The sequence below is a fragment of the Pseudonaja textilis genome, chromosome 7 (assembly GCF_049901715.1).
Source record: "Pseudonaja textilis isolate UNSWEBS1 chromosome 7, rPseTex1.2, whole genome shotgun sequence".
Lineage (NCBI taxonomy): Eukaryota > Metazoa > Chordata > Lepidosauria > Squamata > Elapidae > Pseudonaja > Pseudonaja textilis.
Window position 1 is genome coordinate 32,073,704 of NC_141996.1, and position 72,089 is coordinate 32,145,792.

General features: G+C 34.8%; 1 protein-coding gene across 1 annotated transcript; it reads left to right on the top strand.

The window, feature by feature from the left end:
- Positions 1–35,970: 35,970 nt before the first annotated feature.
- Positions 35,971–36,756, top strand: LOC148125295 (protein FAM200C-like). Its single transcript, XM_087937884.1, has one exon. It carries the CDS (start codon positions 35,971–35,973, stop codon positions 36,754–36,756), a length of 786 nt encoding a protein of 261 aa, XP_087794010.1.
- The last annotated feature ends 35,333 nt before the right edge of the window (positions 36,757–72,089 follow it).

Here is a 72,089-nt window from a genome sequence, read left to right on the forward strand (position 1 = left end):
AGGGTGGGTTTCCAAATGGCTGGTAGGCGGGAGGTGTCATCTCGTTAATTCATGCTGTGTGGGCATTTTTCTATCTCTATGGCTTCTCTGATTATTCTGTTGTTGAAGTGTTTGGTTTTGGCGATAGTTCTGGTATTTTTAAAGTCAATCTCATGTCCTGTGACCAGGGAAGAGGTCGGTTCTTCTTTTTTGATTGAGTTCTTGTGTTCTTCAATGCGTGCACTTATTCTTCTGTTAGTTTGTCCGATGTATGTGGTGGGTACTTACATGTATGGTATTCAGCTTTGTTCGGGTATTTTCCCACGTCATTATAGTTGTACTTTTAAAGTTGTAGGAACGTTTCGGCAGAATCTCATCTGCCATCATCAGGCTTCTGTATTGTGTTCATCTGTGAGTCAGACTTTTACAGTTGTTTCAGTTTTAAATTTGGGGCTAGCCTACTGCTGTGCCAGAATGGTTTTTTCTTCATCCTGATTGGTTGGGAGTCTTGCTCTGTGTTTATTGGTCTTGGAGTTTGCTGTGTTCTGCTTGATTGGTGTTTCTAATATCTTCTGTCTGTTTTGTGGCTTTTTTTGTCTTGGTTGGCTGGCAACATTGTGTTTCCTGTATTGGAGGCTTTTAGTGCAGCTTGGCTCTGAGTAAATGGACGGCTATCATTTGTTAGGAAGCTAGGTTTCATCTGGGTGCCTGGTTAGGGTGTGTTTGAGCTGGAGGTATCAGGGGGGATCTGTTTGTGCCCAGGTGTTTGCCTGGCTTGTGGTGTGGAGATTTTTTTGTTTGTGAGTGCAGGCTTCCAAATAATTGACATTCTGGTGGAATCATCTCTTCTATTCATGCTTAAGAAAACACACACACACATACACACACACATACACACACATACACACACACACACACACACACACACACACACACACACATATATATATATATATATATATATATATACACACACACACACACACACACACACACACACACACAAGTTGGCCACTCTGTCTTAGTCCAAGGCATCTGTGAACCATTGGATCCGGTCTCTTGTGCAAAAAGATATAGACATCTTTTCCAAAAAAAAAGGGGGGGGGGCTTTTCCTTTCAGAAAGACCAATTTCCTATCCCTATAATTTAGAAAACAAATGGAAGTGAGTGAGGGGGATAACAAACAAGGACTTTACATAAATTGAAAGAAGTTACCCAATCTACTATAAACTTAAAGGGTTTGTGGTAATTAGAGCAGGTATCCAAGTAGAGTAATGCCAATAAAAGTAGCACTTGCTTGCTCCCTACAGATCTCTAGGCACTATATGTTATCTGTTTACTGCCCATTTTCATTTATATCTCACAGGCTTGTGTAAATAAATTTCTGGCTAATGTAAGCTTCACTCCTTTTTATAAATTAGATTAAACTAAAAGCTTTAGGCAATGCTTAAAGGACAAATTATTCCTATTCCTTTGAACCTGTAGTTATTTTGTGGGAAAATGATAACAGAAAAATCACCCAAGAGTTTGCAAATTCCCAAAGAAACTAGAAATTTGTACAAAAGACAGAGCTCCATGGCATGGGAGCGGCATATGTCAGCAAATTGCTACCAATTGAATAAGGTTAAGTGAAAGTAGCAGCAAATGGAACATATGAGTTGTTTTATTTTATTTTTCAGTCGTTGCTGAGCTATTTAACAGAATAATTTAGGGAAAAAATAGCAGTGCTTTGTGTTAAAATGTGGACCAGAACACCTTCCACATTTCCATAATGTCTAGTCTCTTTCAATCACAGCAGGACTTACATAATGTTGCTTCTTCCTTGGGGTAAGTGATGAAAGCTCCTTTTGAAAATGCCTGCTGTACTACCATCTCATTACTTTGATTTTTGCAGTACTAATGAACTAGTCCAGATTAGAGATCAATTACAACCAAGTAACTCCCAAGTTAAATATTGATGATAGTCAGGAAAAAAGATCCCTTAACAATATCTCCTTCTTAGAAGTGAGCTTTGTTGTTTTTGACAGAAAGGGGTGGTGGGGGAAGCTTCCCAAACTCAATTTGGGAAAAGAAGCAGCAGAATGGAAGATAAAACAAAGTGTGTGAAAGTGATTCTCACTATATGAATGCATGAAAATTAAGAATTATTAGTCATTTATTCACAACAAATTATATAGTAACATTTAAGTATTGTAATATACCAAAGGGTTTGCTAAAATCCAATTGTTCATGTTGTATGAAAAATATCCTTATATATAGTTCCAATAGATAGCAGGCATAAGGAGAAAGGGATGGCAGAGGCTGAGATGATTAGATGGTGTATAAACTGATGCAAGGAACATGAATTTAGACAAACTGTCATGCCACAGCCCATGGGGTTGCAAAGAATCAGACATAGTCTGAAACTATGTTTTCTATATATTTTTGATAAATTTCTGCTTTCTGTTCTAATATTAGTTCTAATTTTTAATGCTTTATTGTTCACAATATCTTTATGTGAAAAAGTAAGGTAGTCAGTAGGGTTGTGACTATTTTGAAAATGATTTGGATGGAGTGCTTTAGAACTTTGAATGAATGCAGAACCTGTCTTCGGTTTATTCAAGCAGATTTTAGGGTGGGGGGAAGCCTTATGGCACTTAGTTTTTTATCCCCTTTTACTACTTTCCCACCCATTCTGGAAGGCAATCTGAGAGGCTCAACCAAACAGCACCCCAATTATAAGAAATAAGAACTTTAACATCCATCTGTAGACTTGTATGTTGAAAAGATATATGAAATCTATGAGGAGCCAGAGTAGAGAAAGTTGGCTATATGAAGATAATGTTGAAGGAATGCAAGAGCTATTAAAGGGTGGGGGGAACCCTTAGTCCTGGAAAAGGGGCTGCCATAAGAAAGAAATTCAATATAACTCTACCTTGAATGCGTTTTATATAGCTTGGGACAGAGAGAAATCCGGGAAGTTTCTATTCTGTTTATTATACCTTTTAAAATGCAATAACTTTCCTGTAATCCTTGCAGTATCTGTTTTATTAACTGGCCTACTTTGACAGGCTGAAGGTGAGAGAGGAGGAAATGCATAGGGCATTGATTGACTATAAAAGTGGGGTCAGGATTCAGATACATAAGCAGCTGAAAGCTAAGTCGAACAGTGAAGCTTAGCATGCCATGCCAACCATCCTGCAGAAATTCAGACAATCAATAGTCAGCTGCAGCTGATGACAAACCTTTTCCTTTCTAGTTAAAGGACTGTGAGATATTAAGATTTCAACAGGTATTACCTAAAAATACTAAAATGTCAGTCACAAAGAAAGTCAGACAAATTGAAGGAAGCCAAAGAATGGCTAGAGAAAGCTGTAAATTCAGCCAAGGAGCTATCCCCACAATCCGCATCTAAGAAACCAGGATAGGATTAACTAAACCTGATGCCTGCCTGTAAAGGAGAGAAGACCTGATCAAAGTTCATACTAACTGCACATAAGCATCCTTAGAGGAGACATACTGTAGCAACAGACACAAAGGTAAATAAGGATATGGTGGTAAGAGTTAGAAACATATCATAAATGTTGCTTAAATAAGATTTAGAATTTTAGTATAATAAAATCTCTAAGAAAAAAATGCTGGGAACGACTGAAGGCAAAAGAAGAATGGGACTGCAGAGAATGAGGTGGCTGGACGGAGTCACTGAAGCAGTTGGCATGATCTTAAATGGACTTCGGGGGATGGTAGAGGACAGGAAGGCCTTGAGGAACGTTGTCCATGGGGTCACGATGGGTCGGATATGATTTTGCAACTATCAACAACAAAGAAAAAAAATCTGTAGTTTCTGAATTTTTCTCAAAAAACCATTATATTCATACAAAAAAAATTTCAGGTTTCTACACTAGTTGTTAAAGAATATGCTAAGTATATGAATTGTGTCATAACTATTTGGTTCCACAAGATACTGTGCCTTGTATCCTGGATATTAATGGATACTAAGGCAACATACAGCATCTGCTGTGTTGTTGCATTATGTTTGGTAACTTCAATAACCTGCTTTAGAATTTAACCTATTTATATTTCTCAAGTAATTTTTAGTTTATTTATTAAAGCCAAATAAATACCAATTAGAAAGAGATGAGGGGATTAGAGCCTAACTCTATGAAGGTAGTCTAAATCAACGTAAAATGTTTGGTCTTGGGAATAGACGATTTACAGTGCAATCTTTAATACTCTTCAGGTACTTGAAATGATGTCACATAGAAGAAAATCAAGACATGGTCTCTGTCATCTTGAAGGACATGATATAGATTTAGTTATAGAAAGCAGATTACAGGTGAATAATAGGAAAAATTTCCTAATAGTAAGCTTTGCTGTGGAGCACTCCCACAGAAAAGTAATAAACTGATTTCTAGGGGGCAATGGCAGATTGAAGATCCAAGACCTCAGGAAAGTGGCAAATAGATTGGCAATTCAGAATTCCTCCTCAGAGCAAGAATTCAGAATTCCTCTTCAGAGCCCATAAACACCCCAGATAGTGGCCCCCAGACGAACATTTTAAGATTATGATCTCTGGTGGGTTTTAGAGCTCTGGGAACTAAGGGAAAGGCATCTCTGCCCAAGCCATAGTTCTTTTTTTCTAATAGCTTTTATTTTGTGTTTTCTCACTTTCTCCTCCTTCTGAGTTTAGTTTGTATTTTATTTTACTATTGTTGTTAAAACTTGAATAAAATATTTTTAATAAGGAAGAAGATGTTTCTTAAAGTTCAGAAAACTGTAGAGGCCAAATATAAATACAGATTGTGCTTAGTCTTACAATTGAAGTTTTGATTTAAAAAAAAAAAACCAGGAAAACTTCCAACTGTATGAAATAGTGGTTGAGATGTTAATCACTCAAAGCAATAACTAGGCATCAATTTTCAAGTTAAGCATTCCCTAAGTTCCTTTAAGAAAGCCTTCAGATCTTCAGAAAGGAAAAGAAAATGCAATATTTCCTGCTGAATGTAGGCTGCAGGGCTATTTAATAAATCATGTTGCCCCAAAGACCTGAAAAACAAAAGTCAAGATTAAAAAAGATATTAAAGTAAAACATACAGAGATCAAAATAACTTTGCCTGCAAGAATGCTTTAAAGTTCATAACTGGTCACATTCAATATGAAGAATAAAAACCAATGGATGGCACCAATAACAACATCAATATGTTGGGATTAACCTGGCTTCTCTGTAGCAGGGAACATCAGCTTTCAAAGATGCTTTAATGTGACATCAGTTCACAGTTGGTCAGTATTAGAGACAATGCTTCTATTCTTTTGATTTCATACTGGATAGTTACTACAAAATTTAAGAGACTATAAAAATGCAATAAACTTTCTCAGCTGAGGAGTGGGAACAAGTGCTGAAATTCAGTTTTTCAGGTCTTGACTTTAAAATATTTGGTCAGTAGGAGCAATAGATGTAAAGAGGGACACTAAATTTCTATCAGCAGTCCTTATCTAATATATTCACTCAGCCTGTTTTTAAGTAACATTTCTTCTATTCATCAAAACAATATTTTAATGGTTCTCATAACTTCCTTCCCCTTTCAGTTGAGTTTTCTTTTCCTTCTGTACTTGGTCTGTGCATTTCAAGAACTCTACTAACTTGTTCTCTCCGCATAATAGAGAACAGCTTACAGACTATTGTAGATAGGGTTTATTTTTTATTTACTTCTATCCCACCTTTATTATTTTTATAAATAACTCTAGGCACCAAAGATATCAGACACACTTTTTTCTCCTGTTTTCCCCATAACAACAATCCTGTGGAGAGAGTTGAGCTGAGAAAGAATGACTGGTCCAAGATCACACAACTGGCTTTCATGTTTAAGGTAAGACTAGAACTCACAGTCTCCTGCTTTCCAGCCTATTGCTCTAATCACTAGGCCAAACTGGCTCTCAAGGTCAAGTAAGTTAAACTTTTCCTTAGATTACCTTTATTTTGTTTACATGCACACATCAGCCTCAATAAATATTTTCATACAAAAGGTATTCTTTGATATTCAGAATTTCTCTCTTCTTGCATTCTTTTTATTCAGTAAAAACATCTACTATTTAACAGGTACAGGAGAAGGCCAAGCAAAAATAAATATTATCATAGGCTTGGAAGCTTAGAAACTGAGATGATCCCACTGGAATCTAGGGTTCACATATATTTGTTTTATTTCTGGCACAAAGATCACATTTCTAGAATTTCCTGCCTACTATGATCCTTATAGGTAACTGTTTATTCTGGAAAACTAGAATTCACAGCAATCTATGCCAGTGCAACCTCAGATATATTATGCTTATGTGCAAGAGACACATTTCAGCAACAGGCATTTGACAGAGTACTCTAGATAAAATAGGGCAATCAGTATTGGCAGGATATAAATAGGGTACCTGTGGTCCCAGCAAATTACCTGTTCAATATCGCCTGTTTGATATACTGTAGTGCTCTTTCCATAGTTCACTTTAATGTCTTCCTTTCCACAAAACAAGTAAGCGTAACAATACCCTTCTATGGAGTGAACCTAAAATTCTAGCACATGTATTCCTTCAATGTCCTTTCTACAACACTCTCCTTCATAAATCCGGTTGCTAACAGAAATTATACCTGTGCCGAAGAAGAGTTAATTCATTTTTTTCTCTTAGACTCAAATCTTAACATCTACAGGAGAAAAGGAATATTTCTTTTCATACCAATATTTTAGGCAGGAAATCTCTCTTTTTCTCTCTCTCTCTCTTTCTCTCTCCCTCTCTCCCTCCCCCCCCTCTCTCCATCTACATGAGTGTTTTATCCAAAAGGAGTTTTATAATTTAGTCTATTTGTTTTAAATATTCAGATTATTTAGTAGTCTAATACTTGTATTTATACTGTCTTACAATTTTATTGTCTTACCATTTTATTTCCTTGGCTTAGAAAATATCTATGTATCTAAATCTGAGTCCTATTCCTTTTACAAAACTGGTATAAAAGACTGGTCAGTGATTATTACAGAGGTGCTACTATTACCCCTGTCCTTCTTTAGTATTCTCTGAATACATAATTTAAACCAGATGCTTTATATTAACATATGACTCACTGCTAGCAAAATTCAAGTTAAAAAAAAAACCCTTTTTCATTACTTGCAAGTAAAACCAAAATCGTTTGTTTTTAACACGCACATAAATTAGGCAAAGTATTAAATTATAGGATATTGAAACCAATTGATAATAATTATAGCAATCTAACCTTTGTTCATTCTGATTGGTTTACCATATATTTGTCACAAACAAATTAGAAAGCATTGTACCATATCCTCTAATAATCACCTTGATAATATGATTCTGCCATCTTTTCTGAATAAGGACGTGTTTCCTGCCCTCTTAGCAATATATATGGTAGTTCTATTGCCATGATTTCATTCTTATTTCACCAATCTAAAAGACTTGCTCATTTTGTTAAAAAGCAATATTTTACATGGACATGTAAACATGTGTACATGTTTGCTCAGATTGAAATTGAATGTAGTCCTTAAAACAGACACAAAAACTTGGGAACATTTGAAAAATAAACAGTTTAGCTAAGTTTTTATTGCCAATCAGATAAAAATCATGTTAATCAAAGAATACTTATTGTACAATATGGGCTCTTAATCAAAGAGTAACCAATATGATTTGTACTAGGAAGGATTTCTTTCAAAATAATCAAGGTAATCTCTTGCTATTCAGATCTGATCTCTGTTGTTAGGTAGATTGATGTACGAAATCATACAATGGCCCTACCATAAAATGATCTTAGAAAATGTGTAAAGAAAGGAATAAGGCTTATGGCCAAATAAATTCCAATTCCAATCCTAAAAAAAATTCTACTAGGATTTAAAGGGCTTGTCAGCCCCAGAGCCATCTTTAAAGGGAGTCTTCAAGGCTGCCACAGTGATGACTGGACAGGCTGTGGGAATGGGAAAATAGAGATAGTGTGGGGTGTGTAATCATAACAACATTCAAAATTTACTTTCTTCACTTTGAAGAAGATGCCTGCCTCAGAGTGTTGATTTTCATTGGGGGTGTTACTTGGAACTCTGACAGGGCTAGACTATAACTAAAATTATTATGTAGTTTGAATTTTCCTCTTCTCATTTTTCTTCCATTCCAGTAGAGTTTTTTTTCTCAAGTGTATTGCTCAGGTAGAAATTTTGCACTAACTTCTTTTCTGTTTCTGATCTATATTCTATGACTTCTAAATGCCAACTTTGAACTCTTATTTTTATGCTTAAGCATTATAACCTGAACTTTTAAGAAATGCTTTTGTTATTCAGCAGCAATCCTGCCTGAGTATATAAGTTTGAAAAACAGAAAAAAAAATAATGCAAGGGAAATTGCAAAACTCCAATACCCTACATACTCTCCCCAGGAGGTAAAACCTCCAGGGGCAGTTTAAGTTGAGCATTAAGAACCATTGCATTGTTTCAGTAGCACAGAATTAGTAGCACTACTACAGCAAGATCTGCTTTTGAGAAAAGTAAAAGAACACTTATGAATAAATGAACATACAACAACAAATATCTAAGGTAAGAATTTGTTTTGTGGCAAAAAATGTGTCTAAATTCCCTTTGGATCACTAACATACTGACAGAGTGATGTTTTCAGGAAAGTACTTGTGTGAAATGATTCAAAATTCATAGTCAAGCCAATATAATACTTCCCCGTTGACACTAAAAGGAAGTGCATATAGAGAGAATATAATATGGGTTCTTGATTTCTAGTTTGAAATCAAGGAAATAAGGATGATTATTGACTGAGAAGAAGGCTCATTCCAAAGTAACCTTTCAAAATCTGGTTCGGCAACTGTATCAGAATATCGAATAAGAGACTCACACTTGCTTGAACAGGAGGTTGGACTACAAGACCTTCAAGGTGCCTTCCAGCTCTATTATTCTGCCATTCTGTTGCTCGTTATTTGTTAATAACCAAATTTGTTATAACTAGATAATATTTGAAAAATATAGTTCCATGAGGTCAACAGTGCATTGCCTCTATATTTAACAAGTTCAGTATATATATTTAAATATATTTAGTTTTTTTGAATACCTGTTTGAACAGAACGTGAGGATATAAATCAAATAATTGATGATGATGAATCATCAAGTTGTCACTGACTCTTAGTAAATGCACAAATTGAACCAATATATTTGGTGTCCTATATAATTGATCATAAAGTCTAACACTTTAAGTAAGCATTGAAATATTTCTTAAAAGGAAACGATTCCAAGAATAATCGAAAGGGAAATTGTGAGAAACAAAATGCTTTCCATAACAAACTGTTTTTATTGTTCTGCTAACCATTGCTCTGCTTAGAAAAACATTTTGATTTTTTCCCCAAAAATCAGATGGCTGTCATATTTTCCTTTGTAGGAAGTTGACTTTTTGAGGACACCTGAATTGCCACAGGGCAACATTTGTAGTAGGCATTTCAAATCTATGTATCCCTTTAGGCAACTAAACAAAATATTGTATAAGTAACTTCATGAGTAAGTGAACGATAACTCAACATCAACATAGACCAGAAGTAATAACAGCAGGAGAAATAACAAACATACTTTCATTTCTTAATCTAGAGTTTTTCTATGACATTACAACAAGCTTTTTATACAAATTTTCCTGGAATTTCACTACTCTATACTAACTGGTTATGGAGGAATTGGGAATTGTTTTACCTAGAAATTTTAGGATTGGTATGCTTGGAATTCATTATATTTAATTAGCATGATTATTCTCTTTTTTTTAAAAGTCAAAATATATTTCACTCAAGGAAACCTTCCTATCTCCCTTCATAGATAATAAGAAAGCATAATTTTTATGGTTAGTATTAATTGGACAGTCCACACATAATATGAAACACTAAGCTATGATTTATAAATCATGGTGATTGAAGACCATACATTGCACTAAAGCCAACACCAAACAAACTACTTTATGGATCCAAGGAAATATCTGAAACATATATCTGCATAGATGTAAGACATTTTTTGTTCTGGTTTCGATTGTTATTAATGTGGAGATACTACATTCTATATATTTATTTAAATCATTTAGCTAAAACTCTTAAACATGCATAAAATCCTTATTTTGCAAATATTACTATGTACAAGAAAAAGTTGTTCATACAGCATATTCCATGTATTCCTTTTGTAAAGTAATGGAAATTGATTTTCACCTATCAAACCTGAACAATTTTGACTCACTTGTTTCCACATTCTAAATTTATGAATTTTTATGTTATGAGAAAACTAGAAATGATGTAAATGGAATTTTGGCTCACAACATGCATAAGAGATAAGGAAACGATGCTTATAGTCCCATCAGCTAACAGCTGTGCATTTTTTTTAAATGAGAAGACAATAAAGGTCTTTTTCTTGACTTCCATTGAATGTTTCATTTCTTCACAGCCTATATTGTTCTCCCTTCCTTTAACCTCTTCTTATTTTGCACTATAAAGGTATATATGCTTTCCAGTTTATTGTCATCTCAAAGCTATGAATATCTGGAGAAAAAAAATTCTTCCATTCAATCATATCTGATTCTTCAAGATTGATTTTTCAGAAGTATTTTTTACTGCCTCCGACCTAGGGCTGAGAAACTGTGATTGCCTAAAGTCACTTCATGTCTTATCAGAACTAGAACTCATGGTCTCCCAGTTTCTAGCCTGATGCCTTAACCACTACAGCAAACTGGCTGTCAGATAGATTATATGCTTATAAAAACTTCAAACTTCAGTACAATAGATCTTTGTTTATTGCCTTTTCAATAAACAAAAATAATCTGTCAAAAGCTTCTGTGGTTTTTACTCCGTGGTTGTATTAAAATAGAAAGGTGAAAGAACAATCTATTTCAATATAATTTATTGTGGTTTATTTCCACCTTGCTCTTCTGTGGCTTTGTGATCAACTCTCAATAAACAAAGTTAATATTTGAAGTCCTGACATTTTGAGTGATTGCAGTTAGAATAAATTAAGCATATTTAGTAAAGTACAAGCAAACCTTGCAGTCTTCAATCGTCTTTAACAATATCTATACATTAAATTTATTGAAGTATCTAAATCACCAACCAAAATTTTGAGGAACATTTATTTTGGGGATTAAATAAATAAGACTGAACCAGTGGTGGGATTCAGATTTTTTTACTACTGGTTCTGTGGGCGTAGCTTGGTGGCCGTGGCAGGGGAAGGATACTGTAAAATCTCCAGTAAGAAGTAGTATTTGCCAGTTCTCCAAACTACTCAAAATTTCCGTTACCGGTTCTCCAGAACTGGTCAGAACCTGCTGAATACCACCACTGGACTGAACTATGCAAATCTCCAAATATACAAGCAGATGAGCCTTAAGACAGATCTATCTTTTCCCACAGGACCACCCCGAATGGGAAAATTCACTTGTCTTTAGATCAAATTGAGAAGTGCACACAAAAAAGAAACAATTTCTCTGGCTCTTTGGTCAGAACAACTTATTTTTATGCAGCTCAGTGCAAAAACTCTTTAAAATGCATTAGAGATCAAGAATACAGGAAAATATTTATTCTTCACCTGTTAAACTTAATAGGATGCTACTACTTTAGAATGAACCAACAAATTGATACAATGGCTTTATTGCTTTTGCTTCCCCTAGAACATTTTATCTTTTCTCATAGCATAACTGAAGTAGTTGGGCATTCAGGAAGGGGAGAAAATAGACAAGGCATCATTTTGAAAATAAGTGTTACAATATCCAGGGTACAGTAATTGGAAACAGATTCTTATACAAAAGAAATATTTATTCCCTAAAAAACTGCTACAAGATTCACTAAGGTTTACATCTACTTTGTCACATGTTCTGTGGCCTGAAATGTTTCCAAATTTAAAGCTAATAAGTGGGTATGAGAAGCTGACAACTTTGATTCCTCACTTGTAAACACTGAAGAAACCACTATGTAGTAATCCTAACTCTTACCCTTCTAAATCTTCAGTCAGATCAAGCAACACTATTATACAGTGAGTAAAATGTAGGGCAAGAGAGAAATCCTTCAGTATATTGATTGACAGTTGGTAACCCATTTTTACCTATTAAATCCTACCTTTCTTTCTAGTGATCTTTGTGAGATTTATGCAAACATTTTAGAATTCCTTACTAGCCAGAAGCAGTCACTAACAAAGCTGAACAATAAGGGAGAAATAATTAAATTGGCCTTGAATCCTACAGTTGATCATTAATAGTGTTGAGGTAATTCCCCGTTAGGAGAATGAGTGCATACAGGGAGACATATTTGAGAGTACCCTGTTTCTCCAACAATACGGCCTCCCCCAATAGGAAATCCCAGCATGTTTTATAGGCATGAAATGAAATTAAGCCGCTCCCCCCAAATTAAGGCCTATATTAAAACATGCAAAATGGGGGGGAATGGTGGGGGGGCTTGCCGTTAGGAAGTACTTTTGTTGCACACCCGGATATGGTGCTGCCTACATTGACCCCGATATGAAGTGCCCCACCAACACCAAGGTCAACATCCAAACCATCGCTGCCTGCCCACCCAAAGATGCAAGGGGGGGGGGGAAATTAAGTCACCCCTGAAAAGATGCCCTCGCCATTTTTTCGGGGCTCAAAAAATAAAACCTGGCCTTATTATATGAGAAACATGGTTTTTGAATAATACACACGCAGCACACAGATACACTGTACAGTAAATGTACGTTTTTTACTTTCAATAAAGGTTTAAGCAAAGTTCAAAATAAGCAGTCCAAAGTCATTCACAGGTAAGATCAGTCAGTTTTCAGTCCAAGGATAATCCAATAACAAAGTCCAGTATCATAAACAGTTCAGTAACAGACTTACATCAAATCCAAAAATAACAGTCAATTAGAAGGAAATGCAAAACTCTCCAACAGAAACAGAGACTCACTGAGACTTCTTCTGAGACTAACACTAAACAACCCACATTTCTGGCGCCATCTTATGGCCGTTTGAGAAACCACACCCAATTACAGTTTTGCATTTCTTATAGATACAGTTTTAAAATATTTATCCTGGTTTATATATTTTCAACCCAAATAGCTGTTAGGTGACTTACATTCCTAACATTCTCCCCTTTTGGGTATGATAATATATACAACCTTACATTCTAAGCCCATAATCCTCACAGCAAGCCTTATGCTTTATAGAGCCTTGGGCCTTTGTAAAATGATCTGCTATATTGTTTTCTGACATACAGTATTCTAGCTTAATCATTTTACTTTGCACACATTGTCTCACATTTAAATATCTTAAATCTGTGTGTTTCGTTCTTCTCTTAACAGCAATATTTGAAGCCATCTGTATTGCTGATTGGTTGTCTTCATAAATAACAATAGAATGTGTTACATCAATTCCCATATCAATCAATAATTGTTAATATAAAACTAAATCTGTACGTAATAAAGATAAACATGAGAATTCAGCCTCCATTATTGACAAACTTAGATGTTTCTGTCTAATAGACCTCCATCCAATCAATGCCTTTCCCAATAATACTACAGTACCCGATGTAGATTTTCGTGTATTTATGTCTGTAGCAAAACTTGCATCAGCATATGCAGTCAAATTCAGTTCATCTTTTGGCTCCAAATATAATGCATAATGCATTGTTTGTTTCAGATATCTTAACAGATGTTTAGCAGCTTGCCAGTGCCTTTCAGTTGGCTCAGTGTTAAATCTAGCTAATTGATTAACACTGTATGCAATATCTGGGCTTGATCAATTACTGAGATTAGATAAACTACCAATCAAAGACTGATAAATGTTCTTATCAAAAATAGGATTTTGAACATCACTCATGGCTCATTGGTGTTTTAGCTGGCTTACAAAGATCCATTTAAAAAAAATTTAGTAATTGGTTAATTTTATCCGCCTGTGAGATTTTGTATCCTCCCCTAGTTTTATCTATCTTTAAACCAAGATATTGTTTGATTTCTCCTAATTGTTTTATTTTAAATTTCTTCTCTAACAGTGAGATTATTTTAGTAGCTTCTTGTTCAGTTTTGGTGATTAATGCTATGTCATCAGTAAATAATAGCAACAATGAAATTACACCATTACTTTGTTTTTTAAACAAACGTGCATCAAAACCTATCTTAGTTAATTCTTTAACTATACCTTGGTTCCAGTCATATCCTGATTGCTTTAAGCCATAAAAACTCTTTTTCAATCTCCAGCAATCAGTTGTATTAATACCTAAAGGTTTTTAATACCTAAAGGTTTCTTTAAATATATACTGTGTTGCAATGGTGCATGCAGATATGCCATCTCTATATCCAAATGATTTATAATGTATTTCTCCTTAGCTGCCCACACTTATGCTGCCCTTAATGTAGTAGCCTTCAGACTAGGTGCAAACACCTCATCATAGTCATTTGCTGTCTGATTAAACCCTTGTGCTACTAACCTGGCTTTATGGGTAACAGTCCCATCCACACCTGTCTTAAGCTTATAAATCTGTTTACATCCTATGGCATGTTTACCTGGTGGTAACTTAACATTTTCGTATACCTCCAGTCTTTTTAAAGATTCCAGTTCCTTATCCATTGCTTTCTGCCAAGCAGCCTCATCCTTAGCAGGATACAGTTTCAGTTCACTATAATTACTTGGAACTGTATTCACTTGTCATACAACACTAGCCTGATATCTATCAGGTGGTCGTGTTACAAGAGTTGAACATCTTGGTAATACAGGGCTTACTGGTGGACTTTCCTGTGCAACATGCTCCTGTTCTTCTACCTCCTCCTGTTCTTCTACTTCCTCCTGTTCTTCCTCTTTAATGGCTATTTGTGGTTTACTTATTTTATCTTTAGGGACTATTTGGGTGTCCATAATAACATCATTGTTGGATTTTTGTTCCAGTCTATACCACCCAACATGCTCGAGAAATTTTGCATTAGCACTTCAATAAACATGAGCTGTGCCTTGATCCCAGAATCTAAATGATCTATGGTTGGCCTCATAACCCACAAAAAATAACTTCTTAGCTCTATGTTGCCCTTTCAGTCTTACTTGTGAGGGAATATGCACCCATGCTGGAGCTCCAAATGTGTGTTAGGTAACTTAAATTTGGTTTTCTGCCATGCCAGCGAGTGAATGGCAATTCTCCAGTTGTTGTATTAACTACATTGTTTAAAACATGGTTGCTACACATTATGGCTTCACCCCACAGTGTTTCAGGCAAACCTGAGTCAGATAACATAGTACGAGCCATGGCTTGTAATGTTTGCCCTCTTCGTTCTACAAACAAGTTATGTTGTAGTCTGTAAGGTGCAGAACGTTTATGCTCAACACCAGCCAATTTCAACATAGTTTGGAATCTTTTGTTAACAAACTCAGCCCCATTATCAGTAACTAAAGTAATTACTTTCCTTTTCATTTTTCTCTCAGCAAACCTTAGCCAGTTAAAGAAATGTTGGAATGTTTCTGTTTTGTTTTTCATAAGATAGCAGAAACCATATCATGAGTAATAGTCCATAATACTCAAAATATAGCAGGCACCTCCTAAACTTGGTTTCTTAGTACCAATTATGTCAGCAAAAACAACCTCTAAAGGTTCTTTGGTCTTAAACCCATTTAGTCTGTTTGCAGGAGTAACCTTACTTTTTTCTTGGCTACAAGCATTACAGTTTAAATACTTGCTACAGGGTTTCAATTTTACTCCCTCTGACAATTCATCAGTTTGTTTGAGCATTTTGAAATTAATGTGCCCCAGACATCTATGCAGTAAATGTATACATTCATCATGTGACTTAACATTGTTATAAACTGAGTTAGCCATCTTCAACTGGTCATCATGTATCACATATAAATCGTTCTCTACAGTAGCAGTAACACTTTTACCCTCTTTCTCTATTATACAGTTATCTTCCCTATAGGTTACTACATAACCAAGATTAACTAAAGCCGTTACTAATAATAAATTAAATTTTAGTTTAGGTACATATAACATAGTTAAATGTTTGCTTATACAGGAACAATATGCAGTACCTTCACCTGATGCTTTAATCTTCCATCCATTTGCCAATGATACATGTTGCTTACTTGTGGACATCTTTACAAACCTTTTTCTATCTTTAGTAATGCATTGCAATGCTCCACTATCAACAACCCACAAATCATGGTTCACAGTTGAATTGCTATACATAACTAAACTAACATTCTTCTTGACCTTCTGGTATTCTGTCTTTTTCCCTTACAGAATCTAGCTATATGTCCTCTAGCCCCACAAGAAAAACATTTCCTAACAGTATAGGCAGTTGAAGACAAATCCTCTTCTTTTGGTTGTTCCTTCCTCAGTTGGTCCCTATCCAGCCATTTTCTTGCTTCTTCTAACAACCTTCCGGTTATGTCAGTCAATGTCAGTTTATCTTTGGGCAGGACTTCCAGTGCAGATACATAGTCATCATAATTTTCATCCAATGAGGAAAGAATGATGTAAACTTGATGCAGCTCTGAAAATATCAGTTCTTTTTCATGCAGCTCTTGAAAAGTTCTTTCCATGAAGTTCAAAAGAGCTAACATATTTCCACCTTTCAGAAGACGTGCTCTAAACAGTTTACGTGTAAGATGTATGTGTGCACCTACACTGTCATGAACATAAATCCTCTTCAAATTCTCCCAACACCTAGCAGCAGACTCTTCTCCACGAATATGGACTAGCTGCTGGTCACTCAGTGTTAGTCCAATTATACAAAGAGCTTGTTCATTGTTCAATTTAAAGTCAGCAAGCTTCTTGGCATTGTCCTGATTTTCTGGATCCCAAGCATTTACATCCAGTGGATTTTGAACAACAGTCCCTAACCCTTCTCTATGCAGAAGTAGACTGCACTTCATAGACCAGGAAACATAGTTCGTTCCATCCAACCAGGTTATCAGTGATAGACTTGTTGAGGTGTCTTGTGCCATCTTTACCATGATAGTAACCCACAATTAAACAGTAAACAGCTGTCTGTATACAGTACTGTGCATTCACACCAACTCTCAGTTATCTGAGCCTGGTATGGCCTGGGCCATAACCAGTGTTGAGATAATTCCCCATTAGGAGAATGAGTGCATACAGGGAGATGTATTTGAGAGTAGTGTTTGAATAATACACACACAGCACACAGATACACTGTACAGTAAATGTAGGTTTTTTACTTTCAATAAAGGTTTAAGCAAAGTTCAAAATAAGCAGTCCAAAGTCATTCGCAGGTAAGATCAGTCAGTTTTCAGTCCAGGGATAATCCAATAACAAAGTCCAGTATCATAAACAGTTCAGTAACAGACTTACATCAAATCCAAAAATAACAGTCAATTAGAAGGAAATGCAAAACTCTCCAACAGAAACAGAGACTCACTGAGACTTCTTCTGAGACTAAGAGTAAACAACCCAAGTTTCTGGCTCCATCTGATGGCCGTTTAAGAAACCACATCCAATTACAGTTTTGCATTTTCTTAAAGATACAGTTTTAAAATGTTTATCCTGGTTTATATATTTTCAACCCAAATAGCTGTTAGGTGACTTACATTACTAACAAATATTTCAATTGGTCAGGTATTTAAATTAATAGGGAAAAGCCATGGATTGTTCCCAGGAAATTCTAGTTCCTTTTTTGCTGAAATAAATTAATAAGAACACTATAGAAATTGTAGTCCAAACAACAACATACTTGAGACAAATCTGCACAGCTACAGGTTTTTACACATACAACTGGTCACTTCAGCCAAGCTGATAATTATGTATCCACTGAAGAGAAAAAAACCTGTACTGAATGGAAGTAAAAAGTTAAACAAAACATGTGAGATGATTAGCATAAAAGCAAAAATTAGAGCTGATTGAAGATGGTGTAGTGACAGATGGCTGTCATGTTATCTGTAGCTTCACATTTATTTTTACCCACACACAGTTCATATGTACATATGCCTATCAATCTATCTATATCCACATTCCCCCTTCCCATTTTTCATCCATTTAAATTTGGTTTTTCCTAACTATTCATGCATAGCTCTAGGAAGTAATAATCCCGAATAGAAGAAATGAAGATAGTAAAGTGTGGAACAAAAATTAAATATACTTCTAGTAGTATACTTAGGGATGTAACAAAGCAAGAGAACACTTGCTCATTCATACTTATACATTTATCTCAAGTAAAATATGGAGTTTGAATTTTAAATACAAATTGTCTCTATTTTAAATGTATACCACAGCATAAAACATGTTCAGTCCTAATAACCTTGGATCTGGACCCATATCTTCCCTTCCCCTTTAATTCCTCTTTGCTTCCAAATTTATGTAGAAGGACAGTGATTGTAGAAGCAATAGAAGCAATAATTTTCTGCCTTTTTCCCCTGGAAGCTACCTTTTTTTCCATTCCTTCTATCCAATCAATCCATTGCCTCAGTAAAAAGCCAAGTCTTAACAGCTTTCCAAAAGGCTTTCATAGAACAGGCACACATCCAATGTTCCACTAGATGGCAAAAATTGAGGGAGATGGACCTGAAGCATACTTACCTTATCTGAATTAGTGAGAAGGGCAGATACTTTTAGGAATAGGCAGCCTCACAAATAACCCAGTCCTATGGCATATAGAGCTTTAAAAGTGATGATCAATAAACTAAAGGTGATCCACCCAGAAGAAAACTGGAAGCCAGTGCAGCGCATGCAACAAAGATGTAACAAGGCATCCTCCTATGTACAAAGTGCTGCATTCTAGACCAGTTGTAACTTCTAAGTGGTTTTCAAGTCAGCCCCAGATAAACTTCATTCTAATAATCCATAACTAAGCTGTGAGTGACAATGAGAAAGGCTTCCTGGTCTAGGAAAGGCATGATTGATGCACAAGACAATTTCTGCAAAGACCTCCCTAACCATGGCAATCACCTGTTCATGAAGCAGGAGACATGAGTCCAGGAGGATTCCAAAATTGCATACTTCTGTTCAGGAAAGTGCAATCCTATCCAGAGTCATGAAACCCTGGAGGTTAAAAGCCCAAAGACATTCTGTCTTGCCAGAGTTGACCCATATTCATGATGCTGTACCCCATGTTGTCAGATGACCTCACCCAGTGGTTTCATGGTACATGTTTAAAAGGAGAGGTGAAATGCTTAAGCCATAAGGTACAGCAAATTTTAGGAACCTAGGGCTTGATCTCTCTTCTCTCAGCAATACCAACTACTTTAGAATCTCTCTGTGTGTGATTCAAACCAATCATAGAAAAAAGATGAGAACAACCACAAAACAGTACCTTCCATCCCAACTCATGGAGCGAGTCCAGAAGGCTATCATAATTGATAGCATTAAAAGCTGCTGAGAAATCCACTAGAAGCAACACAGTTCCACTGCCCTCATCTTGAATCCTCCAAAGATTCTCAGCAAGCATCACATGTCTCAATGCTATATCTCAGTCTGAATCCATACTGGAAAATGTACATATAATCCACTCCATCGAGAAACCACTGAAGCTGCAATGTCATGTCCTTCTCAACAACCTTCCTACAAAAGGGAAGTTTGAAGACTGGTTGTGAACAAATGGCTGTGAACAAGGATGGTTCTTAGAAGAGGGCATACCAATGCTTCCTTCAAGGCAAGAGATACTACCACCTGCTGCAAAGAACCATTAGCCACATGCCATCTTCCAGGAGGTCTTAATCAATCAGGAATGGCATGCGTATAAAACTCAGGTGACTGAACCCAGAGTCATGAAGATCTGCCTAATCAAATTCCAACTCCAAGCAAAATGTAATGACTTTACTTGTGAAATGCCAATTCCGCACAGCAAATACAGTGTTTGAGTCAGGCCAGGAATAAGTTGAATTATGTACATCGCTGACATGGTGAGCATCTGTGTTACATCAAATCCTGGTCTCAAAGATAGCAGGTTGAAATCTTCCAGAATCAAACCAGCCACTTTCCAGGAAAAAAAGTATTTTCCAATTACCAGCCTAATGTACTTTTTCAAAATAAAACAATAAGTCAATGACCATCGTGAATTAGCATACTGTATGTATATAGAGTGGAGGGAGGGACGGAGAGAGAGAGAAAGAGAGAGAGAGAGAGAGAGAGAGAGAGAGAATGAGTGTGTGTATCATTTTTTTCATAATTGAAAACTTTTTTTATTACAGACAAAATTACCATTTTCCCCATAACTGATTTTATATTTTATGCTAAGTTGAATAGACTATTTTTTAATAAAATTTTTATTTTTTACAACAAACATACAAACAAAATATAGAAACATAAAACCATCTTTCAATTATATACATACAGCGTGTCAGTTATTCACGATCTTTGTGCCATCCTTTTTTTAACCATTACTCACAAGTTGTATAAATTCTCACCTTATCAATCTTACATGTGCTTATATAATATCAATCATTAATCATTCATTTGACTAAACTATTTTTCCTTCATTCTATACGAGATATTCTAAATTTCATTATAATTTAATCTTATACATTCATCCAATGGTTATATAATTTATATTGTATTATATCAATCTATTAACTTTTTATTGTAAAGTTTCTAATCTATTTCTTTATCATGTCTTTTTATCTAACCATTGATAAAATAAATCCCATATCATATAAAAATGTTTATCTTCTTGTTCTTTGATTTCAAATGTCAATTTACTCATTTCAGCACAGTCCATGATTTTCTTAATAATTTTCTCCTGCATAGGTATTTTTTCATTTTTCCAATTCTTAACAAATACAATTCTAGCTGCTGTTAAAACATTTACAGTCAAATATTTCAGTTTTTTACTGTATATTTCCGATATAAGAATATCTCATTTCCAACATCCCTGAATAGACTATTTTTAAGAGTATAGCATTGTAGCATTGCTAGGAAACTGAAGAGCACCATACCATGCAATCTGGCATAAAATTGCAACATCCCAAATGTTGTATGACTATATTTAGATTAACAAAATCAGAATGCACTAATTATTAATGTTAATAATTAGAGAACTAGAATATTTTAATTGTTTTCTCAATAGTTTTTTTTAATCTGATATCATTTCATATATAGACAAATTTCATTGTTGATTTTCTCTCTTCTTCTGAATAAATTAACTTCCATAAACAGGATCGTGACACTCCATAGCACAATTTGAAGACTGAATCCAAACAGCTACATAGTCTTAAGGAAAAGGCTATGTGTCTTTTGCTAAACAATTAATCTCACTAATGTGCCAAAAAACATCTGGAACAGATATTGTATAATCTTGGGAAAAGTTGTGTGTACTTTAAGATATGGAGACAGGAACTATATTTTCATTATTTTATACTTCAAAGATATTTTTGGAATTTAAATCCTAAAGGCTGCACAGTCTTACTTTTCACTAGTAACCTCCCAATTTTGTAAAATGTTTTCTCAAGTGAGGCACTTACTGCCTTTTCAACAACATGCAAGAACATTTTTTTATTCCTTCAAACCTTTAATCAAGTTATATCAAAAAAAGGACATTTAACCGAGTGTGCAAACTATTGTACAATATCCTAATTTCACATGGTAGGAAAATATTTCCTAGGATCAGTTTAGAACCCTACATGCAAAAAGAATGTGAAATGTTCAAGCTAGCTTTAGAAAAGGCTAAGGAACCCAAAATATTATTGCTGATGCACGCTGGATAATTGTGAAATCCAAAGAATACCAAAAGGTAATCAGTACATGCTTTATTGATTATAGAAAAGCATTTGATTGCATTGATCATGTGAAACTGGGGAAAGTGCTCAGAAAAATGGGAATTCAGAACATCTCATTGTCTTCATGAGAAACATATATACAGATCAAAAAAAGCACAGTATGAATAGAACTTGATGAAAATGGACTACTTCAGACAAGCAAGGGAGATCCATAAGACTGCAATTTCACTCCTTATTTATTCAATTTATATGCCAAAATAAATATATTAAGTTTCTACTGTTTGTCAGGAAAATGTCTGAGGACAAAGTATGTCTTCAGGTACCAACTGCAAAACTATGAACTACAACAGTGGTAACCAGTTGTGGGATTCAACTGGTTCACATTAGTTTGGGTGAACCAGTTGTTAAATTAATCCTCCCATGATGGCATACCTGACATGGGTGAACTGGTTGTTAAATTACACCCTCCCCCCACTATCAAAGTGGATCCTGGATGCTGTGCTACAGTGGAGAAATGGGCACTGGAGCAGCTGGCATGAGGGAAGGAGAAGGCCACTTTCCCTCTTTCTTCTCCCTGCTCCTCCTCCTTCCCTCATGCTGGCTGTTCTGTTTCCCATTTCTCCATTACAGTGCAGCACCCAGGATCCACTCTGATAGCAGAGGGTGTAATTTAACAACTGGTTCACCCAGGTCAGGTTGGCCATCACGGGAGGCTCAGCCTGCATGTGCGGCAGAGCTGGAGGATTGAGATGGGCCACACCTTCCACAACAGCCAACCTGACCCTGGGTGAACTAGTTGTTAAATTATTTGAATCCCACTGCTGGTGGTAACTTTTTAAAAACTGTAGGGACAGATCCCTAGCTCAAAGTAGGTCAAACTAAAAAATACAAGTAAAACGCTAATGAGTTCAGGCTATTAAAACAACTACAGAATGTTATAAGCATTCCAAAATCAGGTTTATGGTAATATTAATATTAGAAAACATTATATACAGCCAATTTAATCACAGACTGATCTGTAAATAGCAGCAAATGAAGAAAATAGCATTCTAAGACTGAATATAGTTATATTTTGCATGTTTTGCTGCTTGGAATATTTTGTTGAATTATTCTAGTATATTTTACCTGCATTAGTCTGACATTCAATCAAAAAGAAAAAGAAGGGGAAAATTATACACCAGATTAATTTTACTCTTAGAATTCTTCATCATATATATGACCAGGGGGAAAAAACAAACAACAAACTAATGTAGGAAGGAATGCCTTATTTTTTTAACTGTCAGGTTGTTCTCCTTCTGCCCCCTACTTGCCATATCCATCCATCAAGGAAAGCTGTTTTGATTTCATGTTTTTTTCCTTACCTACAAAAGCAAAAATGGGCTTCAGCTAAACAATTTTAATTAGTTTCTGTGCCCATTTTTAAAGAGAAAGAAAATATGTTGCAAAAGCAAGGTAGTTTATCCTGAATATATGCCACCTAGCCACATATATGCACTGAATAATATTAACCATCAGAGATGAGAATGTTAAAGAATACAATGGTAGTTGTACTCCAAATCATTTGAATTAACCTTGCAAATTCTGAGTTGACTTTCTTTTTTGTTTTCCACTTGTGTTCATCTCCTGTGCAAAATATTTTTGCTCACCTTGGATATGTAATTGTCAGGAACACATACATTTCCAGAGGTAATTGTGAACAATTGGTCAATGCATCCAATTCATCTGGCAAATAAAAAAGCCAAACTAAACAAATGTAACTGATTTGTATACAAATCTCATGTGTGAAAAAAGAAAAAGAGCCTCTGAGATATTAAAATGAATTTGTCTATTATCAGCAATAGCACTTAGACTTATGCACTGCCTCATACTGCTTTATAGCCTTCTCTAAACAGTTTACAGAATCAATATATTGCCACCACTAGTAGTAAAATAGTCATTTTTATTATTTAGAGATTTAGGATTGTAAAAAATAAATTCTTATATTCAAGTTCCCCATTTGAAACTTGTCAGTCTAAGACAGTTTACAATGCTATATAACAAATTTTCAAATTACAATAAAGATCATAGGACAATTTCAGGTAAAGGATATTTAGTGGGACAATAACAACCAAGATGAGTCCTTTCCAAAAGGACTCTAAACATAGATAGGTATGCATAGGCATATGTAAAGCATAAAGGTATCTAAACAACTTGGTCATATTAGGGCTGCTTGTGAAAACCTTGAAAAAAAGGAAAAAGGAACCTGAATCTATTATCCATTAGCTTAATTTCAGTTAAAGCATAAACAGATAAAAATTCATTTCTAATTATCTGAATGCCTGGAGGTTATCTATACAGGTAGTCCTCAACCCATGACCACAACTGAGCCCAAAATTTATGCTGCTAAGTAAGAAATTTGTTAAGTGAGTTTTGTCCATTTTATGACTTTTCTTGCCAAGTGAATTATTGTATTTGTTAAATTAGTAACATGGTTGTTAAGTGAATCTGGTATCCCCATTGACTTTGTTTGTCAGAAAGTCACAAAAGGTGATAACATGACCACGGGATACAGCAACCATCATAAATGTGAGTCAGTTGTCAAGCATCTGAATATAAATCATGTGACCATAGGGATGCTGCAACTGTCATAAGTGTGAAAAATGGTCATAAGTTACTTTTTTCAGTGCCATTGTAAAATTGAATAGTCACTAAGTGAACTGTTGTAAGTTGAGAACTAGCTATACTTTTCTGTCTTCTCCCCTGGCATTAGTTCTGTTTCATTACAAACTCCAGAATATATGTGAAACATTCTTATAAAGAAAGACAAGTATATCCACGAAATGTTAAAAGAGAACAGCCATGTTATGGTGTGAAAATTGTTGGCAAAAAAGCCATGAATGTTGGCACATATCAGGGATCTGCTGCATCTTTTCTCAATAACAAATTTTATTAAAAGGCATCCACTTTCATGACTATAGATCTGATCAATGAGCTGCAGCTCACAAAACTTTTGTCTTCTGATAAAATGTTAGTCATAAAATGCTAACCCAGATTTTGTGGCTGGATACTTGGGTGAATGGAAAGCTTCCACTAAGGCAGATAACAAACCATATAACACAATGTGGATAACAAATGTAAATAAATGTAAAATGTCAATCTAGACTGAAGCATTGATTCAGTATAGTGAGTCAAGTTAAATTGACTAAATTCATGTTGTCAATTCAATAAAAGTATGTTTGCAAAAGTCCAATGAGATCACCTGATTCCACTACATTAATACATTTAGTAATTCATTTAAATCAAGAAAAATGAAAGGGATAATCAATCAAATTACTCTCAAGATGTTTCTTTGAATAAAATATTTATCTCTATTAGAAACTACAGCCTGATTCTTTACTGATATGCTATACTGCATTTAATTAAAACCTTTTTTGTGTGTGATATTTATAATGTTTCAGAGATTTACAGTTCACATGCAAAAGATTTGACTAAGGTGTAAAGTGCTGAAACCATGAATTGATCTTTGGACAAACTATTTAAGGCTATTTCCTTCCTCTATAATTGCAAAATATTCTGCACTCCTGTTGTGTAAAAAGAAGAAGAAAAAACCGCTACTGAGAGTAAAATGTTTCTCTAAAGATAATTTTTTCTTCATAGAAATGTTTTTACAGAATTTGTATAAAAATAATTTACTTGGCTAGCAATTTTCTAAGCTTCTCATGCTATTATTGGAATGACACTAGTTGGAAGTAAGTATTTCTCCCAAAACATATGCTTTAGATAATTCTTGAAAAGATGCTATGTTGCTTTCTATGTGTATTGTTTGCATAGATTTTAATGGTGAAAAGCGATACTATAAATGCAACGAATCTTCCTAAAATATATAGGTTTTAAAATTAATTGTGAAATCAGGTATCATCCAAAACAGTTTTGTCAAAGAAGGGACAACAAATTATGGTGGCAAAAGTTGATTTTCTACTGTTTAGGTACTTGTTCAAGATATCATTGTGAGTAGATTTATAATAGTTTGTTATAAATAAATAAAACAGGTATATTAGGCCTTTGATAAAAAGTGTTCAGCCTCATTTATTAAAATCATCAGTATATAGTTAGCTTTCAGCTCTGATAGACCACAATAGCTTGAAAAATAACATGGTTTCAGAGTGGGAAAAATGTTATCTGTTCCTGCTTTATTTCAATATGCGAATTCTAACAATGTCTAGGAGCCAAGAAGCTATTTTAGAAAACTGCAAAGAATTGTAATGAATAAGACATTTGATTTCATTAAAGCAAGCTTCTGTATCATATGAAAAACTGTTTACAATTACATTCAGTTTCATTTTGGTGGTATTTGCTGCCATCGTCATGCAATATATGACCATTCCTGTAATAGATGTAAGACAAGTACAGATAGTTTTATTCCATTGGATTGTTTGCACAGTAATTTGGACAATGGTTTATACATTTAAAGTAGTTATTCCATTCAGTCTATTATATTTTAAAAGCTGTACAATTAGGAAGGTACTAATCAGCTAGAAAGACCTGTTTCCTAATTCTAATCATATGTCATGTATTTAGCATACTTATTCATGAAACAAGAATTATCATGATAAGCTTCTCCTACTGTATGTCTCTGGATAGTACAAATAGAGCTTTAACACCCAATTTAGAGACAGTATTACAACATATTGCACTGACATTTGTGCAATTTGGCTATCATCAATAACTTTGTTTGCTGCTTTTTAACAGAGGCCCATTTTTGCAATCTAGATACTAATACTTTTTCAGATGCAAGCTAAATATACTAAAACTTGTTCTATTCTCAGCCCTATTATCAAATCAAGAATGACACAAATGATTATCTTTTTTTATGGAACTAGTGTAGCAGGCACCTGACAATCGCAATGTCCCAATCACAACCATTTTTCCTTTTTTTAGATATATGAATTTTAATGTATATTTTCATCTAAGAACAAATTTGTAGGTAGTTGTGACCACATACATGTATATGTTGTGATCTAAAGTGTTTTTTAAAATTTAATCTTCAAAACCACCAGACCTAACTATGACTAGGTTGGAAGACCAGCAGAAGATCCCAGAGCTTTTTACTATACCAGGAAGTCAACTTTTTTGGGTGGGGGGGTGGGGGGTGGAAACAAGTCCTTTCATTATGTGTGCCAATGAAGGTGTGCGGATTTTTTTCTGAAATAATTAGGAATTGAGCTGAGACTTGTATTTTGCATATTCAGGAATCATTAATTGTGTATATTCATATTAAAATTCAAATTACGTTTGTCTCCATCTCTAAAGAGAACTGGAGAATTTGAGGGTTTTTTCCAGATAGAAATATATAAGGTGGAAGATAGATGATAGATAATAGATAGATGATAGAGAGATAGAATATAAATAGACAGATATAGACATATGTATATCCTGTATACTTATTTATTTTCATTTCTGATATTTATTTGCCAGCTATTTTGCCATGGGATTGCTCTAGGCAATTTACAATGTAAAGGAAGAAATGAAAGGAGAGTAAACATAATGGAAGTAAAGTAATTGAACAATAAAACAAACAATGAAAAAGAACACGACACTACATCAATGTCTATACTCCAAAGCAATATTTTGGTTTGAAAAACTTACCCATTGGTTTGCAAAACTTACCCATTAATATACTGCTTTTTAAATTCAATATTGAATGAAAGATCTTTTTTTAATTCAATTTTCAAATGGTAATGTAAAAATAGCAATGGATACTTGAAATACCCAGACATGAGATGGTTATCTGTTCAAACAGGCCATGCCATTCAAATTAATGAAAAAGCTTTGAAGATGTAAAGTTCTAATGCAGATGAAAAGTTTTTTTCAAGAGCAGCAAGCTAAAAACAACCATACCATCAACAAAAAGATTTCAGGAAAAATGATTAGACTATCAGATATACATTCAAAATTGGGAGTGTCCTATCAAATTCTGTACCTGTCAATAGTGGTGTCCCCCACTAGGACCAACTCTCTTCATACTCTACATAAATGACCTCTGTGATCATATTAAGAGCAACTGTGTTCTCTTCCCTGATGATGTAAAGCTATTCAACACCACAGACAATACTGCTACCCTTCAAAAAGATCTTGACTATGTATCAGAATGGTCAAACAAATGGCAACTTCAAATCTCAACAAATAAATGCTCAAAAAAATGGCAAAAAAATCAGAAAATAAAATACAAGCTGAATAGTCAAGACCTTGTTGATGATCCAAGCTCTGTAAAGGACCTTGGAATATTCATCGCTAATGATAACTGTAACTGTAACAAAATAGCCAAAAAGGCGTTAACAGTTGTTAACCTAATCCTACATAGCTTTTTCTCTGGTAATATCACACTACTAACTAGAGCACGCAAAACATTTGCTAGACCAATACTCGAATACAACTCATCAATCTGGAACCCACATTACGTATCTGATATTAACACAGTTGAGAAAGTCCACAAATATTTCACAAGAAGAGTTCTGCACTCCTCTACTCGTTGTAGAATACCTTATGCCACCAGACTTGAAATTCTAGACCTAGAAAACCTTGAATTATGCCATCTTCGGTCTGATCTAAGTATGGTATATAAAATCATACATTGCAATGTCCTACCTGTCAATGAATACTTCAGCTTCAACCATAACAACACAAGAGCACACAATAGATACAAACTCAAGGTTAACCGCATCAAACTTGATTGCAGGAAATATGACTTCAGCAACAGAGTGGTCAATACCTGGAATACTCTACCTGACTCTGTGGTTTCTTCCCCAAACCCCCAAAACTTTAACCTTAGATTGTCTACTATTGACCTCACCCCTTTCCTAAGATGTCTGTAGGGGTCGTGCATAAGCACACCAATGTGTCTACCATCCCTGTCCTATTGTTTCTTTTATTTTCCTTATATGTACCCATTTCATGTATTCATAACTATGTATATACTTATACCTATTATCTTGTAAGCGATTGACAAATCAAAAATAAATAAAATAAAATAAAAATAAAAATTATATTTTTGCTGCTCATATATTAATGTGTTTGTGTTATAAATCTGTCCAGATAGTGTAGTGGTTAGAGCAATGCCCTTTGACATGGGAGACCAGGATTCAAATCCCAACTGTTGCCTTACGAGTAGGATTCCTTAGCAAAGAATCCCAATATCTCCACCTGCCTACCTCAAATATAACAGTAATGCAAAGAGAGTTATGCCAGCTGAGAAGACACCTAGATTAACAACATTTGTGCCAGATGTTGGGAAATACAACAATCTGATTATAAATTAGCTACTGCAACAAACCACACATGGACAAGACAAGAGAAACTGGAATTAATGGAATATTATTATAAAAATAGCAGGATATGTATGAGGTATGAGGAAGGTATGAGGAAACTATGGTGGACCAAAGTCCTACATCCATATTAATCAGTGATGGAATTCAAATATTTTTATTACTGGTACTGTGGGCGTGGCTTGGTGGGTACTGCTTGGTTTAGTGAGTGTGGTTTGGTGGGTATGGTAGGGGACAAATACTGTAAAATCTCCATTCCCACCCCACTCCAGGGGAAGGATACTGTAAAATCCCCATTCTCTCCCACCCCACTAACCTGCTTTCCAGCTCCATTCTCCTGTGCAGGGCAACAAAAGAAGACCCATTCAATCAACTGGTACTCGGGAGGCAGAGAATAGATGGGGGCAGGACCAGTCAGAGGTGATATTCCAAACTACTCAAAATTTTCACTACCAGTTCTCCAAACTACCCCAAATGTCTGCTACCAATTCTCCAGAACTGGTCAGAACCTTCTGAATACCACCTTTGATATTAACTGAGAAAGAACTATTTACACAATATTTCAACATAATGAAGAATAAACTGCTCTCACTATTTAAGATAATCCAGCTACATATTACATCCCAGACTCAAAAAGTCCCATAAGAAAAACTGGATGTGCTGCCAATACGTGAACCTAGAAAGTCACTGCCAGTCCAAGTTTCATAAATAGGAAGATGTTTTAGGAAGTTCAAGACATAGTTTTAAAAAATGTGTGAGAATAGTTTGATCAAAACTGGATTTTTTTTATCTATGTTATTGTTACTAGAGTTGCTGGAAGCAATGGCATAACATTTTTTACAATATTTAGTTCAAAGCTTTGATTAAATAAGAATCAATTTGATCCAGACATTTGTATCAAAACTGAGAATCTAATTTTAATCTAATTTTAACTGCTCTTTGGAAACTGACTTTCACGCTGCTTCAGAAATTCTAACAAACTTGCAATGTTGTAATTTTAATTGCATGTATACCGATAAAAAATGTTGGCAGGATGTGAGATGGGCCTGTGAAACAGGTTTGCTTTTCTGTCTCTGCTACGTTGTTTTGACTCATTCCACTTACTAGGGATTGTTTGCAATAGCAGCTCATTCTGTTTGAAGAGAGAAAGAGAGGGAGAAAAAAGAGAAAGACTTCTAATTTGTTGCTTTTGTGCTGTTGTCTGTTTTTGTGTATACTCCTACCTTTTCCCAATTTCAATCAATCTAGCCATCTATTAATCTATCCGATCCATCTGTCTACCGAATTAAAATCCCAATTGTCTGTTTGTCCTGAATGAATTTCTTCCAGTTCTGGTTCTTTCATTCTCTTTCCTTATTATTCTCTTACCTCTCCCCACTCATCTCCACTATTATTTTATCCACTGCTCTAAAAAGATAGCCAAAAGAAAACAAAAACAGAACTTTCCTCTGTTGTTTGTTTGTTACTTATCTGTCCTCCGCTTGAGTGCATAGATCTGAGATTATGCATTTATTAGTATGTATATTGTACTTGGATTACAGATTAATTTCTTTAGTAGGAGTCTGTTCTCTACAGTTAATAATAGAATACATAATTTTAGTTTTCATTGGTTTTAATTAATACACATTGTTATAAAATATGGCAATGGTTCAAACAGGAAGAAGAACACCGAAGAAAGCTTCATACACCACAGTTCTTTGTGCACTCGCTCTTTGTTCATTCCTTACTTGGCAAGTGTCAGTTTGGATACATTTTGTGCACACCTGCATAAGAGAAGAGACCAGCAGGGCAGTAGTGCCAATAGATATTACTAAATCTCTGACACAAAGAGCCAATGGAGCATTTTCTATTGGGAAGAATATTGGCCAAATGGAAAAAGAGCTTCCTGCAGAAAACTGGGTTAGGGACTGGGGAAATCATCATCTAGCAGTGTACAAAATGTTCCCTGCATTGATTTTGAGTGATAAATGCCCAACAGAAAACACAAGATTTGTATGATTTCATTGGATATGAACTGAAATGTGTCCTTCATGAATTGTATATGAAGAATTACTTGAAGGAGTTTTATTCCCACCTGGGCATAAACATGTATTTATTGTAAGATGAAACAGAAGTGAAGACCATTCGTATTTTTCCTTCACAGGGCTTTGGGACATAGAAGACAGGCATTTGTAAGCACTTCTGTATGTGGAAATGATGAATAGGTCCCCTACCATGTGTTAGCTGAGGCTTCCCATGAAAACAAGATGGAAAAGCAGCTTGAAGGGCAGGATAAGCTGATCCACAGTTTTGTGACTGACAGTGATGTCAGCATAATCAGGGCAGTGCACAATACATATTTTGTAGATGTATGCTGCCTTGCTTACATGCTCCATACAATGGTCTTGTGTGCCTTGGGGTGGAAGAAGGATACCAGAGAAACCAGAGCTGGCACATTGTAAACCACTTCATAAGATCATGGCACAGAATTGCAGGTTTCTTCCACTACATTGTGAAAAGGCAAAAGGCTGTTGCAAGAGAAGCAGCTTGACACTCTGCTTGCCCTATGAAACTTGCTGTCTGACAGGCTGTTTCATTTTGGCACATTATTTTAATTTGAGAGCTGCCAGCCTGTTACAACATTTAACACTTATCTGGATTTCTGCTATACTGTTACCAGGGGGGTTGGTCCTCTCAGATGGACAAGACTTAAAATCACCAGTCTAAATTACTGCCAGCAAACTACAATTTTAGAGTTTACATTGCTGTGAGACAAGCAATTGGGCATTGTTTGGGATCTTTTCATAATCAAAGCTTCCATTGCTTAAAGAAGGTATAATTGGCAGCCCAGAAGGAGGTAAATTGTAGAGGTTATAATTTCCAGAATTTCCAAAATGAAGTGTTTAATAATACAAAATAGAAGCACATCTATTTTTATTTTGTTAAACCCTGGAAATTTGATCTGTTCAGGAAGCAATTAAAACTTCCTGCCTGTCTAGAAAGATGTCAGGATTTATTGCAGTGGATAGATTTAACTTTCAAGTCAGTATCAACTGTAGAAGGCGGCACAGAAGCCTTACAAAAAGGTTTTTTTCCCCTAATGTTCATAGTTGGTAGGTGTGTTAAGTAGATGGATTGTTAGTCCAAATAAAGAGATTTATTTGTATTGCTTGCTTTCAACTTTTAAATGGTAAAGTCTTTGTTGTCTGTCCAAATGTGCACTATTTCTAAGTCAATGTTGCTTTATCACATATTTTATCTCCTTTATCAGGGCATTTACCACAACTCTGCTCTCACTTGTGTTAATAGAATGCTATTTGTTCTATGTAACGTAATCAGCCTATTTCTGAATTATATGGCCTGCAAGAATACAATAAATCCTGACAGGGTGGAGGGGGATCTTTGCAGGAGAAACCAACCTTGCTAATCATGCCGGTCCTCCAAAATTGGTTATAGCCATGTACATGTCTATCATATCCCAGAAAAGCAAATGACAAAATAAGACATTGTTTTTTAAAAAAACAAATAAATGCTTTGGCCCTACTCTTATAAATGTGCTCTATATTTTTTTCAATTGTAGAGCAAGCATATTTACAATACAATGGGAAGTAATTACAGTCTGAAGGTTTTAGAATGTAACTAAGTTCTATCCCTGGGGATGACTCTCCATAATTAGGTATAGCATAAATAATCATGATTAATTATGTTTCTGGATAGTCATCTGTCTCTACTGAATTTTTGTTTCAAATAATACTGAAGAAAATCAATTGTGGCTAAACTGGATGATTTCTCAGAGCAAATACACACAGAAAAACCATGTACATGATATTATGGAATGTCACAACCACACAAATAAAAAATAGCTTCTAGAAGTTCTAAGGGAAGAAGGGACAGGTGATTATGGTGGAAAGAAGAGCAGGCAAGTGGACTGATTTTTTTTGCAATTTCTCTCTGGACAAGAGAGCACTTGAGAACACCCACAAGTGCCCTAGACAGTTGCTCCTCATGAAGAAACCAGAAGGCAGCTGTCTCCAATGAGTTTAGAGCTCTGGGATATGAGGGAATAACTATCTTACTCATTACAGTCAGCACTTTCAAAAGGCAGTTGGGGTTGCATAGTTTCTTTTCTAATCACTTTCAGAAATTGTTTGTTAATTGCTTTCAGCTATTGGGAAGCTTCAGATCAACAAGTCTGAAAACACTTGGTGAGTTTCTTCCAATCCTTAGAGAAACAAGTTTTAAATATAAGTTCAAGGGAGTAATATTTCTTGTTTTCCCCCTTCCTTCCTTCCTTTATTTTCATGAAGTGTAGTGTCTTGTCTGAGATCTTTACTCAGGTTACAGTTCTGTCCTAGACTTTGATTCCTTTTATGTAACCAATGTCCTGTTGGCAATTCTTCCTCTTGTCTTTCAAGGCCACTTCCTTGCCCCACTAAAATTTGTTGCTACTGATACCACTAGATCTAACAGAAGCAGCATTCTCTAGGGCTTTTCTGTTATAGCACTTGCCATCCATGTCTCCCATGATTACATTGGCCCCAACCCTTTGCAAAATGCTGAAGAAGTTGAGTGCTCCAGCATATAGAAGTCAGGATGTTGGTTGAGGTTTTATTGGGTTTGTTCTCAGTGTGTATAATAGTTTTCTGTGTTATTATTAGGGGGAAGGGTGTTGTATTGTTTTAATATGTTTTTCTAGCAATTATTTGTGAAATTTTGTGAGATGGGAGGAATAAATAAATAAATCTTGAATCATGACTTGCCAACTTAAGCTTTCTGATTGAATACAGTTTTGTAAATTCAAGCTACTCATCCCCATTCAAATTGTTATTCCTTTTCTACGACTTATTTTACAGAAGTTGATTCCTTATCTTTATTTCTCTCAGCAATGTCTTTGTTAGAAGTAAGATATTGGTCCACATAGTAAACTATCATCTAAAATCTATTTTTTTCTGTTCTGAAACATATATATATATATATATATATATATATATATATATATATATATATATATATATATATATATATATATATATATATGGTTAAATAAAGACTTACACTTTACACACTTGCCTTTGATTATATTTCCAGATTTCAATAAGTTATTATATTGAAGTCTAGAGCATAAGTGTATTGTGTACTGACAATATTTTGGATCATATATTTGATTCAGTCAATTGTCATAAGATATTTATATTTAAGCTTGTATATATATATTTATGAATCTAAGAGAACATTTCATAGGTTTAGATGAAAATTTGAGAATTCTTGAAGGAGTAAGGATCCCTGATGATTTTATAATGAATATTTATTCCATGTGTTTCATACAGTAAAATAGTCACAATGCCACTTAATACATTCTTTATTATTTCTGCATTTTAGAGCAGCAATTTAGTAACAAAATCTCAGGGGTAGTTGTCAAATTATTTAGAACCTTAATTTAATATCCATATTTGTTTTTGACATATAAATATTGCTTCTGTACACCTTCAGTAGATACAGTTCAATCATCAAATCCCATAAGCTAGGTAGCAGCTGAACCATATCCTTGCATTCTTTCCTTGACAGAGGACACTCCATTTTTAATAGGACTTCAAAAATTGAAATGACAGATGTGAATGAGTCATATTAAATTGCCTGGCAAGTGCAACTATATCTATAAAAACAAGCTGCTCCAGGTGCTTCACTACTAACTTTCCAACTCTAAAGTGGTCTTTGACCCAGAAATATGAACATTTAGTGAAAGGGGAACATCTTGCATCTTTTAAACTCTTTTAAAACTATTCTTAGAGTGTGTCTTGGGACTGATACTTCATGGAGTGATTCCCAAAGGATATTTAATTAAGCCAAAATCTTAATGCAGGGCCTCTTGTCTGCTCCAAGACACATCTTATCTTCTGCCACCTTCTTTTTTCCTTCAAATTCCATCTCACAGCTTTTTCTGAATAATACACCATTAAACTGTCATACTTTATATCCTATTTGTGATCATTTTTCCTGGTCACATGTCTCTGACTATAAATTTAATAGGAGTTGCTTCCAAATATGTGTAGAACACTTGACCTTCACCTACTGCAGTATACAGAGTATACAATATACATATTAACAGAGTTGGAAGGGACATTGTAGGTCATCTAGTCCAGTGGTTCTTAACCTGGGTGATATCACCCCAGGGGGCGATTTTATTTTTCAGGGGGGCAATGGAACAAAAAGGGGCGATGCAGGGGCAAAGGAACGGAAGAGGGCGATATAGGGGCGATGGAGCAAAAAGTTTGGGGGACACTTTTGAGACTTTTTTCGTACAGTGAACCGCTGTATATCTGTCATACAAAAACATCAGATCGTTCACTATTAGTGGATTGAACTGTGTTTTAAAATGTTCCTCTAGCTAGTTTCAGTACAGAATGCCGTACATATGTGAATATGCATTGCTCATCTTCATGCACGTTGCGCAGTAGCCTCTATCACTCTACCCATACAGTGGCATGCCATTGGCCAGAATGGGCAGTGATGGAGAGGTGAGCGCTTCTTTCGAAACATAGCATGCTGAGTGGCTGTCCCCTGTAATGTCAACATAACTGTTGAAACTAGGTTTATCGACATCCATGTGTGTTTTATAGTGTTCCAGTGCCATCGAAAATTTAATTTGCAGTTAGTGCCTTTCATTTCAAAGACCTCTCAACATGGCTGAGAAGAGGAAGTGTCACCAATATTTGATGGAATATCTAAAATTGGGGTTCATTCCATCTCCTTCCAACGTACAGCTTCCATTTTGTCTTGTGAGAAAACATTTTTGAATGAAGCAATGAAACCTTCCCGACTGAAAGACCATTTGGTAAGAATTCATTCGGATAATGCTGACAAACCGGTATCATTTTTCCAATCCTTAAAGGCCAAGTTTGAGGATTGCAGCACTGTTGAGAAGTTATTTAGAAAATTATCACTCAACACTAACGAGGGGCTCATTTGTTCCTATGAATTATTTTTGTTGATAGCAAAATGTGGCAAACCTCACACTATCAGAGAAACGCTGATTTTACCAGCAGGGTAACAGATTGTTGCCACCATGTTGGGGCCAAGTGCAAGCACTGTCACACAATTGATTCCTTTGAGCAATGACACTGGATCAAAAAGAATTGATGAAATAGCTGCTGGTGTGGAAGAAAGGCTTATTGACACCTTGAAAAGTACAGAATTCGTGATGCAGATTGATGAGTCAACTATTCATGAAAATGAAGCCTTGTTATTGGCTTATGACCATTTCATTAACGGAAATGAAGAGATCAGGGAAGAACTGTTATTTGCTCGAAATTTAGCCACTGACACAAAAGGTTCTTCGATATTTAAAAAGGTTGAAGAGTTTTTTAATGAGAAAAACATCCCTTTGACAAACATCATGGCATGTGCAACCGACGGAGCTGCATTCATGGTTGGACGATATCACAGATTTCAAGGTCATCTAAAATCAGCTGTACCTGGAGTTATGACTGTCCATTGCATCGTTCATAGACAGCACCTTGTCTCAAAAAATTTGAGTGGCCATTTGCACGAGTCTATACATTACGTCATTAACACTGTGAATAAAATTAAGTTGAATGCCTTGAACAACCGACTTTTTCACAAGCTTTATGAAGAAAATGACGAGGAGTTTCAATGTCTCCTTTTGCACACGGAAGTAAGGTGGCTTTCAAAAGGAAAGTGTTTGAGGCGATTCCATGAACTTTTTGACATAGTTGTCAAATTTCTTGAATCCATTGATCCAAGTCTAAGCAGTTCTCTTAAACTTCGACGTCTGAATGTAGCTTATCTTGCTAATGTTTATGTTCCGATAAATCTGGAAGTGCCCGCTTAGGTGCTAAATCCTTTCATAGAAGACTTTGCACAACCTCATCCCAAACTGCAAGAGCCACTGACAGATCTGAATCATGACTGTGAAGCCCAATCACATTTTCAGAGTTATGGCTATGAAGCTTTTTGGGTGAAAATGAGGAACACTTACCCAATATTGTGGGAGGAAGTTAAGTTGCTTCTTCCACTTACTTAGTGGGGAGGGACTTCAGCGCCGTCCAATAGATCCTTTCTAAGTCAAGGAACATGTTAAAGATCACTCAGCGCGGCAATTTAAGAGATTAACAAAAATGGTTCCAGACATCAAGAAATTGGCATCAGCTCACCAAGCACAAGGTAGCTAATGATGTTCTTTTTTTGCTTTTTGTGCACATACATTTTCTTCATTAATAATTTTCTCAGCTCTTATTGTTTTATTTGCTTGCATTGGATTTCACGTTCCAGTTTGAACTTTTGGCTTCATTTTGGAATTCTTGTTGTGCTCTGTGAAACATTTTGTGTGATTCTTTGTATTGTACTTTTTTAGCATGCACTCCAGTTCGATATTATATTTTGGTTTCTTGGTTTTATGGTTTCAATTTTTTTTGTGCTCTTCGTGTAAACTTTTTGTGTAGATATATATTTTTTTCTTCAGTTTAGGCATTAAATTTGTCACTCTGATTTTTGTTGCTTTCCTTCTGTAAAAATTTTCTTTGTGTCTTTTTAACCCTTTTTACAGTGTGCATGAATATATATTTTCCTCGAATCTTAATTTAGTTTCAGAGTTTTCATCTTGAAATTCTTAGTTCCTGCATTGCGGTTTGTTCTTATGCCCTTTTTATATTTCTTTTTGTGTCTTAAAATTCACTTGTAATTAAATCATTAAAAGTTACTGGTTTTTTTCGGGCATTTCATTTTCTTGCAATTGAATTTTGTTTTCAGTGGTCATTGCATTTAAGTGTCTTGAATAAATAAAATAATAATGAAATACATGTATCACGAAGTTTGGGAGTAAGGTGATGGGTGGCATCAGAATTTTTTACACAGTTGAGATATGAGAAAAAGACTTGAAATAAATTATTTGCATTGAAAAAATGTGTTTGCATAAATTAAAGAATTATTTCCCTATGTTGTGATTGAGAGGTTATGTTGGGGGACGGGGGTGATGATAACTTCCTCAATGGCTCAAAGGGGCGATGCTTTCAAAAAGGTTAAGAACCACTGATCTAGTGCAACCTGAATGTCTGAAATATCAAAACGTTCTCAGTTTTTGTTCACTGCTTCCACAATTTTTCCATTACTCTGAGTTTTATGTGAAGCAAAGGCAAAAAATATCAATGTTAGGTCAACAAGTAGTTCATGTGCCATATTTTTCTGTCCTGGAGCCAAATTTGAAGTGGCCATTTCTTTTTAATGTAATGCAACTATCTTGCATGGCTATCCTACTTACAAATCTAACAACAGTATCTGGTACATTCCAAGCAGCAAAGCCATTGCTTTTAGGTCTCCAGAGTTATTCCAGTTGTACTTCAGCAACAGTTCCGTGCTTCTTTCACATGTCCAGCATAGCCAAATAATCACTGAATGATGTACATTGACAAAATAGAAGATTTCTATAAAATGGTATGTGACCAGTTAAACTACAGATTATTTATATGATTAATAGCCCAAAACCTTTAAGATATACCCAAGAATATTCAGTGAGCAAACTCCTTGTTCTCCAGTGTCTTTATTTTCAGATACCTGTTTAAACAATATAATTAATCCATCCTTTTATTATAAATAAAATTCTAGATGATTGTGTAAGGAAATGTAAAGTATAATTATTGCATTAAAAATTGATTCAGAATAAAACAAGAGGGCATCTATTTCATAGCTTGCCAGAAGGAATACTTCAGTGTCAAATATACTGCAGAATGCCAAGAATTTTCCATCTTTATTGACTGTATTGTATGTCCTCATTAAATTAAACAAAGAGAAGAATGCTACATTTTCAAACATCTTGTATTCATGAAAGCCATCAATTAGAATGCTGCATTAATATTCAGTTTAGCGATGGTTGCCAAAATGAATGTATTAATTCTTGAACCTTGAGGTCAAAAGGACTCTTCAAAAATACTTGCAAGCACTCTCCCCATGAAGTCAGGCTATTCAAAATATATCTTGAAAGTACATATTTTAAAATGGATAAATTGCAATATAAATGCTGTTGGATGATCTGTCAACCTCTGCTGATTAGGACAATTATTCTTTGCACAGACAATTAAAGTAATTTGCAACAAGGGGAAAAGAATATCAAATTCATCTCCTTTACGTGGTAAGGACTTCTTAATTACAAACACACATTGGAAAGAAATTCTGAATATGGGAGGAAGTGCTATCAAGGCTGAATTTTCAATGCAACTATTATATGTACTTTTGTTGTTCTTTTTGAATAAAGTTAAACTGAACACTTAATGAAGACATTTGGTCAAACACATTAACATTTATAGCATTCTTTTAAATTATTCTTAGAAGAAAACAATGCATTTTTAAAAACAAGAATTATTTACCATAATGAGCAGAGACCCAACTGATATCTCATTCCATGTATGCAACAAGGCACATGGTGGATGGTATTTTGTTCAGCTGAAATCAATATTTTGAAAATGGGGGTGTTTGTTATGGGCTGGTCCTTCTTGGATCAGTTTTAGATTGGTGGCTGCTATAAATCTCTAGAAGGCATGTCAGACAAGTTAAAATAATGTGGCCAAGGCCCATTATAGATTTTCCCACTTTATCTATCTGTCATACTGTCCATCCAATGGAATACCAAAATGAATCAAGTTTTGAGAAAATGCATGGGATATTTTAACAGTATTTTTTCAATACATATGACCCAATTGCTGCAGGTCCTTGCATCTTCTTTGTAGCTTTTTAAAAGGTTAGCATTGTCAAGCGGTCTTGAGAACATAATAAACGTATCTGCAAAGAAACTGCTATAGGTGTAAAGGTATTAAGATTAGTAAAACTAATTTAAACAGAATTTTTAGCCATGACTTCCTTAAACCACTATACATAACTGCAACTTTAATCCATTCATTCTCTCCACCACCACCCGCCCCACGCACACACAAATACACACAGGAAAGACAGATACTCCTGGACTTTACTATTGGTAACATTTTCTTACCAGTAGTAAACTGAAACAAATCCCAAACATACTCCTAGAAGAATTCATGGAGATACAAAAGATTCTGGGAGATTTCCCCTTCTCTTACTTTGTTTTTTTTTTTTTTTTTTATGGAATAACAGAGCAAGTCAGTGATATTTTATATAGAATATAGCAAATCATATTCCTTTTTCTCCTCATAGAGACAGATCATCTATTATTTTTCTGATAACATATATTTCCAAAATACAAGTCAAAGAAGAAGGAAACTGATCATATAGATCAGGGGTGTCAAACTCGCATCGTCATGGCAGCATCACACAACTTTTCCCCCTTCACTAAACTGGGTGTGGGCGTGGCCAGTGTGTGATGCATTCATCCCGTGGGCTGCAGGTTTGACAGCCCTGATATAGATTATTACAATTTCTTTAATTAAGAGGCAGTCTGTTCATGAATTTCCCTAATTTATATGCAAGGAGGAAGTGGATACTACACCACTGAAACAATATATTCATTCATAATCCTCATATGTGTTGTTGAAACCAGAATCCCAAATTTTTCCATTAGCCTGCAAATTCAGAGTGATGTCAGATTAATAATACGATCCAATATACATATATTCCAAATTAAATTTAATAATGTTCAGTAGGCCTTTTTGCCTACTGTTTGGCACTGCAACTTTAAAGCATACGCTCCTAAAAGGATTTACTGTGATAATGTGATGGGCGATTGCTGCATAATGAGAAAATTAGGCAGCTGTTGTGTAAAACTCAGATTAAAAAAACATGTAAAAGAGCAATACAAATTCACTCACCTGAATGAACCGAATAACATATGTAACAATTTCTTGATTTTAACTTTCCATAGGTACACTGATGAGTGGAAAATAATAGGCACTGTGAATTATAATAATGTAAAAGGGATTTACAGAACATTATTATTTCCTTCTGTGTGTACATTATTCCATCTTATTTTTGTATGTATATTTAAAGTAGCTGATTTCTCAGAATACTATACCTCAAATAATATTCAGTTGAGATATTAAAAGCAGCAGAAAGCAAATAAATATATCCTATCTAATACATAACACTCTAGGAGAAAATACAAAAACTTTGCAATACTGGAACATTACTAGAGAACCAGTTTATGCTAACATGGGTATCGAATTTGCAGCATCACATTACTGTCATGTGATGTTTCTTGACTTTTTTCCCTTTGTGGAGTTGGAGTGGGTGTGACCTGCACATGACACATCCACCCCTTGGGCCGCCAGTTTCAAATCCCTGTTCAAGCGGTTTAAGCATTGAGCTAGAAAGTGGAAGATCATGAGCTCAAATTCTGAATTAAACATGAAAGCCAGCTGGATGACTTTGGGTTGCTCATTTTCTTTCAGGACAATCACCTCACAGGGTTGTTGTGGTGAAAATAGAATGATATGTTGGATATGTTTGTCCCCTTGAGTTATTGTAAAAATAATAAAGGCAGGATACTAATAAATAAATACAATAGGGGAAGAAAACCTCTTACCCATATTAATATATTTATTATGCAAACTAAAACCAAATAATTCCTCAAATTAAGCTTGACTCCACACAGTTGCTATGCACAAACACCATGTACTGTACTCTGCAACAATATGAAATTTGATTGCCATTAGCAACTTCTAGGACTGACCTAAAAGTTAACAAAAAAGTTTTAAACTTTTTTAGACCTCCTCATCAAGCAAAACCATTCTACATTTAGCAGAAAAAATGGGAAGAATAAATGTGCATTTATATTCAAACCATGCATACAACAGACTAGGTAGAACCTCTCCTATGTTCTTAACTATATTCAGAAGTGTAATGAATCCATTATTGGACCTTGGGTGTTTGAGAGGTTGATTTGATAGATTATTGATAGATGTAGTTATTAATAGATATCCCTTGTTCTGGCAAATAAATGAGGTAATAACAAAGCATTCATTAATTTATTCATTCATATCCTGTCTTTCAAAGCAGTAAACATTAAAATTTCCTCCTCCTTTTCTCCTATTTTCCCCACCACAATTCTGTGAGGTGGTTTGTTCTGAGAAAGTGGCTGGTTTCATACTGAAAGCAGGACTGGAACTCAGAGTCTTCTGGTGTTTAGCCTATCCCTTAAACACTATTCCAAATTATCTTTCATATTGTTTATGTAAAGCAGCATAAAGAAAGTCAGCAAATAATGAAAACTATAAAATAGAGTTTTTGTTTGATGAGACTATCAAAGAAAATAAGTGGCAAAGATGCTATAACCTACCATCAAGTGGTAATGCTTTATTTAAAAATTCCTTTTATTTTAAATAAAAAGCTACAAATTACAGTTCCATTTCAGCTGGTTAAATGCCACTTGTTAAACCATTATAATCAGAAGTAAGCCTATGCAAATTCAGTGGATATTTTTCTTAGATAAATTATGTGTGTGAGTTAATTAATTAACTAATCTGGATTATGATGAATTTTTATTATTTGAGAATACTTTAAATATTTCTTTAAAAACATATCATGATGTGATCAAAGTATTCTATTTAAGGTAGCCTTTTACTGCATAACAGTGAAGAAAATGAAAGTATTGGCTTGTTCCACTATCAATACCTAATTTGTTACATCAGTGCAAATCACCTTTTATAATTTTTTGAAAGAAAAAAAATAGTGACAGTATCTTCAATTGTGACTAAATTCTAGGGATTTCCTGCAAAAGAGTGAATTCTGTCAGCCTCAGTAGAAAATGTAGCCAAATAATAGGAAGTCCAATTGAAAGAAGGGAGAATCCCTCCAAACACCAACTTTATGTCAACATTCCAATTTTGGATTTATAAACAACTCAGAAAATAATAATTACAATTCTGTTGTGGGATAATGCCACTGTTTACATCACCCCATTGCAAAAACTGTCAAAACATATCAAGCTTTTCTGATTAAAATTGCAATCCCAGAGAAGAAGTTAAACATGGAATTAGTTTTGCATTCCAAAATGTTGCTTATAGTCACATAGTCTGAAAATCCCAAGAACCATAATAAATTGGTAAAGATAAATATGTCAAAATAATATAGCACTCTGGCCATTGACCCTCAAACAGTGTAGCACAAGGGTGTCAAACTCATGTCATCATGGTGGCATCACAAGATGTATTAGGACTTTTTCCCCCTTTGCTAAACCAGGTGTGGGCGTGGCCAGCACATTTGGCCCATGGGCCAGAAGTTTGACAGCCCTGGTGAGGCACAATAATGTATAATACCTTCTAATTCCTGTTCAGTTCCCTGAAAGTACAATTTTCTAACCATTATAACTTTCTAGGTTGGAATAGAATTTCTCCTCATTATGCACAATGATCAAGATCATAGCTCCCATCATTTGTGGTGTAACAGCACATTGGCTTTGATCCCACTAGTATTTGGCATCAGGGAGCTACAACCAGTCAAGGAATAAATTCTTGATAAATTATTCTTCTAATTTTTTATATTTAGATAAGGACACATAGCAGTAGTGAAAGTAGTTTGTCCTATGCCTAAAAAGGGTCACAGATTAAATCCCGAAGTGTCCATTTTAAAAAAAAGGATCAGTTAGAAAAAAATAGAAGGCTCAAACCAGCAAACCATCCAGAGAAGTGGCAATTCTATTCTGGTTATGAGGCAGCTTCCTCTTCTGTATATTTCTACTTCTGGACGATTAATAATTGAGATAAATAGGAAATGTTGATATGCTGCTCCAATTAGGTTTGTTGCTCTTTTCATGCTGACTGCATGGGTGAGTTGGAAGGCTAGGGTGTTGTTGTTGTATAGATCAACACAGGCTCCTTGCTGGACAGATGAAATTGACAATTTGTAACAAATGGAGAGGAAATGCCAACAGAATTCTTTTACACTAGTAATCTTATCATGTACAAACAGCTTCATTAATTCAGCACCTGCTAAAATCAATGGGATGATAGAAAGAACTCTTTAAGGACAGTGAAAAATTATGCCTAAAATCAATTGTGTTATATGGTCCAAAAATATGAAATAATATGCTTTGAACTTTCTCTTCTTGCTGATTTTCAATTCTTGGCATCAACAACATTTTTTTAAAAAAAGTGAGATGCATATTTTTAGATTTCTCACTATTTACAATATTACCAGGACGTTTCTCTTAATTCATTGAGACTTATTTCCATAAAGTTAGATTTTAATATATATATATATATATATATATATATATATATATATATATATATATATATATATATATATATATGGCATTCAGCTTTGTTCGGGTATTGTCCCACGTCATTGTAGTTATGCTTTTAAAGTTATGCTTTAAAAGCATAACTACAATGACGTGGGAAAATACCCAACAAAGCTGAATGCCATACATGTAAGTACCCGCGAAAACTTAAGAAAATATATATATATATATATATATATATATATTCTTAAGTTTCATATATATATATGATATATAAGAAATCTAATCAGTTTACATTCATAGCATTTAAATAAATATGGAAATAAAATATATAAATATAAAAGTTTTATAACTGACTTTGGAAGACATAGTATTCCACACCATGAAAAGTACTGGTTTATGTCAAATTAGTTCCATGTTTACAGAAATACTGCACTGCTATCTTCAACTGCTTTCTCATGTGTATACTGACTGGAATGAAACTTGCTTAAGAAAATTGTCTCTGGATTTCAGCAGAAAAACATTCTATCTACAGCTGAAATTTGGAAACAGGTTAATATTTATTGTTCCAAGACTGAAAAGCAGCAGCAGTAAAGGAGGAGGAGGAGGAGGAGGAGGAGGAGGAGGAGGAGGAGGAGGAGGAGGAAGAAGAAGAAGAAGAAGAAGAAGAAGAAGAAGAAGAAGAAGAAGAAGAAGAAGAAGAAGAAGAAGAAGAAGAAGAAGAAGAAGAAGAAGAAGAAGAAGAAGAAGAAGAAGAAGAAGAAGGGTGGAGAGCAGTATTTTCAGATAGTGTATTTTTATTATATTGTATATTATATTACATTTGGAATCTTAGTTTATGTAAAATTTGCTATACTTTATTAGTTTTTAATTGTATTCCTACAGTTAAAAAAACCAGTCTCATTAAGTCTTCATGTTCTGTTAAATGTATTTTACCATTTTTATCCTATGAAAACTGGAACGAATTGTTAATCTATCTCTCCTTTAATAAATCTTGTTCAGTTTTCTTTTCTGTCTAAAGACTGGTACATTTTAAAAATGCAATAGGTTGTTTCATTATTAATTTCTTTATAAAAGTCCCAAAAGCTTAAAGTACAGAATTATTCAGGATATTCCATTAATATTCCTGTCACTTCTATGAAACTTTAGTTCATTTGTTTTCCATGTTGCTTGCTTGCATTACAAAATTCTTGGCAACTTAATACTGATCTATAAGATTCAACAATAAAAAAGTCAAGTAATAACATTGATAAGTATTGCTGATTCTTAATTTGGCAAAAATAAAAAAGGAAGGAAAATGTGTGTACCGTATCTACTTATAACTTGTACCTGAAGGCAGGACAAGAAACAAAAGATGGAAACAATCTAGAATTAAGGAGAAATTTCCTGACAGTTAGAACAATTCATCAACTTGCCTCCAGAAGTTGTGAATGTTCCAACACTGGAAGTTTTATAATAGAAAACCATTGGACAACCATTTGTCTGAAATGTTATAGGGCTTCCGGCCTGAGCAGGGGATTGGGTTAGAAGACCTCCAAGGTACCTTTCCAAGTCTGTTATTCTGTTAATGTTTATTTTTTATTAATTAGAATTATATATTGTTTCCAAGCAATATTATCTCAATTCTAGTTAAGAAAGTATTAGGACTGCTGGGAAATAAAGTCTCTTTGTTTTCTTTTGCAAATTAGATGTTGACATGAATTACATCAACCTCTTCTGTTCTGCACTTGGCAGCTAGATATTTGTGCTGGGGGAAAAAAATCTTTTGTGGGGCTACAGGAATTGAACTAAAATCTTCCGGATTTTCATGGTCTTCCTGCAGGCCAATGAAGAATTTCTCCTCTGCTCTAGCTACTGGCAGGCAGTCCTTGCTCAAAGAGCTGAGATTCCCCCCAGCAGGCAATTCTTTCAGCCAGCCCCCAGGGATGAGAAGGAGCACTCTCTTGTAACCTTTACTGTCAGCTTCCCCATTGACTTTCCAGGGAAGCCAGCAGAGAAGATTCAAAGAATGAACTAATGAATGTGGACACTTGGCAAACAAGTTGTCAAACATCCAGATTGTGATCATGTGACTTTAGGGGTGGGTGTGATTCTTTATGACTGCTGGAAGTGCTTTAAAGGCTGTAAGACATCCTTTCCAAGGCCATTGTAATTTTGAATAGTTGTTAAAGAATCAGTTGTAAGTCTGTAATCAAAACATCTTCTGGCAGTGCATCCCTTGAATTAATTACTTATTTTAAAAACTATATTAATATGGAGTCATAAAAATTGCGTTGCAGCCACTTTCCTTAAGGAAAGGGGTGGGTTAAGGATGCCATCTTCCTTTTTGATAGGTGACCCGTTATCATGCTAAATAGGAAGTTCCACTCTATGTGCCAATTTGACAGATTGGGTTCTTTCTGCTTTGTTTCTGTATACTGTACAGTTATTTTCTGTGTCACCAAATCACATATAAACAAAGGCAAACTTTTCTTTCAGCTGCAGTATATTAATCAGTAATAACACCAAAAATGCCCCCAATAATATTAGTGCTGGTAACAAGATTAAATTCACTGCTTAGTACCTGTTTTGAATCCGGATATCTTTTTTAAAAAAACTTAGGAAATATGTTTATATCAGGAAAATCAGTTGAGATTCTAAGGTTGCATATTTCAGCCACAGTGCACTAGCTAAAAGCCTTCTGGTTTCTGGTAAACATTAAAAACATCTCTAAAATCTCAAAGTTAGACTTTAGGGAATGGGACCATAAATACTGCAAGTATTGTGTTTCACTGCTGTCACACTGTTTTTGCTGTCACATTCCATCCATCTTCCTTTCTCTGTACTCGTGTATCATTTGTTTATATCTTCCACTGAAATTAGAAGTCCTTGGGCATTGGCAACTATTTTCCCTGAAGCCCTAAAGGCACGTTTCATTGTTTAAAAAGTTATGAGTTTGACTCTGAATGACTAATTATCCGACTTTGTCTTCCCTGCACAGCAACAGAGTAATAGAAAACAAAAGTGGGCAATTATGGCTTATATGGGGTATAGGTTCAACTAAATCTTCTCAACCATAGAATGCAAAAAAATTGAAAAGAAATGAAATATGCTCCAAAGCAAAATAGACAGATTTGTCCATTTATAGTAATATAGACAAAAGCTTCCTGACTCTGGTAGCCCTCAGACTTTAATCACAGCCTAGAGCAATGGTAGCTAACCTTTTTTGGCTCCTGTGTTAAAAATTGCACATGAGAGCAGTTAGAAAAAAAAGTTGAGTCTTGCTTTAATAATGTGGTCTTCCTGTTACATCATGCTACGTTGAAATAAAGTTGTATCCCTTCCAAAACTTCCATTGAGTGGAACTCAATGATTAGCCGGTCAAAATATAACTGTAACATGACATACAGTATAATGAAAATTATAAGTAATAATTATATTACATCCCTGTTATTCTGTTCCATCCACTTTTAAGTTTCTCAAAAGCCAGATAAGGCTCTCAACCTAAAAAAAAACTTGAATCTCTGTTTTAAATAAGTCTTTGGCCTGATATAAATATTATATAGTCTAGGTAGGGAGTTTGCTGTGACCAGAAATTTGAATGACTACCAAAATCAAATCATCTAAATCATCTGACAAAGCCAAAATCAAAGCAATGTTGACTTTCTCAGCACTTTGGAGTAACATTTGAATAGAATTGTTACCTCTGGAAATCAATACAGCACTGCCACATTTCTTCTCTTAGGGGCACTGATTCAACTGAATCATAGGCACTAAATATAGTTGCTCTTAGATTGCCATCTGCCTGTTCTCAGTTGTTGAACTCAGCTAGATTTTTATACAGATACTGTACAAAAGTTAGCACATAAATTACTAAGGAAAATTGAAATAAAGTGGATACATTGGAATTTGGGGAAAAAGAGATGGTGTGCTACTGGGGCATCTGGCTCTCAGATTATAAATTTTCTTTTTCTTGTGGACAGGTAAATTAATTTATTGAAAGTAATTTACAGCTCTAATCAGAAACCACTGCCTTTAACCACTAATAACCAGCTCCAAGTCATTAGCATTGAGAGCTGAGGGATGTATCACAACAAGATGCCAATGGGATAAACCATATTCCTATATGTCCATCTTTAGACAAACTTCTCTGGCATATTTTTATAAAGAGACATGACTGATTTCTCATGCTGTATAAGTATTGCCACCTTGAATTTCTGTTGTTTAGAACAAAAGATTGAAGAAAAATTAAGGTATAAAATAAGTGATTGTCTAAATCAGTTGTTAGAGGACTACCTCATGATGTATTTTGCTTAGTTCATACAGCAGCTTTCTAAGTTACATATAGATTTCATGTGAGGACAATGAGATGTCCTGGGATTCTATTTTTCTGAGCACATCTCACAGCTTTTCATGATTTATATAGTTAAAGGCCTTTCTCTAATCAATGGAGAACATATTGACATCTTTTTTGGTATCCTTTGCTTTTTCAATTACCTTATATATGTCAGCAATGTAGATAAGTTCTATTTTGCTAGTAATAAAGGGAGGCAATGCTGCATGCAATGCCACAAATGTGCTCAGGCATGCAACCAAAGTCACCTCAAAGGGTTGCTGTTTAGAGGAAAATGGGAGGAGGAAGGAGTATTAGGTATGTTTGTCACCTTTGTTTTACTTATAAAAATACTAAAGATGTATATGTAAAGTAAGTGTGTGTGTGTGTGTGTGTGTGTTCACAGAGAGAGCAATGCTAGGAACATGCTGGTGGTGTATGCTTGTTTCTCTTTGGCTATGGCTTTACATTGTATTGATTACATAGGGAAATCCTCCATGAAAGATCAAAATAATAGTTAAGAGAAAATAGGATAAACTATTATCTTTGCAATGTTATCACTCTTTTCTGTTTAGCTATGAGTTAAAATATCTTTCTCCCCATGTGAAAGAGGGATGAGACAAGCAGAATAGGAAGCAAGGATTTGAAAGCAGGGTTCATGCTGAGCAGACAGCTATAAAGGAACCTTTGTGAATTGCTTCAGTGCACACAGGCAGGCACACACTCAGTCCTAGTAGTCATGAAAACTAAAACAAATAAATCATATAGCAAAGTTTTAAGTTTTTTTTGTGTGTTAGAAGTCGGTGAAGATCTAGCAGCAAAATCTTGCTCTGCAGAAAATGAAAATAAATAATCTTGCTAGCAAGAGGAAAATGTATCACTAGCAACACAACAAAATGTGTCTGCATTTTTGTGTTAGACCTTATTCTAGAGGCTCAGGAAATAATGTATTGTAATTTTGGATTTTTTTTTCATACAGTTTAACAAAAATTCAATTTTCTCCCTTTTTAAAATAATAATACCTTTCAACTTATTTTCAGTCTATCCTGTTTCCAGGATGCTACCATTTTCCAACCACAAGGTTTGGTATTTGAGAAATTAAGTTATTTCCCATAGGAATTATGTGTTTATTACACTTGTGAAAGCTGTCAGTGAGAGATGTTAAAATGAATTGTTTCCCAAAACAAATATCAAAAGGCAGGGGGAAGTCTTGTATGATCCAAGGATCAGAACTGTAAACAGTAGCATTCATATCTGAGCATTCAACTCTGATCTAATACCAATAATATATTCCATTGTATCATCCATTTAATTCAACATAATGAAAAAATAATTTTTATAAAATCTTCTAATAACATTTCCAATCCAGCAAATCAATTTAACAATTCAGTCTGGATTACTTATTTATTTTGAAAGGTAAGGTCCTATTCAGAAGACCTAATATACTGAATGTACATACAGCATATTTTTAAGTATGATAGCATCTTGGTACTGGCAATGCTTTTTTTTTAATCTTCAACATGGATTTTTATTTTAGTTGTGTGCTCTGAATAAGACAAACCTTGCATTAGAAGCAAATGAAGACATTCGGGGTGGTTTTTAACTCATACAGGTAAAAGAAAGCCATATCACATGTTTAAATCACATCAAGTCTTCATGATCTATATTAAACATGTTTAACAAATGAAAATAAAAATGAAGAAAAAAAATGTGTAAAGGCCAACTATATATACCATCAGAGATGAAGGCATCTTTTAACTGCCACAATTTAATGATGTTCGTAGTGCTTCTGTTAGAATTTGGGTATAGAAACTTCACGTAATGGGCCTTATCATGGTTAACATTACCGAAGTGGTAAAATAGATGAATACCTTATCTTCCTCTAGAAGTTGCAATAAAGCAATATATGGACAATGGTCTAATTTCATCTGAACCACAAGGCTACTTGTAGTTTGTTTGTTTAATTTATATAGCTGACCATCCCACATATGTGACTCTGGGTTAAAATATGAAAAGATACAATACATTACCAAACCAAATGTATGAAGCAAAAATAATTAAAAAACATTGAAACAATAAAAAAGGTATTAAAACCATAAATCGAAAATCTGCAAGAGTGGAATCCAATTGACTAACCATATAGCCATTTAGCAGGCTCCAGACTACCACTACCAGAGGCAAGTTGATAAAAGTATTCAGGCTATTCCTAAAAGCCAGGAGGGTAAGTAAGTCCAAGTTCTAGGAAAATGAATCACAAATAGTGGGTAGAAGCAATCTTGCTTCAGAAACCATGTGACAGAAGAGGCCAATTAGAGATGAGATAGCCCTTGGACAGAAACGGGGAAGTCTCTGTCTCTTCATAACAATCATGATACCTTCAGATTATCCACCAGTTCCTTGGCAGAGGCAAGTCCATAAACATCTCATGGTTTGAGGACTGTCATTTTTCCCAAAATGGTTCGTGTTTATGCCTCTGGGAAGAGGGAAAGATATGAGTTGCTTTAATGGTAAATTGCTGAATTTAAAAGTCTTTTAAAAAAACCTAGGGAAAGTCGAGCTACTTCAGAACAGAAAATTCTTAGTATAATAAAAAAATGTTCATGGTGGTCTTCTAACACTCAGTTGTCTATGAGTAGAAGAGAATATTTGTAGCTCAGGATTGAACTGTGGCATCTTTGATGCTTTCTGAGTTTGGTTGTCTTCAAATGTTTCAATGTCCATCTAGGAAGGACCATCAGAATGGTGTTTGCTCACTGTTTATGTATGAGTGGCTTGCCCAGTCAGTGTTTGTGGGAGTCTTTTTGGTAGTGCAACACTCCAATCAAGGAGCTACCAGGTTCATTCCCACCAAAATTTACAAGACAACCCATTGTAGATAAACAGAGCCCCAACCCTCTTCTGACAATGATGATGTTACCTAATTGGGTAAATGAAACTTCTGCAAGAAAAGAATGAAGCTCAGAGAATAGCAAGGATCCCACAGTCAGCCTTCTCCGTGCTAAGCAAATATCTTAACTATTATACAGTTTCAGCATTGCTTATTAAACAAGAACAATAAGAATTATAAAAACAATCAGAGTGCACAATAAGCACTGGCCAGTTAAAGGGACAGCCCTTGAATACAAAGTAGTCAGTGAACTGTAGAAGGTAGCCTGCATCAAATACAGTGTTCAAAGAGGCAGGTACCCTAAAGGTAATGTAACTAGGAAAAGTGCACTTTGAAAACAGAACTGATTAATATATTCTGAAATTGCTTCCAAAATGGGTAAAGGGTTAATAGAAAATAATGTCAACTGTTCTGCCCTCCAAAGAGAATTACCTCTTTCTTCTAGAGATGCAACAACTGGACAGTATAGACATAGTAGAGGTTTCCAGCCATTAAAATTAATAGACAAGCAATATATGTTTGCATTAAATTCAGTGAAAATTAAATACAAATAATTTATTCTACATTCTATGTTTATTCAGTTAGGCAAGAAATGTAATAAAATGGAATTTATTTTTATGTAGACATATTTCAGGCCTGCACATTAGTCTAGACCAATGCGCTGATCAACAAATCTTGTAAATTAGTTATCCTCTGTGCTTCCAGTTCATGTTCATGTAATACTTGCATAAGCTGTGCAGTAAATTGAATTTTGCAATCAATGAATGAAAAAATATTTCTTCTAGCTCTATCTTTATGTTATCCAAGGGTATCAAACAAGTAGAAAGAAAATCACAGAGGGGAGGAAATGCTAACCATTTGGTTTTACCTCTTTGTGGGCATTCCCAAATGATATTAGTTATAGCAGCCTAACAACTTTCCAGGTTTCCATTCATATTTTACCTACTCGTTTCCTCTCAGTGAAAAGTTTTACATGTGTCTTGCCTTTTTCCAGCCTTTGCTCTTGTTGTTCTCGCCTTATAAACACGGCATTTTAAGAAAACAAAATTCAAATTTATATGTATTCATAGATAACATTAATTTAAAATGTATTATACAATATAATCTAAAGGCAACAGGGCAAAGACATAATAAATTTAGAATTCAAAACAAAAGAAAAGAGTTTAAGTGAACTTGATCAAAACAAATGTGTTTTAGATTTTTTTTTTGTCTCCTTTGAGGAGTGTTACTATGATAGCTAATGTGTTCACTGGGTATAATACAATCAAAGCTGAAGGTTTTTGATATATTGGTGTTAATTGCCCAGCCACTGCCATTCTGTATTGATATCTGTTGCAATGTACCAACAGTGCAACCTATATTTGCTGTCATATGCATATCTTAGCATTAGATCAATGTTCTTTTCCTTTGTCTATAATTAACCAAAAGTGTTAGAGGAGTATAGTTTGGTTCATTGATATATGAAAGTGGGGATCGGAGATGCATCCAAAGATAAGAACCTAGCACTGAAAAGGGAATATTAATACAAGAAGCATCACTCAATGGCATTATATTTTTATTATTATCAAAATATTCTGCAAAAGGATTGCAGAGTGTAGAGAATCCAGGGGCCCTTTTTTTATTAGAGTGCCACATATTTTAATAGCCAATGAAAGTAATTACTGAATGCAAGCTGTATTGCATTTGTAATATCTATTCTAGAGCACTCTAGTAAAATATTATGTAATTCTCAATTCTCTTGATTAGCTCTCTTAATCCTTGTAGGGGGATATTTTTGTTAGTTAACAATATTTGGTTGCATTCATGGTAAATGGAGTTACTGAAGGAAAATAAAGAATAAATTCAGCACATATTTTCCTTTATTGCATATGCCTTACATTAAATATTTGCAAAAGATGTTAAAGTGGAATAAAGTAATTTCTGTGGTACCATGGACACTACAAAAATATATATATTTCATATTGCTATTATTCTGCGGGTAAAAGGATTTCATAGATAAATTAGAATTTCTTAAAATATTTGTTTAATCTAATCTGATTTAGGAATCATCTTATTAAAATTAAATTGAATCATCTTATTAAAATTAAATTGAAATTGTTACAAATTTCACAAGAAATTTCGTGAAATCTCCTTCATTTCACAACACATTGACAAACTCAGCCATAGTTTCATTTGGGAAACTGAGTATCCTAGACTAAGCTAAGTCCCAAAACACTAAGGAATTTCTTCAGTGGTGAGATTCAAATACTTTAACAATCAGTTCTCTAATAATTTCTTCCAACAACCACTTCACCAATCAGCTCAGAAAGTTAACAACTGGTTCTCCCGAAGTAGTGTGAACTGCTGAATCTCACCACTGAATTTCTTGGCATTCAGACAAATCAATCATCAGTAGACATATGAAGATAAGTCACATTTATATAACATTCAAAGTATATAATAAAAAGCTAAGAAGAAAAGAAAAAAATCAGAATGTTGATTCCAACAATCAATGCTCAATAAGCAGGCATTAACATCAGATAATAATTAAGCAGGAAGCAGGAAAATCCTTCCTAATCAAGGAACTACTATGGAAAACACCACATCTCCACCAAAACTGTCAGGACAAGTTATAAGTTATTATATATTATTGGAGAACAAATCCAATATTTACTGACACTGATGATAATTAAGTTATCAAGCATCTGCAAGCAAACTACAAAGTTCAGAGAGCACCAGATGGCATCTTTGTGCCACTGTCACTATCTGTTGTTTTTCCTTGTCTCATCATTCCTGTTCTTGCTTCTCAAAGATAAAGCTTACAAATGATTATTCACTTTTGGATTATCCACTGTCCCACTCCTTCTTCCTATCATTTTCTCCTGCTACAACCATTATCAGCTCCTTTTAAGATAGAAGAAAAGATTGATGATTGTTGATGCATGGCAATTGTGAAATGCACGAGTATAGTATGGTGGATGATAAAGGAGGTTGTAGTATTTGGGGGCTTGTTTCCAGATTTGCGATTTTGAGACCATATTCCTTTTCACAAAAGGGCTGTTTTTAGGTGATGTCCATTCACAAAATAGTTGTCAAACTCATTATTCCCATATTCTCTAGTCCACAACATTGACTGTCTCCCTAACTTGCCATTGTCTCTTTAGCAGTGAGTCAAATAGATCAATAGATTTTCTAAGCAAAGCAATGTCTGTTAGCAAACTATGATTGCAATAAATGTTCTTGTAAACAGTAATTATGGCAAAGAATGGTGCTTTGTTTTGCAGCTTGATAGCTTCCTATTAATTTGCCTTGCATTAAATCATATTTTAAAACAGGTTGGGCAGTAAGCCACCACAAGGAGAATATACTCATGTTGAAATCACAGTGATAAACTAAGTTTAGGACTGGTTAGATCCACAATTCAAATAAACTACAAAACTTCCTGATTGAACTGGGAAAAGTTCAGTCTGTAGTATTTTAAATCATTTAGGAGAACAGTCTCTTACTTTAAACCAGGTCTGTCAAACTCCCAGCCCGTGGGCCGTATGCATCATATGCTGGCTCTGCCTACACCCAGTTTAGCAAGGGGAGTGTGTCCCCATACATCACATGACACTGTCACGATGATGTGAGTTTGACACTCCTGCCTTAAATCTATAGATAATATGGATAAGTCTAAGACTGATGCACCAATTGTTAGATCTATTATAATTAAGTTTACTTCATTACAGAAACCATGTGATTCTTGGTAAATATCCACAACAAAGTTTTGAGTTTTTTTAGGCACTGTGCCAATATCTGAAGCTGGCCCTGATTTAAAGAAACAACCTCATAGGAAGATTTTTTTATAGCCTCTGAACCGTATTATGTTCATTCAGTCCATCCTTGCATTTTCAAGAAGCAATTGACTGGAAATTTGCGGCGGGGTGGGGGAATCAATCAGCATTCTTTGCTTAGTGCATCTTCATGGCCATGTTATTTGTCAAGCTTCAGAGAGTTATTTGAATTCAAAAACTAGCACGCAGAGATTCATAGACTGAGAGATTCAGAAATTCATCTTTTTGATAAGCTTCTTTACTTTGTTCAGAAAAGCTGTGACTGAACAAAAACTTAACAATTACCAGTTGTAAGCTTCAGGCTATACATACAGCAGTCCTAAAGTTTAAACTTTATGTCTCTTTTGTTTCTGCCTGAATGCTCTAACAGACTAAGACCAGATCATTTCTCAGTCAGAGTAACAGTTGACATCTGTGCATTATTATTGTAATGGATTCATCTGATCTCAGAGTCTTTACACTTGACCTTGGTCCTTCTAACTCTCATAATAATAGAGGAAAAGAAGAATTGGGGAATTGTGAAATCCTACCAAGTTTTACATTTTATTTGATTTGTCAATCGCTTACAAGATACAGGTATGAGAATAAATACAGTTTTGAATACATGAGATAGATACTTATAAGAAAAATAAAAAACAATAGGACGGGGACGGTAGGCACGATTGGCGCTTATGCACGCCCCCTACAGACCTCTTAGGAAAGGGGTGAGGGAAATAGTAGACAGTCTAAGGTGGAAGTTTTGGGGGTTTGGGGAAGAAAACACAGAGTCAGGTAGAGTATTCCAAACATTTTTTTAAAAAAAACAATTTTATTGGTTTTTTTAAAACAAACAAAACAAACAGAACATAAAAACATCAGCTCTCTTCCATACATATATACAAGCAGTGTGTTGGTTGGTTCATCGGTTTTGTGCATTCATTTCGTAGTCTCAATTACAGTTACATTACATAATAACTCGTATTATCAATCCAAATTTATATATCCCAGTGTCACTATTAGAAAATCATTTGACTATGATTTTATTCATTCATACTTTATAAGATAACTATAATTTAGGTAGTTTATTCTATAACAAATCATATAATCATACCAAATCTATCCTAAAAACACTTTATAGATATGATGTCAAATAACAAAAGAAAAAAAAACCAAAGATATCTTTTCATATATTCCTTGTTATCTAACATTCTAAATATTCTATTATTGTATTTTATCATCCAACCATTGATAGAAAAGGTCCCAAATTTTATAGAATTGTTTATCTTCTTGCTCTCTGATTTCAAATGTCAATCTACTAATCTCAGCACATTCCAATATTTTCTTAATAATTTCTTCCTGCGATGGTATTTTCTCATTTTTCCAATTTTTAGCAAATACAATCCTAGCCGCTGTTAATACATTTACAATCAGATATTTCAAGTCTTTACTGTATGTATCTGGTAAGATTCCCAATAAAAAAACCTCCGGTTTCAAATCTATGTGTTTCTTTGTCATTTTTTCCAACCACATGCGGATTTTAGTCCAATATTTTCTAGCATTGACCACTCTGTTGCTGAAGTCATATTTTCTGCAGTCAAGTTTGGTGCGGTTAACCTTGAGTTTGTATCTATTGTTTGTTATTGTATTGTTATGATTGAAGCTGAAGTAATCATTTGCAGGTGGGCATTGCAATGTATGATTTTATATACTATATTTAGATCGGACTGGAGGTGGCGTAGTTCTAGGTTTTCTAGGTCTAGAGTTTCAAGTCTGGTGGAATAAGGTATTCTGCAACGAGTAGAGGAGCAGAGAACTCGTCTTGTGAAATATTTCTGGACTTTTTCAATTGTGTTAATATCAGATACATGATATGGGTTCCAGACTGATGAGAAAAGGGGGGAAAGACAGTGAAAGGTTTAAGACTAGAAAAAACAACCAAAAAGAAGAAGAATTTGAAAGATAAGTATAATATTAGAAAGCAACAGAAGAGGGGATTACAGATGAGAGAGTTAGAAGTAGAGAGATGAGGGGGTAAAAAGGGGAGGGAGAAGAGGGGAAAGAAGGCAAGGAAAAGAAGTTGTAAAAGACAGAAACAAGAAATGGAGAAACAGGGAAAAGATATAAGGATTGTAACCATAAGCTTACTTAGAGATAATGGGTGAAAATTTAATGGCAAAAGGGATTCTGCAAAGGTACATAAGATAGCATTGTTATATTATAAACAGAAATAATCTTAGAAAATATGATTAAAATGATGGATAAAATATTTACTGTAATGTAGTTGAATGTTTGGTAATAAATAAATGAATTAAAATGATTAAGAGAATTAAATGGGAACATTTTTAATTATTAGTAATGATTTATAAAAATACAAGTGAGAAATATGGGGAAAAAAGAATTAACTATGGAAAGTTTATAAGTGTTCCCAAGGAAGTATGATATTTAATTGAAAAGAAATGTTAAAGATGTTAAGATTTTAATTAATATTAATGATAGAATTGAATTGGAATGGAATGTGTGCTTTATTTACATATATTTACTCTGAGAAGCACAGAGCCGGAGACAGAAGCCTGAAGATGATGAATGAGACTTCATCGAAACGTTGCCTAGATACTTCGAATCTTACACGGGAGAAAACCCGAACAACCAAAGATCCACATACAAATACCCGCGAGAACCTCAGAAAATATATATATATTCTTAAGTTAATATATATATATATATATATTTCTTTTTAGGAATATAGTGTGTATTTTAAGAATGTACCAAGCAGAATTCGATTGGAAGCTATGTATTATGTTGAATGCTATAATCTTAAAGGTATACATTGAAGCTTAAATAAGAGTTTGAATGAATAAAATTAAAAGATATAAAGGTGTCATACTCCAATTGGTAACTACAGGGAAAAATTTGTTTAATAAGAAAAGATAATATGAAATTGAAACAGGACAGACAAAAGTATAAATATAATGATTTGATTGAGATGAGATAATTAAAATAAAGTTGAGAAAATTAAAAAAGGGGGAAAAGTATGTAGAAAATATAAAACGGTAATCAGATATGGAAAAGAATATAAAAATGAGCATGAAATTGAGTTTGGTGTCTGTATGAAGAAGTGATAACCTGAGACCATGCTATTTTCAAAAAAGATGTTTTACTTGTATTTTGTGTTTATGAAAACTCAAATAAAACTTTCAAAAAAAAATCATTTGTAATGAGTATTCCAAGGTCCTTGACAAAGTTTGGATCCTCATCAAGGTCTTCACTATTTAGCTTGTATTTTATTTTCTGATTTTTCCTGCCAATATGTAGGACAGAGCATTTATTTGTTGAGATTTGAAGTTGCCATTTTTTTGACCATTCTGATACATTCTGATACATAGTCAAGATCTTTTTGGAGGGTAGTAATATTGTCTGTGGTGTTGAATAGCTTTACATCATCAGCAAAGAGAATGCAGTTGCTCTTAATATGACCACAGAGGTCATTTATGTAGAGTATGAAGAGAGTTGGTCCTAAAACACTGCCTTGGGGGACACCACTATTGACAGGTACAGAATTTGATAGGACGCTTCCAATTTTGATCATTTGTTGTCTGTTTGACAGGAATGCTTCTATCCAGTTATGTAGGTGTCCAGAGATGCTATAAGATTTTAGTTTTAGTAGTAGTTTGTCATGTACCACTGAATCAAAGGCTTTACAGAAGTCTATGTAGATTGCGTCTATTGCTTTGCCCTGATCAAGTTGTGTAGTCCATATGTTTTTGCAGTGTAAGAGTTGCAGATTACAGGATAGTTTTTTTCTGAAACCAAATTGTTTATTGGAGAGTAAGTGGAGAAGCATGGATTGCTTAATAATTGATTCCATGACTTTACAGGTGACGCAGCATAAGGAGATTAGTCTGTAATTTTCAACTAGGCTGAATTCTCCCTTTTTGAAGATGGGGATGACCGTGGCTTGTGACCATAGTTTTGGCAAGGAGCTGATCCTGAAAGATTTTTCAAAGGTTACGCTTAGAGGTTCGGCTATGGCAGTGGATAGCTTTTTAAAGAGGTAGGCACATATTCCATCCGGTCCAATAGATAGGGATGGTTTTAGATTGCTCAGTGCTTTTTCAACAATGTCTTCTGTAAAACCGATATGTATTAGATCATTATAGTTGTCTGTTTTTCGACTAGGAAGTACTGGGCTTGATCCATTACTGTTTACAAATACTGAGCCAAAGAATGTGTTAAAGAGGTTTGCTTTGATGGTGTCATCGTTGCAGTCTTTGCCATTAGGTCCTTTCAGGGGTGGGATGGATCTTGAGTCTTTTAGTTTGTTGTTTTCAAAATTGTAGAAAGCACGGATGGAATTTGTGCATAGAAGGTTTTCCTCTTGTTTAATGTGATAATTGGTACATTCAGTCTTTATCCAGTGGCATAAATGTTTGTATCAGCTTTTGAAGTTGGCAACGTGACCAGATTTGGTTTTTTGCCAAAGTGATGTCTTTTTGGACTGAAGCTTCCTTATTGTTATGGGTAATCTGTTTTTCCTGGTTTGGGGAGTTTTTATTGGTACATATAGTTTGATGGCTCTTTTGATTTCTAGTAAGAATATGTTGTAATAGTTTTCAACAGTATTGCATCCAGTGAATAGAAATTGCCAATCAAGGGAAGAGAGATCGTTCATTAAAAGATTATAGTTGCCTTTTTTGAAGTTATAATTGGGAATTTTATCATTGTGATGATTTTTGTGTGGACGTATGTTGAGACAAAAGTCAATCATGTTGTGGTCACTGTTGGGAAAGGTTCTTTAATATGTATTCCATAAATTGAATTCAAACTATTGCAGAATATGAGATCGAGGCAGTTGTTAAGCCTAGTATTATTGGTTACTAGTTGTTCCAGTCCCAGATTTGTTACAGCATTGCAGAAGTTTGCATGTATGGGTTCAATTGTACATTCGTTTAAGTCCAGTCAATATGAGGTAGATTGAAGTCACCAAGAAAGATAAAAGCATGTGGGCAGGATGCTGCCCATGTTAGTAGTGTATTTAGCTTGTTTACATGTTCGATGTCATAATCAGGGGCTCTGTAACAGTAAGAACTGAAATGTGATATTTAAGGTCAGTTCACAGATAATGGTCTCAGGAAGAACAAGCTCTTGGGTAACTTGGATGTTTTTTAGATGTAAGGACTTTTTATAGTAGATAGCAACACCACCTCCTCTATGGATTTCATGAACGGATCGGTAAACATGATAGTCTCTTACTGAGGTAATGGAGTCAGGGAGAGATCGTTGAGCCATGTTTCACAGACAAATATGATGTCAAATTTAACCGTATTTAGTAAGAGGAGAAATTCAGGTATTTTATTTACAAGGCTTCTTGCATTGTGTAGCTTGCATTTAAGGCCAGTTGTAGTTTGAATTGAAGTAGTTGGGGGCATGTGTGCCTAGTCTTGGGTGATGGTGGATTGGTTGAAGAAGGTTTGGATGCTGAGTTGTGGGTTTTGTAACTTTCTTTTGATACAGTCTGTACAGTAATCAAAGTACAGGTCATTCTCTCCATTGTCTAGATGATTTTTTAGTTCTGTGCATAGTATACGAGAGCGGGCATGTTGCTGTAAGGTTAGGTCAGGACGAGATCAGAGATTTTTATGGTTGGTGTTGTTTTTGGCGAGTGAATTTATAGTATAAATGAATTTACGTTTGTTTAATTCATTTTTGCAAATGACTCTGCAGAAGCTTGGGGCCACAGAGCCGTCTCTGTTTTTGAGCTCTTGGCCAATGCAAGAAATGTCAAGTATTTTATCAGGGGAGATGGTTGATGCTTGATAGTCATTGATGATGTTGTGGACAATAGTGATATCATCATTGTTATTGATGTCCTCAAGACCAAATAAGATGGCATTAGGATGCTTTCATTCGGGTTCAACAGCTTCTCTGATGAGGACTGGGATATCATTATTTGTTGGATTTTTGGTTTTTTGTGGATTGGTTGCAGTTGTTTGTAGCTATTGGATTAGGTTGCAGTTGTTGGTTTGTAGCTATTTTTACTTTTATTATTTTATTTTATTAGTTTTACAGTTCTGCTTTGGGCTGGTAGTTTTACATACACACAGCTTCCTGAGCATTTCCTATGGATTTAAGGCCATTTCAAGCTTTATAAGGACAAACACAGCATAGAAATGTCCATCGTTTTACTGAACCATGTTGGGTAGAAATAAGTTCCACTGTTCTTTTTTCTAAGAAGAATGTATGTTAGATTAAAACACAAGGCTGTTCTGACCACGGATTCCTGAGACATTAACAAACACACAGTCTGAAAAACCTTTTGTTTTATTTCAATGGCTGTGAATTATAGTCATTCACAGCCAGTAATGAGTCTCAAACAGTTTATAAATAGTCCCACAGAAGTCTGTCAAATTCTTTGGGATATGTTTGATAAGCACACACCTTTATCTTTCTTAAAATGCTGCCAACAACTAAATTGCCAATTAGTTGTACAAGACCAAACGGAGCACAAATTCAACATGGAGCTTCAGGTTTCAAACTGACCAGTATGAACAAAGTTGCTTCCTGCAAAGGTTTATGTTTCTTTGCTCCTCCTGTATGTCTTATGGGAGGGCCAATCACCTCCAAGCCTTACTCCTGAGTTGTCCCTTTTGTCTTAACTGTTCTTGCCTTCTGGCAGCTCTGTGCAAGTGCACACTGAGAACAGTCCTCTGCCTCGCTACTGTCAGATTCTGGAAGCTCCGGAGTCAGAACATAACTCCCAGATGGCCCTGGCCCTATCTCTATATCGGATGCAGAATCATTGTCCAAGTCCCCCCAGATTCCCAGATTGGCCCATGTTCCTCCCCACTGTCCAACTCTGCTACCATCTCTGCAGGCTGCCAGCGGACCACAACAAAGGCTAATTTAAATATACCAAATGTTTGTTGCAGACTTGAATCATTCCTGAAGAGCAAAGTCATTAGAATTTTTTTAAAACACCTTTGCATACCAAATACATTACATGAACCACTGTGGAATTGTTCTGAACTACAGTGACTCTCTGATCAGTTCATCAGTTCTAGTTTAGAAAGAAGCCTTTTTTCCTGCATCTTAAGCAGGAAAACCAAAAACAGTTTTCTTGTGTTTTATGCTATATATTTGAAAATTATCATAAAATGCAAATTGTCCTTACCATAAATGCTCTAAGCAATAAATTTTTAGGACTATTAAGCATTAACTGCAAATTTTTAAATAAATAATCCTTAAGAATTCTTATGGGTTATGTAAAATGCCCTGTAATGGTGCATTCTTTGCATATGGAAAAAAAATAAGAGTAGTTTAGGTTATATGTGGTGAAGTTATGGATAACACAGAGTGACACCCAACCATGAAGGTTCAAAATATCTAATCCATTACTCTGGACAAGTAAAGATGGCATAACAAAACATGAATCTAATAGTAAATTAAGAATGCTATTTTAAAGTGGTTTTTTTAAAAAAAACACATGCTGATGCTGGGCCATAGACAGTGGTGGGACTCAGCAGATTCAGACCAGTTTGGTGACTCTGAGTGAACCAGTTGTTAAATTACACACACACAAATGGCTATCAAAGTGGATCCTGGTCGCTGCACTGTACTGCAGTGGAGAAATGGGCAACAGAGCGGCTGATGTGAGTTTAGTTTACTTTATTGTCATTGCACCTCATATAACGAAATCAAACACCATCTTCAGTGCACATCATGACCATGAAAATAAACACAAACACACATCCTTCACACTCCACATATTGAATTGAAAACCCCAACACCCCACACCAACACTGCCCTATGCAGTAGAATTCAACAGAGCTACTGCCCTGGGATAGAAGCTGTTTTTCAGCCTGCTTGTCCTTATTTTTATTATTCTGTACCATCTGCCAGATGGTAATAGTTTAAAAAAAGGATGCCCAGGATGAGATGGATCTTTAAGAATGTTTTGAACTTTCTTAAGACAGCTATAAAGCTCTTCCAAAGAGGAGAGAGGGCAACCAATGATCTTCTGGGCAATGAAGTTAACCCTCTGGAGTGCTGTCCACTGTGCAATTGGCAAACCATACAGAGGTGCAGTAAGTTAAGATAATCTCTATGGTGGAGTGGTAGAAGGTCACCAGCAGTTTTTCATTCAGTTGTTGCTTTCTGAGAAGTCTCAGGTAGTATAATCTCTGCTCGGCCCTTTTGACCAGTGCTGCAATGTGAGCACCTGAGGTCAGGTCCTCTTTTATGGTAACACCCAGAAACTTAAAACTGACCATTTTTTCCACTCGGTCTCCATTGATAAGCAAGGGCTTGATGTCTGATCTGTTCCTTCTATAGTCTACTATAAGCTCCTTGGTCTTATTGATGTTGAGGACCAAGTTATTGTCTCCCACACCATGAAAGTATCCGATCCACCTCATCTTGGTAGGCAGATGAGGAGATGAGTCCCACCATTGTTGTATCATCTGCAAATTTAATAATAGTATTACTAAAGTGAGTGGGAATGCAGTCATGCACATAAAGAGTATAGAGGAAGGGACTCAACACGCAACCCCGTGGTGTACCAGTGTTAAGAATAAGGGCTGAAGAGGTATGATTACCTAATCTGACCCTCTGTGAGTGGCCAGACAGGAAATCCATAATCCAAAGGCAGATTGAATAAGGAAGTCCAAGGTCCAGAAGTTTAGACACTAGGCTATGTGGAAGAATTGTGTTAAATGAAAAACTAAAATCTACAAAAAGCATTCTCACATAGCCCACCCACCCTGCTGTTCTAGATGAGTCAGAGCAGCATGAAGAGTGATGGCTATAGCTTTCCTTGTAGAACTATTTCTTCTGTATGCAAATGTATGTGGAAGACCAGAAATGATGTGCTGGCAGATCAATTTCTGAAAGCACTTCATGATGATAAGAGTGAGTGCCACTGGTCTGTAATTATTGAGATTATTTGGCAGCGGAACAATGGTGGAAGCCTTCAAACAAGGTGCAACAGACTAGAGTAATGACTGATTGAAGATCCTGGTAAAGACTCCAGCCAACTGATTAGCACAGTCTTTAAGCACTCGGCCAGAGATACTGTCAGGACCGGCAGCCTTTCTAGGGTTCACAGCCCTCAGAATGCTCCTCATCTCCTGTTCCTCCACAATGAGGTAGAGGCTACAATTGGCTGATAGTTTTATTTTAGCTGTCTCTGATGTCCCCACTTCAATGCGAGCAAAGAAATGATTCAGTTCCTCTGCCAATGAAGCATTCCCCCTCAGCAGGGATGATATTGATCAGTTGATGGTTGGTAATTTGCTGAATTTGTTGTTGTGAGGGAAGGAGAAAGCCGCCTCCTGCTTCTCCTCCTTCCCTCATGCTGCCCATTTCTCCATTGCAATGCAGCGCCTATGATTCACTTTGATAGTGTGGGGAGGGGTAATTAACAACTAGTTCACTCAGGGACAGGTTGGCCCTCGCAGGAGGCTCATCCCGCATGTCCAGCAGAGATAGAGGATAGTGATGGGCCATGCCTCCCACAATAGCCAACCTGACTCTGGGCGAATTGGTTGTTAAATTATTTGAATCTCACCACTGGCTATAGACACTACTTGGGCCTCAAGTAACAAAATAAAAGAAGATGTATGTCAAACTTTATTTGATCATTTTGAGATCTGTCATCTCTACAAGAAACTAAATACCTGTATTTTACCCAGATTGGACTGCCCATTATCCAGATAATTACAATGGTTTTACATTCCCATTATCTCATTTATATTAAATAATATATTATTATATTAAATAGAGTTGGGTGCTATCTAAATACTGATGAGATGCCACAAATTCTGGATTCTGCTTTAGGAGTGTTATCTTAATATCCATCTCTTGCAAAAGCAAATCCCTTAGTTTATCCATCTGTTGTCCTGCTGAATATGCATCTCGATCATATCGTTTGAAGAAAGGTGCAACCATAAGGCTGCATCTTACAGCTTGTGTCTAGGTACATGGTAATTTAAATAATAATTTCATGCGCTGCTCTTTTATGGGATTTGTTCTGCTGAAAAAAATAAATGTGCTATTTTATAGAAGTTATTTTATATTATTGATATAATTATACTGTTCCTCATCTTTTAAAAAGTAAAAAAAAATCTTTATTTTTTTAAAATGAAAAAACCATTTTGTTTTTGAAGATTTTTAAGAAAAACAATGAATTATCTATTTTAAGAAACATTTTTTCCCAAATCTTATTACAATTTGTTAAAAGAAATATAATGATGCGCCTTACTAACCTGAGCTTAAAACATTGGATAAGAACTCATTATTTCACCTGAAACGTTGGCAAGGCAAGACTTCACATATATGAAGCTTAGATTGTGATTCACCTATCTTCAATATGCCACATTTCAGGTAAAATATCTTTGTTATGACATCCCTAATTCTAATCCATGTATCCCTAGAGAAGCAGTTATGCGAACTAAGGTATATGCATAAGTGGGATATGTAAGCAATTCCTCACAGGTAGAAACTTCCTTGACTGTGTTGATATTTTGACAGAAGGCTTTTAAGCTCTCTGTATGCCATTTTAGAGACATTATACACAAATTATCTAGAATTTCTGTGTTGCAGGCTTCCTACTCAGTTGATGTAGTGGTTAAAACACTTGGATATAAACTAGGAGGTCATGAGCTCTAGTTCCACCCTAAGCATGAAGACATTTGGGTGACACTTTTTTTCAGCACTTGGAAGAAGGCAACGGCAAAACCACTCCTGAAAAAGTTGCCAACAAAATTTCAAGAACTAATCCAGGCAATTGCCAGGAGATATTACTGACCTGAAAATATCCCACCATTGTCCTCCATCTCACCTTCCTACTCTCCCTGAAAAGTCATACCTTATGGCCATATGAAGAATGTATGCCATGCAGGAATGATGAATCCTGCCAAGAGATCTACAGACATCTTCTGAATCCCCTATCCCTTCAAATAATGTACAAATGGCCACTTATCTGTTTAATTAAATGTCCTCAAAGAAGCAGAGATCTCATTTTCTCATATTTATAGTGCTATCATTTTTTTAAAAAAGGACAGAGTGATATGCTTACATCAGTTTCCACTAAAAAGGGAAATGCTTTTTCATATAATACATGGCACATAATGGTGTTTCCTCTGTACACAAAGTATTTAACTCAGCATTCATTAAAAAAAACCCAACAGATAGTAGCTATGAACTTTAACATGTGTGGGGTGGTAGTGATGGGAAGCTATCCTGTCAAATAATTATAACCCGACAGTGGAAAGAACAGGAAGAGACAGTTTGCACTTGTAGCAACTTAGATCCTATAAAACCATGTAATGGAATAAAAACCTTAACAAAGAATTAAAACAAAGATTGAGGACTTTAATTGAAAAGTTGATCAATTAGCAGAAAGGCCATAAGTAGGAAGCAGCAGAGCATGGAATTTGATTAAACCAAACCATACGTCCCACTTCATTTCCAGCAGTGTCACAAAACTGATGACCTTGAAAAGAGATGATGTTTAGGAGTGCAAAATACCAGTTAACTGAGTGCTGCTTTAAAGAAAGAACTGATAATAAATGCTGTACTTCAAGAAAACCTTAAATTAAAAATCGCATACATATTCAGACCTGAAATGTGGGTAGCCTATAAATTTGGATAATTACACATAATCCAAATTTATTACAATAGGAAAAAGTAGAGAGAATGTGAAAGAGGATTTCATTTAACACATCTGACAAACTGAGATGGTCACATAGTAGCCTGCTGCTAGTTAAATTATTCAGAATTAGCTAGGTACTGCTCTAGCACACTATACAATTTTTAGACAACTGAGAAAATCAGAGATGTGCTTTAACTTTTTTGCATTTTTTATATAAAGTGATGCAAAAAAATCCCTTTTCTGTCAAAAGATCCCTAAATAATTTATATGAAATTAAAAGCTAGACGTTTGATTATCATATATGGACTTAATTGACATCAAATATGTTTATTTAAAGATGGATTTATTCCTTTATTTCTTTCAAAAACCAGAGTGATAAGTTTCTCCAAAAAGCTACTGCCCAGTTATAAATAACAAAAATTGATTTAATCACTATCAGATATTTATTATTTTTAACTGGTATTCCACTAAAACTGAATTGTCCATACAATTCAGCCCACAACAATAATCATGAAATTAGTTAAGACCAGGTGTGTTAAAGAAAGAAATTGAATGATTTATTCAACATGTAACCAACAACAGCAAATGTCAATTATGTAGTAAAAAGAATAAAACAACTGACCATTGAGCAATAGCTGCTGTAGATTTCTGACAGCAAGCAGCAAGCAGCAAACTGACAGCAAGCAGCATCATGATTGAGTTGCTAGAATTATTCTTGAGAAACTTGATCAAAGGTTTGGATTTGAATGTAGTAAAAACTATTGGGACAATCAAGTTGAGAAATTTGGAAAATGAGCAGATTAAGATATTATGGGATTTTAAGATCCAAACAGACAAGCATCTTGTTCATTACATGCCTGATATGTTATTGAAAAGAAGAAAGTCTGGTTTGTTGAAGTTCCTATTCTGAGTGATGTTAGATTTGAGGAAAACAATTGGAAAAAATTACAAAATACTGGGACTTCCGAATCAATTTAAACACTAATAGAATTTAAACTCTAATGTTGTTATACCAATCACGATTGGAGCTGTGAGAGCAATACTTAAAAGACTTCCTTCATATCTGGAAATATTGAATTTATTCCTGTCCCGACATCCTAACTTTACTAAAAACCACTGTGATTGGAACTGCTTGTATTCTTAATCATTCTTGGTCCTTGTTTAGAATTTGAATTATTACATTTCCACTAGTTTGACAGTGTAAATGCAACTATAGTTTACCCACACATAATGTGGTAATATTAAGAGAAAGTAAAATAGAAAACAAAAAAATTGAGATCACAAAGTATCAAAATCTGAAAATCAAAACTGAGAGATTATGGGGAAAACCAGCTAAAATAGTTTTTGGCACACTGACTGCCATGCCGAAAAAAATCTTAGAATTGGCACTTAGAAAATTTCCATGTATCAATTACAAAAGACCACACTGCTGGGATCTTCACAGATACTATACTGATACATTATGACACCCTAAGTGTTTAGGAAGAACTCAATAACACTTGAACTTGTGTTTAAGAACTGAAAATATATCTAGAATCAAGATAGCAACAATAAAACCACCATCAGTCAATTAAAAAAGGCAGCTTTGCTTGGAACAGTAAACATCCTGCTACAATATCTTCAACATCCTGAAACAACATTTGACTATCTCCAATTTTTGGGAAGGTCTCATAAATATATAAAAATGTGAAATTCAGTCTAAACATTTGGCTGACCATGTGTTGAACAATAATAACAACTTTGACCTTTTGGATTGTCCCATCAACCCTTGGGGATCAATGTTGATGACTTAGGAGAGCTTTGATCCATAGCATGAAAAAGTATCTTTATACTGTACATGCTGTTCAGAACCTATAGCCTAAATTGCAAAACTATATTCAACTGCAAAACAGATAGAGGAGAATATTTGTAGCTCAGGATTGAAATAAGATGTCCTTAGTGACCTCGGAGCATGGTTGTTTTCTTGAAGACTTTTATCACCCAAACTAAGTAACATCACCAATGCTCAATTGCATAATTTAATTTACATTAGGACAAACTAAATTTAAGTTTATGGAAAGAAAATTTCTCATTCTTTTCTTTTCCCAGCATAACAATACTTTCTTTAAATATTATGAAGTACTTCTAACAATGTGGATTACAGACAGGAGAGATACACAAAATTATTTTAGGATATTTGGGGGAGACACCTTCCTTCTCTAGTAATTTCCCCATGTTCTGCTGTCAATTGTTCAGAACTTTTGCTGAACTTCAGTAATATTATTTTATGTGTTTGGGAAGCTCTAGGGAAAAATAGAAGGAACAAGCTTTTTCATCCTAAAAGTACACAAACAGTGTATTTAAGAACTGAAAATATGTCTTGAATCAAGATAGCAAACATTTAATGTTCCTTGGGAATGAATCTGTATATTAAAATAATCATTTTTCTTATCATATAATAATTTCCAGATATTTGTTTTTTAAGTGGTGAACACACAGGATTGTGTGTGAATTATACAAGTTCTGAGTCACCCCAAGGCTTCTCTCTACCAAAGTGAATATAAAAAGGCTGTATTTTGTGTGCTAATTTTCACAGATCAATCTAATAAAATTGTATTTGGATTTTTAAAAAACCAAAAAAAACTAATCTGGAGGTGGGGAGGATAGAGATGGTACCTAGTAAAACATTTTTCTTGACAAAAGACAGCATGAAGGAACAGTGCAGGTAGGTCAGGCTATTTTGCCTTTGCACTTTTCAATGTACTAATAATTGATGCACCAAACCAATTTACTTTTTTTAAAAAAACTGCAGCAACAACCAATTTATTTTTTAAAAAATATACCATTTTATGGACTTATATTTTGGCAAATATGTATCTGCATTTTAATGTTATATTAATTTTCTGTTTTAATAATGTGGGATTTGTTATTGAGTTATTATTGTATGTTACTACTGCACATATATGCAGCCTTATTTCGGATATATATTTAAAATGCATATGTCTTGGATGTAGCCCAAAACATAACAATAAAGTAAGAAATTTCAGTGGTATTTGGACATTCTCTAAAAGTAAATAGAAATTTCTCAAAACAAGTCAAAGAAAGGAAATTTATTTTAAGACTGCAAGTGCTTTGGTGTTTCATTGGATATTGGGCAACTTCCAAAATATAAACCAGAATTCCTTTGAAGCTGTAGGAAGAGTTTAATAGGAATCTTTATGTGTTTTTTAGAGCCTTTATTTCCTCCCTATACAAAACTGCAAAAAAAATAGAAAGTAAACTTTATACATTCTTAAAAATAGCAGGGAAGTTTTCTAAATGTAAAAAAAGAGAAATAACACTATCACTATAACTCAAAAATCAGTTTCTTTATTCCTTTTTACAACTCTGTAATCCTTTAATTTGGGATAGAGTTGGGATAATTGGATAGAGCTGGGCATTTACTGGTCAGATGCCCTTCCTGACATGATGCAGAATTCGCAGCAGGTATTTTCTTTTTGTGCCCTGAGAGAGAAACATCTGCCATTACTTAGGAGATAATTTTCAAACTTCCGAGTGAAAAGCAAGCATCTTCACCACATCTTCACCACCTCCATGCTTCTCTATTGTCTTTATTCCAGTATTAAAAACATGCAATATTAGCAGGAGCCCTAAAAGCAGCTGTCATAATAAAAATAGTAATTGTATTTATTTATTCATTTTCTGCCCATGTCGCCTCATGAAGGTGATAATGATAATGTTAAATGCTACATCAAGACAAGCAATTGATAATGTGGAGAAGGACCAAGACCCAGAAATGTTGAAAAACAAAGTTAAACTCTCATTATCCCAAAATGTAGCTATTATATTATTGGTTGCTTCACCCAAGTTTTGCTGTTTATAAGATAGTTTACCAATTAATTGGATCTGACCTCACACTAGCTTTGTAATGACTTTCTTCTTTGTTAATTTATGATGTCATTTTTTCCAATGTGAACAGATCTCCACATAATCATTCTCAAAGGCTTGTGAACCCCATTAAAATTCATCCAAGATCTCTTCTATAATTTCCTTTTTTAAAAGGAATATAGCATGCTGATTTATTCTTACACTTTCTTCTTTTAAAGGTGTTACAGTACATTACAAATCACTGATACCACTTAAATAGTCAGTACTGACACTGAAAGCAGATTTCTAGTAAGATTTTTTTTTTTACTTTTCCAGCAAATTGTCATATATTGTCAAATATACCAGTGGGACATTTTAATGTAGGGTGCTTTCAAATATATGACAGCATAGAAAATAAGGGTTACATTATATAAGGTGCAACCCCATGCAAGCTTCAATACCATATTGCACTTAGAAAGAAGGGCATCTTAGGCAGTTTGTCTATCAGGTAGAAAAAACTTAGAATTTAGTTTATTTCAGCAGCATTAAGGATATTTTGAAGAATTTAATATCTTTCTGAAGTATGACATCTTGGAATAAGACTAGTATGAAATGTTCTTATTCCATGGATATACTTGGTACCCCACACCAGAATACTGTTTTAAAATGTTTGATCAGTGTAACAAATGCCAACCTGTTATATGTTTGAGCATCTCAGGTAGCATCCCAAAATGAACCAGTAATATCTAAAGGTACTCTCCAATCAGAGGCCAGCACTTAATTCCTATCAATTGAACATTTTTAGTGGACTCTATCATCCATAGTGTTGGTACATTCTTATTCCTTCTGATAATTATTCAGTTAGAAACTGAATAGTTAGATTCTTAGGTAGGATGAGATTTAGGAATGCATTTTAAACTAGCTACAGAAGCCATAAATTCAGCTGAGAAGAAGCTGAAAAAAACTGCATTACTGTGGCTGACTTATTACTTAAAATGAAACTTCTTGAAACTATCACTTTTATATTTGACTAATTTTAAAAGAACTGATCCCTGCTTTTTGTTCCAATCTGGTAAATTTTAATATTACTTTAGTTACTTTACTTTAGTAATAATTTACTTGCATTAGATCCTGTAGATTTCATTTTTCCCATATTATTTATTAAGAATGTGCTGTATTTGTTGTTCTTATACAATATATCATAGCTTATGAAGTAAAATTTCTTTGATCATCTTACTGAACATCAAGCCTTAAACTCTTAAAAAACAAGAGGAGGGGAGAGGGAGAGAGAGAGAAATTATGCAGTAACCAATACCTTTGAATATTATATACATCTCCAGGCAAATTCTCAGTAAATGTTTTATACCTGTGGTGGGGCCATGATGGCGCAGTGGTTAGAATGCAGTATTGCAGGAATTCGATTCTGACCAGCTCAGGGTTGACTCAGCCTTCCAACTTTCCAAAGTTTGTAAAATGAGGAGGCAGATTGTTGGGGAAATATGCTGGCTCTGTAAACTGCTTAGAGAGGGCTGTAAA

Coding starts and splice junctions, on each gene's coding strand:
- LOC148125295 (XM_087937884.1), top strand. CDS start 35,971: ATGTTGGGGCCAAGTGCAAGCACTGTCACACAATTGATTCCTTTGAGC.